Source organism: Nicotiana tabacum, chromosome 4 (genome assembly GCF_000715075.1).
Source record: "Nicotiana tabacum cultivar K326 chromosome 4, ASM71507v2, whole genome shotgun sequence".
Taxonomy (NCBI): domain Eukaryota; kingdom Viridiplantae; phylum Streptophyta; class Magnoliopsida; order Solanales; family Solanaceae; genus Nicotiana; species Nicotiana tabacum.
The window spans coordinates 97037158-97109246 of NC_134083.1; the positions used below are offsets into that span (position 1 = coordinate 97037158).

Genomic DNA, 72089 nt, shown 5'->3' on the forward strand with positions numbered 1-72089 from the left:
CTCTAAAATGCCAGATTACAGCTCAATAATGGACCAAAGATTGTATTTATAGAAATAGGGTCGGGTTTTAAAAACCCAAAAATGAAGCTCCGGAATAGGTTTTACACTTTAGTACTTCAAAATATTCCGGGGTGTTACATTTTCCCCCGCTTAGGATCATTCGTCCTCGAATGAGGGTAAAAATCTGTCATTAGCATCTTATGCAACTCAGTTTGTTTTATACCACACATTAACAGCCCCAAATTTGACTAACTCCCTAATTTTCCAAAACTTTCGCCAGAGTTTCCCTTGTAATTAGGCCTATCCACCTGTTAGAGAGCCCCAGAAACACATCCTAACAACATATGCATATTCCAATGACGTAACATAATACAAAACAACACCAACTGTGGCCTCATAAGCAATATATTTCCAGAAAGGAATGCCCTTAACGCCAAGTGTTCAAATGATACAAAATTCATAAAAAGTAAGTCTTATAATTTTCCTAGATCACAACTTTATAAATACATGGTCAATCAAACAAATAAGGATACTTTTTCTTCATTTCTTCCTCGGCCTCCCAAGTAGCCTCTTCAACCTATTGGTTTCGCCACAACACTTTCGCAGAGGCAATTTTTTTATTTCTTAATTTTCGAACTAAGCGATCAATAATAGAAACTGGAATCTCTTCGTAAGTCAATTTCTCATTTACCTCAATAGTCTCAACCGGAACAATGATTGTCGGATCTCCAACTACTTTCTTCAACATAGACACATGAAATACTGGGTGTACTAATGACATCTCTGGTGGTAGCTCAAGCTTGTACGCCACATCACCGATCTTCTGAATGATTTTGTACGATCTGACATACCTCGGACTCAATTTCCTTTTCTTACCAAATTGAATTACACCCTTCATGGGGAAAACTTTCAAGAATACCCAATCATCTTCTTTGAACTCCAAATCCCTACGACGAACATCCGAATAGGATTTCTGAAGATTCTTAGCAGTCTTCAACCACTCCTTAATGATTTTAATTTTTTCCATAGCCTGATGCACGAGGTTTGGCCCTATCAACTCTGCTTCCCCACCCAATGGGAGATCTACATCTCCTACCATATAAAGCCTCGAACGACGCCATTTGAATGCTAGCATGATAGTTATTATTATATGCAAATTCTATAAGTGGTAAATGATCATCCCTGCTATCTTTGAAGTCTAGCACACAAGCACGCAATATATCCTCAAGCGTTTGAATAGTCCACTCTGCCTGCCCGTCAGTCTGCGGGTGAAAGGTTGTACTAAGATTCACTTGAGTAGCCAAACCTTGCTGAACTTTCTTCCAAAAATTAGCAGTGAATTAGCAGAAATGATGGAAACTGGGGTACCATGCAACCTGACTATTTCTTTGCTATACAACCGAGCATACTGCTTCGCTATGTCGGTAGACTTAACCGGCAAAAAGTGTGCTGATTTCGTGAGTCGATCCACAATAAACCAAATTTAGTCAAACTTGCTCGGAGTGCGTGGTAATTCTACCACAAAGTCTATATTAATCATTTCCCACTTCCACATTAGAATTTTTATGTTCTGTGCCAACCCACTGGGCCTTTGGTGTTCGGCCTTCACTTACTGACAATTCGGACATCTTGCCACAAAGTCCGACACATTCCTGTTCATATCATTCCACCAATAGACTTCCTTAAGATCATGATACATTTTTGTTGAACCTGGGTGCACGGAACACCTAGATGTGTGAACTTCAGACAAAATTCTTTCACGGAGACCATCTACATTTGGAACACATAGTCGACCTTGGTACCTTAGTGTACCATCATCCATTCCAAGAGAAAAGGCCATGGTCTTATGTTTGTGAATCTCCTCTTTCAATTGCGCCAATAATGGATCGTTGTATTGTTTCTCTTTGACTTCCACAACACGCGATGATTCAACCCTTTTTTGCACAATTACCCCTCCTTCACTAGAGTCCGCAAGACGAACTCCCAAACTAGCCAATCGGTGAACTTCTTTGGCCAATTACCTTTGATATGCCTCCAAGTGTGCTAAGCTACCCATAGATTTTCGGCTAAGAGCATCCGCCACAACATTAGCCTTCCCCGAATGGTATAAAATATCAATTTCATAATCTTTGAGTAATTCAAGCCATTTTCTCTGCCTCAGATTCAATTCCTTATGTTTGAAAATATATTTAAGGCTCTTATGATCCGTGAATATATCCACTTGGACCCCATATAAATAATGATGTCAAACTTTCAATGCAAATACCACCGCCGCAAGTTCTAAATCATGTGTTGGATAATTTTTTTCATGATTCTTTAGTTGCGTAGAAGCATAAGCTATCACCTTTCCATGTTGCATTAATACACATCCAAGCCCGATTCTTGAGGCATCACAATATACCACAAATCCATCTATACCCTCTGGTAGAGTCAACATCGGTGCTGTAGTCAATCTTGCTTTCAATTCTTGGAAACTTTTTTCACAAGCATCTGACCATTGGAACTTAATTGCCTTCTATGTCAATTTAGTCAATGGAGAGGCAAGAGTAGAAAACTCCTCCACAAACTTTCTGTAATATGCAGCTAAGCCTAAGAAACTACGAATTTCTGTTGGAGTTGTAGGCCTCGGCCTATTCTTCACAGCTGAAATTTTCTGTGGATCAACCTTAATTCCCTCACTAGAGATTACATGACCCAAGAATATAACCGATTCAAGCAAAAATTTACAATTTGAAAACTTTGCATATAACTGGTGCTGATGTAGGGTTTGCAGAACTACCCTGAGATGGTCGGCATGGTCTTCTTGACTTCGTGAATATACAAGAATATTGTCAATAAATACTATCACAAAAGAGTCAAGGAATGGCTTAAAAACTCGATTCATAAGATCCATGAAGGCTGCTGGGGCATTTGTTAGCCCAAAAGACATCACCAAAAATTCAAAGTGACCATATCGGGTTCTTAAAGCTGTTTTAGGAATATTCCGCTCCCTCATCTTCAATTGGTGATACCCGGATCATAAAATCAATTTTAGAGAAGTACCTAGCACCTTGTAGTTGGTCAAACAAGTCATCTATCCTTGGCAGTGGATACTTATTCTTGATTGTTACCTTATTAAGTTGCCGATAGTCAATACACATTCTCAGTGACCCATCTTTCTTTCTTACAAAAAGGACAGGTGCACCCCAAGGCGACACACTTAGCTGGATAAAACCCTTTTCTAACAAATCTCTTAATTGTTCCTTTAGCTCCTTCAATTCTGCGGGTGCCATTCTGTAGGGTGAAATAGATATAGGATGTGTGTCTTGCATCACATCAATCCCAAAATCAATCTCCCTGTCTGGTGGGATCCCAGGGAGTTCATCCGGAAAGACTCCCGGAAATTGATTCACAACAGGCACACACTCAAGTGTAGGTGCCTTAGCATCGGTGTCCGTAACCCGGACCAAATGGTAAATACATCCCTTGTTGATCATTTTCGTGGCCTTAAGGTAAGAAATAAACCTACCCTTTGGCACTACATTATCACTCTTCCACTTACTAACTGGCTCATTTGGAAATTCGAACCTAACAGTTCTGGTTCGACAATCACGCATGGCAAAACAAGAATAAATCCAATCCATCCCCATTATCACATCAAAATCGAACATTCTCAATTCAATAAGATCGTCCACGGTGTCCCGACCACGCAACGTGACAAAACAATCCCTATAAACCCGCGCAGACAAAATAGGCCCACCAACCTGAGTAGATACAAAGAACGACTCATAAAGCTATTCTGGTTCTATCCCAAATTCCATAGCAACATAAGGGGTGACATATGACAAAGTGGAATCGGGATCAATAAGAGCATATACATCATGAGATTGGATAGTCAATATACCTGTGACAACATCTGGAGAAGCCTCTGAACTCTAGCGACCCCTCATAGCATAGAAACATCCGGGTCCTCCCGTACTCTGTGCTCCACCCCTAGCTGCACCACGCCCTGCGGGTGTTGGAGTGCCTCGAGCTGGAGGAGGTGTTGTGGATGTAGTAGCTGCAGAACTGGCTGGTTGTTCCATGCCCCTGCCCGCACCCTGGCGGGACAAACGACAATCCCTCTGAATGTGACCCCTCAATCCACATCCGTAGCATATGGGTAAGTCCATGTAGCATATTCCTAGGTGCATCTTTCCACACCTAGGACATGGGGCCTCCTTTGCTGCTGGAATCTACCACCTTGATGACCCTATTGATTGGATCCCCTATTGCCCTAATTGGGCCTGAAACAACTTCATTATTGCTGCTGACTAAGCCCTGATGGTGGTGCACTAGCCGAAGACTGAGTAAAGGACTGTGATGGCTCTGACGACCCTGCTCTGAAGGCTAACCTGCCGCCACCAGAAGAACTACCAAAGTTGACCGTAGACCGGGCCTTATTACTACCCTCTCGCTCCATTTTGTTCCTTAATTTGCGGGTCTTTGTGGCTTGAGTGAATGCCACCATCTTTCCATAGTTCATATCAGAATTCAAGGCAGCTGTAGCAGCCTCATTAATTACCAAGGGACTAAGTCCCTGTATAAATCGGCGAACTCTAGCCTCCATAGTGGGCAGCATGTAAATAGCATACTTATACAGGTACATGAATCTCATATGGTAATCCCACACACTCAGGCTACCTTGCCTCATGTTCTCAAACTCAGCAGCACAGGCTGCCTTAGTTTCGGCAGGCAAGAAATGATCAATGAAGGCATCGGCAAACTCACCCCACCTCCCTGGAGGGATCCCTTCTTCACGGGACTCCTCCCATAGTTCAAACCAAGAATATGCTACCTCTTTCAGGTGGTAGGAGGCCAATTCCACTGCCTCTGTTTCAGTAGCACGCATAACTAGGAAAGTCTTGTGCATCTCATCAATGAAGTCCTGGGGATCTTCCTCTGGGTTAGTACCCATGAACACTTGAGGATCCAACTGGAGAAAGCTGTTCACCCTGAAACTAGTAGAATCCCCTGGCTGACTAGAAGAAGTGGGTGCAACATTTGATCTCTGGGCCTGGGATGCCACTATCTGAGCCAACATTTGTATGGCTCCCCTAAGATTAACATCAGAAACACCAGAATCAAAAGCTAGAACTGGAGGTGGAACTGGTATATCAGTTGGAGGAACTGTTGCACCCTTAGTAGGTATAGGGACAGGTGTGGTCTGATCAATTGTAGTAGAGTTAGGCAGTGTAGTAACTGGAGCAATATTCTCACTCCTCGGGTGCTCACCCGCATCATCAATTATAGGATCAACTGTCACTCCCGGGGTGACATTGGCTCTTTGGCTAGTTCTTGCCTTCTTATTAGGTGCCATGTACTAAAATTAAAGTAAAGCACGAGTTGAAGGAGGGACAATCTTACAACCAGCTTTATCGCACGATCAAGAAGATGAAAGAAGGGTTTTATTCCTAAATGCCCATGTAGCATCCTAATTATAGATGTGGTCGACAACACACCCATAATAAGGACTCTACTAGACATGGCTCCGAGACATTCTAGGATACTTTAAAATCTTAGGCTATGATACCATGTTTGTAGAGCCCCAAAACCGAGGAGCGTGACCGGCACTCAACTGAGTGAACCCAACCGAGCAAGCCTGTTTGATTTCCTTCTACCCAAACTCATCTACGAATGAAGGTAATACATATTTTCATTAATTAGACAAAAGGTGTTCACGTCTACAATACCAATTAATTTCCAATAGTTTATCATTTTTAAAGTGTCAAATAGACAAGTAATACAACCAAAACATAATATATATTTTTACTTTCCCAGCACCAATACACAACCCACACTATGTCTACGGAGCCTCTATAGTTAAAGAAGAGTACAATGGTAATGCCGGCAACAAGGCCCCGACTATACCTCAAACAGAATACACAAAGTCCAAAAGATACACGACCTCGGGATGAAGTGGGGCTCACCAAGTCAGCTGGGAAGAAAGTGTACTGCTATCACTGATCAATATCTCTTGCTGTGAAACCACCTGCATTCATTTGAAGATGCAGCGCCCACGGCAAAAGGGACGTCAGTACCGTCGAATAGCACTAGTATGTATAACTAAACACCCTCTCAATAGAACAAATAATACAAACAAGAATATCATAATATCAATGAGAGCCTTAATCAACATCAAACCTCAATTTGGGATCAAGACAGTATTCAAATAAATTTCCATATCTCACATTGGGAAATTTATAGTATCGACATTCCATTATTGACAATACCATTATTCACATTACCAATACCACCGTACTCTTAGCACAGAGTCCGATCACGACCCGATCGACTAGGCTGTCTTATTAGAGACATCAACCACAATTACTTTCAGTATCAGTACCACCATCTTTAACATGGAGTCCGATCACGACTCGATCGGTTAGGCTATCCATTAGGGACATCGACCACAATCACAATTTCAATTATAAATTCCAGCACAATCACCACCATGTGTGCGACATGGTGTCCGATCACGACCCGATCGCCTAGGCTGTCTTATTCGAGACGTCAACCTTTTTGTATCAATCATCGCATTTCATATTACTTTCACATCTTTTTATTTCATTGGCACTTATGGCCATCATTATAATATCATTCTTGGCACGTTGGCCGTATTAAGTATTTCATGCTCACCTTTTCAATTTCTAACATCAACATCATCAACAATAACAACAACAATTCAACTCAAGGCATATAGTACACATGTGAGCAATTAAGAGTCTAAGGAACATAGAGATTCTTCACAAAATTTGGCATAATAGCCTACGTTTGAATTTATATTAAAGTCGAACATTTCTAATGCACAACCCATATTTTAAAACATCCTCAATTGATAACATAACATGAATAAAGCATTTGGGTTACTTGTTGAACATATATCTTTCAATCCAATTCTAAGAAAAGAGTTTAGCCAACATACCTCAATTGAGCTTCCTTAAACTCTAAAATATTCTGGAATTCTTAGCAACTTCAATCTATTGTAGAAATATAACAAATTGAATCAAAATTCGGAAGATGATTATGGTTCTAGCTCATTTGAACATTTTATCAAACACTAGGTGTGCATTAAGGTTTCAAAGTCCTTTTATGGAGGATTCTATCATCCCACAACCATATCATTACCATTGTTAGCTCAACATGCTTCCTACACCCTTTGATAACACATGCATGTAAAATAAACAACTCTTGTGCCAAAATATTATCTTGCTAATTACCTATTTTTAGAAAATTTCGAAATTAGCGTTTAGGGTGTAGAATCTTACTTCTAGGATGAAGACCTAGTGAGATTCCCTTATTAATTTTCCAAAACTTAAGCAATAATTGAAGAACAATTATTGAAGAACACCTTCTCACTCTTGGGCACTCTCTCTTACTCTAAAATGCTAGATTATAGCTCAAAAATGGACCAAAAATGGTATTTAAAGAAATAGGGTTAGGTTTTAAAAACCCAAAAATGAAGCTCCGGAACAGGTTCTGCGGTCGCATATGCGACCAAATAATGGTTATGCAAAACGCACATAGGTCGCATAATTGGTGCCCAAAAAGACCAAAAATCTGCCTGTGTCTGCGGTCACTATGCGGTCCGCATAACTGTTATGCGGTCGCATAGTGCACTGCATAACAGTTATGTAGTCGCATAGTCGACCGCATAATTTCTTCCAACTGGACCAATTAACTGCCTCACTCTACGGCAATTATGCGGACCGCAGAGTGATTCTGCGGTCGCATAATGGACCGCAGAAATGCGGTTTTTCGCCAAAAATATTCCTTTACTTTCCGGTGCATTGTTCTACAATCCTCAAACACATAAGCCTAGTCCGGCACCATGAAAATTTATTTTATTTGCAAAATTTACCGGGATTTACACTTTAGTACTTTGAAATTTTTTGGGGTGTTACAGCATCAAGATGAATTTCAGCATCAAGCACCCAAGACATATAGCTTTTGCCCGATATATCCAGGGCTACAAACTCAAGTTTAGAAAGATTTGACATTATTTAGAAAAAGAAAGTTCGTACCTCTGATACTTTCAAAGTATTTGCTCGAGATGGCAGAGTCTCCTGCTGATAACGTATTATAAAATAAAGACTGTAAAGTAAAGACAAGTATAGAGAAAAACTGATATATTATTCAAACTTCAAACTTATGTACATAATAAACTGAAATCTCCTCTATTTATAGAAGAAAGCAAGTTGCTTTGTAAGCTGCTTCTGCAAGATGTTGTGTAAGCTGCTACTGTACCAGATATAGATAATCTTCGACCGAGGGTAATATTTATCCATAACGGAGCACCGAAAGGATAAGCTCATTATAATAGATATAGATCATCTTCTACCGGGGGTAATATTTATCCATAACGGAGTACCGAAAGGATAAGCTCATTATACCAGATTTAAATAATCTTTTACCGGGGGTAATGCTTATCCATAACGGAGTACCAAAAGGATAAGCTCATTGTACCAGATATAGATAATCTTCTACCGGGGGTAATGTTTATCCATAGCGGGGTACCGCAAGGATAAGCTCATTGTACCAAATATAGATAATCTTCTACCGAGTGTGATGTTTATTCATAACGGGGTACTGAAAGGATAAGCTTCTTCAGGAGACTTATTTCCGGTAGAGTACTAAATAGATAAATATATTTACGGTGGAGTCTCATATAGATAAGCTTCTTCAGGAAGCTTATTTTCAACGGAGTACTAAATGAACATCCATAATATAATATATTTATAACAGAATCAACATATTAGTTTGATGATTGAAAAAGAGGCGCCGCACGATAAAGCATTTTCAGTGTCGTCTAGGGATTAATATTAGGCATTTATATTGATGTTGTTACTAAGTTATCCCATTATGTCCCTGTTTTATAATTGTGGTCATGAAATTATATTTGTTTCTTTAGGCTTCTATTTTAATATCAGGGCCATTTATTAATTATGTACGTGTTTAAAGTTACATAGTTTGTTCGTAACCAAAGAGATCAAACTAGATTGTTTAAAGTATTCACATGCATAAAGTCTTCGGATATTTATTGTATGTGTACATTTATATTTATATAGTTTGTTAGTCACCAAAGTGGCCAAACTAGTATGTTCATGAAAAATATTTATACATACAGTTATAATTTAGCCATGGAATTAATGAAATGCCAATATTAAAAAATTAGCGGATAAATTAATTTTCACTATTGCTAGAACTTAAGGATTTACTCAAAGGTGAATCAATCATTCTATGAATAGTGAATATGATGAGGTAAAATTAATATTCTTTAATCAAATATATATTGTTTGTCCAAAGATGGCATATATATTTGGTTAAAAATATTTAATTACCTATTAAAGACAAAATGACATTTAAGTTATGATAGTGTGTCGTAGTATTTACCCAAAGGAGAATTACGATATGCTTTAACTGTTTTGCCGAATCTATATTGATTTGTGAGCATGTATTATCTATTTTGCAGCTATTCCTCTTCATTCGCATGTTTCGTCTGTTACTGTGTCCAATGGATTGAACTTCTCTGAATGGCATGAACAAGTCCAGTTCCACTTAGGTGTAATGGAGCTTGACTTGGCTCTGCTGAATGATAAGCCCACTGCCATTACTGATACGAGCAGTGCAGATGAGAAGTCTTTCCATAAAGCATGGGAATGCTCTAACAGGCTGAGCCTTATGTTTATGCGAATGAGTATTGCCAACAACATTAAGAGTACTATTCAACAAACAGAAAGTGCCAGGAAATACCTGAAGTTTGTGGAAGAATGTTTTCGTTCTGCAGATAAGTCTCTCGCTGGTACACTAATGGCTGAACTCACGACCATGAAGTTTGATGGGTCACGTAGTATGCAAAATCATATCATCGAGATGACTAACATTGCAACAATACTTCAGACCTTGGGGATGAAAGTTGATGACTCTTCTTGGTTCAGTTTATTCTGAACTCGTTGCTTCCTGAGTATGGACCATTTCAAATTAACTATAACACTATTAAGGATAAGTGGTATGTTAGAGAATTATCCTGTATGCTTACTCAGGAAGAGTCAAGACTTAAGAAACAAGGGAGTCATTCAATTAACCTCATGTCATGACCCGGAATTTCCACCGTCGGGACCGTGATGGCGCATAACATTTTACTTGCTAGGCAAGCCAACGTTAGAGAATTTTTAAACCCAATCCTTATTTCCATTCAGTAAATTACAATAATTAGCTAAGATGAAATATAATAAGTGCAAAATAATATAAAAACAGTATTAATTACTACTACACGGATCTGGAGAGACAATTCACGAGCATTCTATAATTCATTATAACTAATAGTTTCAAAGAAATACAACTGTTTGGATGAATGAAATAGTAAAACTGTAAATATAGACGGAGACTTCAAGGTCTTTGAATGCCGACAGATCTACCTTGAGTCTCCGGATAGCGGGTCCAATGGCTAAAATCTCGATCAACCCGAGCCGGTACCAAAATTTGTACTCAAACTGAAGGGTAACTCTTTGATCTCAACTGGCGAACCTGCCGGGCTAGAATAGCCACCGGCTCCTCCTCGTAAGTCAAATCCTTGTCCAACTAGACAGAGCTGAAATCTAACACATGGGACGGATCGTCGTGATACTTTCGAAGCATGGACACATAGAATACCAGATGAACAACTGCTAAGCTAGGTGGCAAAGCAAGCCTGTAAGCCATCTCTCCCACTCTCTCTAGAATCGCAAAAGGTCCAATATACCTAGGGCTCAATTTGACCTTCTTTCTGAACCTCATTACACCCTTCATGGGTGATACCCGAAGTAGCACTCTCTCCCCGACCATAAATGCAGCATCACGAACTTTACGGTCGGCATAACTCTTCCGCCTGGATTGAGTTATGCGAAGTCGATCCTGAATAATCTTGACCTTATCCAAGACATCCTGCACTAAGTCTGTGCCCAACAACCGAGCCTCTCTCGGCTCGAACCACCCAACTGGTGACCGGCAACGCCTACCATATAATGCCTCACAGGGAGCCATCTGAATGCTCGACTAATAGCTGTTGTTGTAGGCAAACTCTGCAAGGGGCAAGAACTGATCCCACGATCCTTCGAAGTCTATAACACATGCGCGGAGCATATCCTCCAAGATCTGAATAGTGCGCTTGGACTGCCCATCTGTCTGGGGATGAAATGTTGTGCTCAACTCAACACACGTACACAACTCACGTTGTACTGCCCTCCAAAAGTGCAAGGTGAACTGCGTACCTCGATTAGAAATGATAGACACGGGTACATCGTGAAGACGGACGATCTCACGAGTGCAAATCTCTGCCAACCATTCCGAAGAATAGGTAACTGCCATAGGAATGAAGTGCGCTGACTTAGTCAGCTTGTCCACACTGACCCAAACCGCATCAGACTTCCTTTGAGTCCATGGGAGTCCAACAACAAAATCCATAGTGATACGCTCCCACTTCTACTCAGGAATCTCTTTCTTCTGAAGCAAACCACCAGGTCTCTGATGCTCGTACTTTACTTGCTACCAATTTAGACACCGAGATACATATGCAACTATGTCTTTCTTCATCCTTATCCACCAATAATGCTACCGCAAGTCCTGATACATCTTGGCGGCGCTCGGATGAATAGAATACCAGGAACTCTAGGCCTCTTCGAGAATCAACTCACGAAGTCCATCCACATTTGGTACACAAAATACAACCCTGCATCCTCAAAACTCCGTCATCTCCAACAGTAACTTGCTTGGCACCACCATGCCGCACTGTGTCTCTAAGGACAAGTAAATGAGTATCGTCATCCTGCCGACCTCTGATGCGCTTAAACAAAGAAGATCGAGCAACTGTACAAGCTAGAATATGACTGGGCTCGGAAACATCCAACCTCACAAACTGGTTGGCCAGGGCCTGGACATCCAAGGAAAGTGGTCTCTCTCCAACTGGAATATAAGCAAGGCTACCCATACTAGCTGACTTTCTACTCAAGGCATCGGCCACCACATTGGCCTTCCCGTGATGATACAATATGGTGATATCATAGTCTTTCAATAACTCCAACCACCTCCTCTGCCTCAAATTGAGTTCCTTCTACGTGAACAAATACTGCAAGCTCCGATGATCCGTAAATACCTCACATGGCACGCAATAAAGATAGTGCCTCCAAATTTTCAGCGTGTGAACAATGGCTGCCAGCTCTAGATCATGAACAAGGTAATTCTTCTCGTGAACCTTCAGCTGCCGTGAAGCATATGCTATAACCTTAATACCCTACATCAATACTGCACCCAGACCGATACGAGATGCGTCACAATATACTGTATAAGATCCTGAACCTATGGGTAACACCAATATCGGTGCCGTAGTCAAAGCTGTCTTAAGCTACTGGAAGCTCCCCCCACACTCATCTGACCACCTGAATGGGGCACCCTTCTAGGTCAACCTGGTCAACGGGGCTGCTATGGATGAAAACCCTTCCACAAACCGACGGTAATAACCTGCCAATCCCAAGAAACTACGGATCTCTGTAGCTAATATGAGTCTAGGCCAGTTCTGAACTGCCTCAATCTTCCTAGGATCCACCTGAATACACTCTGCTAATACAACGTGGCCCAAGAAAGCAACTGAACTCAACCAAAACTGGCATTTTGAGAACTTAACATATAACTGGATGTCTCTCAGAGTCTAAAGAACGATCCAAAGGTGCTGCTCATGCTCCTCTCGGTTGTGAGAGTAGACCAAGATATCATGAATAAATACAATCATAAAGGAATCTAAGTAGGGCTTGAACACCTGGTTTATCAAATCCATGAATGCTGCTGGGCATTGGTAAGCCCAAATGACATCACTAGAAACTCATAATGCCCTACCGAGTTCGAAAAGATGTCTTAGGAACATCGGATGCCCTAATCCTCAATTGATGGTAGCCAGATCTCAAATCAATCTTCAAAACCACCTTGGTACCCTGAAGCTGATCAAATAAATCATCAATCCTCGACAATGGACAGTTGTTATTCATGGTGACTTTGTTCAACTGCGGATAATCTATACACATCCTCATAGATCCATCTTTCTTCTTCACAAACAACATAGGTTCACCCCAGGGTGAGACACTAGGTCTAATGAAGCCCTTATCAAGCAAATCTTGTAACTGTTCTTTCAATTCTTTCAACTCTGGAGGGGCCATTCGGTATGGTGGAATGGAAATGGGCTGAGTTCCTGGAGCCAAATCAATGTAGAAATCAATATCCCTGTCGGGTGGCATCCCGGGCAGGTCTGCAGAAACACCTCTGAAAACTCACGAACAACCAGCACTGAATCCATGGAAGGAACCTCCGTACTAGAATCGCAAACATAAGCCAAATAAGATAGACACCCCTTCTCGATCATATGCCGAGCCTTCACATAAGAGATAACACTGCTGGTAGAATGACCAAGAGTCCCTTTCCACTCTAATCGAGGCAACCCCTACAAGGCTAAGGTCACCTTCATGGCATGATAATCCAATATAGCATGATAAGGTGACAGCTAATCCATACCTAGTATGACATCAAAATCAACCATATCGAGAAGTAGAAGATCTACGGGAGTCTCAAGACTCCCAATAGTGACCACACACGAACGATAAACACGATCTACAACAATAGCATCTCCCACTGGTATGGACACATACACAGGAGCACTCAAAGAATCACGGGGCACAACCAAATATAGAGCAAAATAGCATGACACATAGGAGAAAGTAGACCCCGGATCAAATAGAACTGAAGAATCTCTATTGTAAACTGAAACAGTACGTGTGATAACAGCGTCGGGAGACTCAGCCTCAGGCCTGGTTGGGAAAGCATAACATCGGGGATGGGCCCTACCACTTTGAACTACGTCACTAGGATGACCTCTAACTAGCTGGTCTTCACCTCTAACTGCCTGACATCCACCTCTAATAGTCTGACCTCTACCTCTGGCTGCCACCTGCCTCTGGCTGGTTGAGTAGGTGGTGCAGCAACTGGTGCCGGAACCATGGCACGAGAACTCTGATGATGTGAGCTACCTGATGTCTGAGGGCAAAATCTAGCAATGTGCCTCGGATCACCACAAGTATAACATGACCTCGGCTGCTGTGACTGTTGACCTTGAAACTGACCCTGTCGACCTGAGTAACCACCCTGATAACTCTGGAGTGGAGGTGCACTAATAGGAGCTGGTGGTGCACTGTAGGCTAGCTGGTCGGAATAATGCATCTGAGGGCCACGACCACCTGAGGCACCGTGGGATGCCTGGAGTGCTGAATTAAATGGCCTAGCAGGATGGCCTCTGCCAAAAGTACCCCTGCCTCTAGACCAGGCACCGCTGAACTCACCAGAATAACGAGGTCTCTTGTCATACCCCTGACCACCCTGAGTAAGAACCATCTCGACTCGTCTGGGATATTAACAGCCGCCTAAAAAGAAATCTTACTCCTAGTCTTCTTAGCCATCTGCAATCTGATAGGCTGAGCAAGTCCATCAATAAACCTCCTCACCCTCTCTCTCGCTCTCGGTGGGAAGTAGAAGAATAGCAGGACGGGCCAAATCCACAAAATGGGTCTCATACTGAGTAACAGTCATACTGCCCTGCTGGAGACGCTCAACTGATGGCGACGCTCCTCTCTCAATGTGATAGGCAGAAACTTCTCTATGAAGAGCTGAGAGACATGGTCCCAAGTAAGAGTAGGCGACCCAACTGATCTGGTCAACAAATAATCTCTCCACCATTTCTTGGCGGAACCATTCATCTGAAATGCAGCGAAATCGACCCCATTGGTCTCCACTATACCCATGTTCCGTAGAACCTCGTAACAGCTGTCAAGATACTCCTGGGGATCCTCTGAAGTAGTACCACTGAAGTGAACAGGAAAGATCTTGGTAAACCTATCCAATCTCCACAAATCCTCAGAAGACATAGCTGACCCATCACCGGTCTGCGCCGCAATAGCTGGCCGAACTACTCCGACTGGCTGAGCTGCTGGAGCTTGATACCGGGGAGCTATCTACTCTGGAGCGGGAGTAGTGGGTGTCCGGGCTCCTCCTCCAGCCTGAGAGACTGCTGGTGCCATGGGAAATGCGCCAGTCTGGGCCACACTCTCCATAAGACCTACCAAACGGACCAAAGCGTCCTGAAGTACTGAGGTGGCAATGAACCCCTCCGGAACCTGAGCTGGTCCGGAAGGAAGAGTATTATATATCATAATGAACCTGTACCGGGCTCCGAAACTAAAATATGAACCCGGTTTAACAATGCCCAATATCAATCAATTCTTAAAAACAATTAATTTTCAGACTTTTAATTTTTTATCAAAAATTCATAACTCGAGTTGGGGACCTCTGAATTCGATTTCAGGCATATGCCCAGGTCCCATAATTCGATACGGACCTACTGAGACCATCAAAACACCGATCTGGGACTGTTTACCAAAATGGTTAACCAAAGTCAACTAAAAATTCCCCGTCTATCTTTTTAGTTTTACTATTTCTTTCATCCAAACTGTTGTATTCCGTCTGACTATTACTTGTAATGAATTCTAGAATGCTCATGAATTGTGACTCCAGATCCGGGTGGTAGTAATTAATATAATTTTTTATATTATTCTGCACTTATTATATTTCATCTTAGCTAATTATTGTCATTTACTTAAAGGAAATAAGGATTAGGTTTAAAAATTCGCTAATGTTGACTTGCCTAGCAAGTGAAATATTAGGCGTCATCACGGTCCCGACGGTAGAAATTCCAGGCCGTGGAAGTCAAGGAGCTAGTAAAGGACTTAATTAAAGTGAAGGCCAACAAGTTCAAGAAGAAGAAAGCACCTGCTAAAGCTCCACAGGATGCTAAGAAGGAACATAAGGCAGATACGTGTCGTTTCTGTAACAAGGAAGGACACTATCAGAAAGATTGCCTGAAACGTAAAGCTTGGTTCGAAATGAAAGGTACAATTAGTGCTTTTGTATGTTTTGAATTAAATTTAGTAGAAGTTCCTAATAATACTTGGTGGCTTAATTCTGGTGCAACTGCTCATGTATCTACTACGCTGCAGGGTTTCCTTACGATCCAAACTACAAATCCAAATAAGGATTTCTTGTTCATGGGAAATCGTATGAAGGCTCAAATTGAAGGCATAGGGACTTATCGTTTGATCATGGAGACTGGACGTCACCTTGATCTATTACAGACTCTTTATGTACCTTCAGTTTCTAGGAATTTGATTTCTCCTTCAACACTTGATGTTTCTGGATTTGATTTAACGTTTGAAAATGGATGTTTCAATTTATATAAGAATGCTATTTTTTATGGTATTAGTTTTCTTAGTGATGGGTTATATAAATTGAAACTAGATAATGGTTTTTCTGAAGCCCTTCTTACTGTTCAACATAATGTTGGAATTAAACGTAGTTCACTAGATGAGTAAAGATTAGTAAAGAATGAGACTCTTCCGAATCTAAATTTTACTGATCTTAATATATGTTTGGATTGCATTAAGGGAAAGCAAACCAAGCATAGTAAGAAAGGTGCCACAAGAAGCACCTAGCTTCTTGAAATTATACACACCGATATTTGTGGACCCTTTGATGTTCCTTATTATATTGGAGAAAAATAGTTTATCACTTTTATCGATGATTTTTCACGTTATGGATACATCTATTTGCTGAAAGAAAAATCTCAAGTAACAGATGCTATCAAGGTGTTTGTTAATGGGGTTGAAAGATAATTAGATAAAAGGGTGAAAATTATTAGGTCAGATAGAGGTGGTTAATATTATGGAAAATATAATGAATCAGGACAATGTCCATGTCCATTTGCAAAGTTCCTCGAGGAACATGGCATATGTGCACAGTATACTATGCCAGAAACACCTCAACAAAATGGTATTTCAGAAAGGCATAATCGAACACTTGTGGATGTATGCTCTTAAAATCGCTGCATATTTAATAAATAGGGTTCCTAGTAAGGCAAATCCAAAGACCCCTTTTGAATTGTGGACATGAAGGAAACCTTGATTAAGGCACCTACATGTTTGGGGTTTCCCAGTGGAAGCTAGAGTTTATAATCCATAAGGAAAGAAGTTAGATTCTTGAATAGTAAGTGGTTACTTTATTAGTTACCCAGAGAAATCTAAAGGGTATGTGTTTTACTGTGCAAACCATAGTTCGAGAATTGTTGAAACCGGTAATGCAAGATGCATTGAGAATGGTGAAGTTAGTGAGAGTGTTGAAAAACAAAGTATGGAAATATGAGGGGTGAGGATCAATGTTCCATTACCCACGAATGTGCCTACTTCCATAAAAATACCAAATATTATTCCAGTTGTTAAAGAACACTTTGACAACACTGAGCAACATTTGGATGAAACACTTTATGAAGAAACTAACTCGTAAATATCTGACATAAATGAACCACAAGAAATTCCATTAAGAAAATCTCAAAGAGTTAGAAAATCGGCTATTTCGGATGATTACGTGGTTTATTTGCAAGAGTCAGATATTGACATTGGTCTTAATAAGGATCCGGTTTCATTTTCACAAGTCATAGAAAGTAACGAGTCTGAAAAATGGATTGATGCCATGAAGGAAGAGTTAAAACCCATGGAATACAATAAAGTCTGGGATCTCGTTAAATTGTCAGAAAGTTCTAAATGAATCGGGTGTAGATGGGTCTTTAAGACTGTCACGACCCAAATTCACCTATAGGTCGTGATGGCACCCAACATTTCACCTAGGCAAGACAACTAATGATTTAAACATATATTCATTTATTTAAAATTTATCCGAATAATAAAACTCGGAGCACTTGCAAAAATTAAGACAATGTGAGAAATAAGATAAATTAAAACCCAAGTAAAATAATTAAATCCAAAAATTCTACTAGTGTGTGCCAAGACCTGGTGTCACAAGTGTATGAGCATCTTCTAGATTATACAAAATTCTAAATACTGTCTGAAATAAAATACACAGAATACAAATACAAGAAGAGGAACTAGTTGTTGCAGAATGACTCAGAAAGGCAGCTCACCACTAAGCCTCGGGATAATGTGGGTACGCGTCGAGGGACGTACGGCCAGAGTGTCATGTACACTGCCGAGGGACGTGCGGCGCGATCCATAGATGCATCTATACTGCCGAGGCATTTGGCCCACTCCACAAGAAAGGAGGCAAGAAAGAAGGACATTTTCTTATGAATCTCCGGAATGATAATATAAATATATACATTTTTGAGATTTAACGCAGGAGGATGTACAAATTTCTACAACAGTTAAATATTCTGAAAAAAATGTCAAGTATGAGGGATTTCAATCTTTTACAGTTTCCTCTAACAATTTGCAACATAATTCTATTGCTTTAATTAAATAAGGATACAATTATCACAAGTAATTCATGATTTGAGTCCTAAACTACCCAGACTTTAGCAATATCAGTAGCTACGCACGGACTCTCGTCACCTCGTGCGTACATACCCCCCCCCCAATTAGCAATAATTATTAATTTAAATACACTATGGGATAAATTCCCTCTTACAAGGTTAGACAAGAGACTTACCTTGTCTCAAAGCCCACTTCCCGATCCCAACGTCGTGTAAATATCCCAACTTGGTGCCGCAAAATCCAAAACTATCCAAATGTTATATAAAATAATTAATAAATATTCAAAAATTCAAAAATTGACTATTAAATAAATTACCCTATCCAAAATGGTAAAATCCTAAAATTCACCCCGGGCCCACGTGCCCGAATTCCAGAAATATTTGGAGGAAATCGTTACCCATAATCTCAAGAACTCAAATATACAATTTCAATCCAATTCTATAACCATTTTCGTGGTTAAAATATCATTTTTGTCAAAACCTACGTTTTTCATCTAAACTCTTGATTTCCAAGATTTACAGGTTATAATCTACTCATAATATATGTATTTAACTCAAAGTGTGTAGAATTAACTTACCTCCAAGTTGCTAGTTGAAATCCTCTCTCTAAAAGCTCCAAATTCGCCCAAGAATGGAAAGAATGGGCTCAAAAATGGCTGAGCCCCGATTTTTAACCCATTCTGCCAAGCAGCATTTTCGCACCTGCGGAGGGCTAGCCGCATCTGCGGAAAAAGCCTTGCAGGTGCGAGTTTCCCTCGCTTAGCCAAGCTCCGCATCTGCGGCCTCAGGAACGCTTCCGCGAGTCCGCTTCTGCGACTTGGGTATTCGCATCTGCGCCCATTTCCGCTTCTGCACGCCAAGATGCGCACCTGTGGCTGGCCAAGCACAGGTGCGGTTGTAGCAGAAGCTGAAAGCTTCGGATGCTGATCCAAGGTCCAAACTCGATCCAAGCCTCGTCCGGTTAAAACCCGAGGCCCCTGGACCCCCCCTCCCCCCCGGAACGTACCAACAAGTTTGAAATCATAAAACGGACTCGCTCGAACCCTCGGAACGTGTAAAACAACATCAAAACTAAGAATCATACCTCAAACCAAATTGATTCAACTTAGAATTTTCAATTTTTTCAAACTTACTCCGAACGCGCCGAAACATACTTAAACTACTCAAAATGACACCAAATTTTGTGTGCAAGTCTTAAATCACCATACGAAGCGATTCTCAAGCTCGAAATTCCAAACAGACCTCAATTACTCCAAAACCTACTCCAAACCAAATTTAAAGAACATTAAACCTTCAAATAGTTGATTTTTACTATTAAGTGTTGAAACGCTCCCGGTTTGTCCAAAACCCGATTCGAACATACGCCCAAGTCCAAAATCATCATATTAACCTATTGGAACTGCCAAATCTCGATTTTGGGGTCGTTTTCTCAGAATGTTGACCGAAGTCAAACTTGGGCCTTTAAAGCCAAATTAAGGAACCAAGTGTTCCGATTTCAATCCGAACACTTCCAAATCCCGAACCAACCATTCCCGCAAGTCATAAATTAATAAAAGCACATACGGGGAGTTGTATTTAGGGGAATGGGGTTCTAAAAGTCAAAATGACCGGTTGGGTCATTACATTCTCCACCTCTTAAACAAACGTTAGAATTTTACCTGGAGTACTGAATAAGTGTGGATATTTGCTCCGCATGTCCTCCTCGGCCTCCCAAGTCGCTTCCTCGACTGGTTCGCCCCTTCACTGTACTTTTACTGCAGTAATCTTCTTGGACCTCAACTGGCGAACCTATTTATCAACAATAGCAACTGGCTCCTCTTCATAACCCAAGCTCTTATCTAGCTGAACCGTGCTAAAGTCTAACATATGAGATAGGTCGGCATGATACTTCCAGAGCATAGATACATGGAAAACCGGATGAACTCCTGATAGGCTGGGAGGCAAAGCAAGCTCGTAAGCAACCTCCCCAACTCGTCTCAACACCTCAAATGGGCCTATAAACCTTGGGCACAACTTGCCCTTCTTCCCAAATCTCATGATTCCCTTCATCGGCAAAAAGAATCAAGAGAACTTTTTCACCCACCATAAACGATAAATCACACGCTTTTTGATCCGCATAACTTTTCTGCCTGGACTGTGCTGTACGAAATCGCTCCTGAATTAATTTTACCTTTTCCAAGTCATCCTTTACAAAATAAGTACCATGTAACTTAGCCTCACCTGGCTTAATCCATCTGATGGGCGAACGACATTGCCGACCATATAAAGCCTCAAATGGAGCCATCTCGATGCTGGATTGGTAACTGTTGTTATAAGAAAACTCAGCCAAAGGCAAGAAACGATCCCACTGACCTCCAAAGTCAATCACACATACCTAGAGCCTATCCTCCAAAATTTGAACTGTCTGCTCTGATTTCCTATCTGTCTGCGGATGAAAGGATGTGCTGAGCTCTACAGGGGTCCCCAATTCACTCTGTACTGGTCTCCAGAAATATGAAGTAAACTGAGGGCTCTATCTGATATGATGGAAATTGGTACACCGTGCAACCGAACTATCTCCTGAATATAAATCTGAGCTAACCTCTCCGAAGTATACGTAACAACCAGAATAAAGTGTGCCGACTTGGTCAACCAGTCGACAATGACCCAAACTGCATTAAACTTCCGCAAGGTCCGCGATAACCCAACTACAAAGTACATAGTAATGCATTCCCATTTCCACTCCGGTATAGTCATCTGCTGAAGTAGTCCACCAGGCTTCTGACGCTCATATTTAACTTGCTGGAAATTTAGACACCTAGCTACATACTAAACTATGTCCTTTTTCATCCTCTGCCACCAATAATGCTGCCTCAAGTCACGCTACATATTCGTAGCACCTAGATGTATATAATACCGAGAACTGTGTGCCTCTTCTAGAATATTTTTCCCCAGTCCATCCACAATAGGAACACATAAATGATCCTGGAGTCGCAGAACACCATCCGCGCCAATTGTAACTTCCTTGGCACCACCCCGTAGTATCGTTTCTCGAAGAACCATTAAGTGTGGATCATCATACTGGTGAGCCTTGATCTGCTCAAATAATGAAGACTGGGCCACAACACATGCAAGAACCCGACTGAGCTCTGAAATATCCAGCCTCACAAGTCTATTAGCCAAGGACTGAATATCCAAAGCTAATGGCCTCTCCTCTGCTGAAATGAAAACCAAACTACCCATACTCTCCGCTTTTCTACTCAAGGCGTCTGCAACTACATTTTCTTTGCCCGGATAATATAGGATAGTAATATCATAATATTTTAGTAACTCAAGACATCTGCACTGCCTCAAATTTAGGTCCCTCTGCTTGAACAAATGCTGTAAACTACGATGATCAGTGTAAACTTCACAAGATACCCCATAAAGATAATGCCTCCAAATCTTAAAAGCGTGAACAATTGCAGCTAACTTCAAATCATGTACTGGATAATTCTTCTCGTGGGGTTTTAGCTGACGTGAAGCATATGCAATAACTTGCCCATCTTGCATTAATACACAACCCAAACCAATGCGTGAAGCGTCATAATACACTGTATACGTCCTCGAACCGGAAGGCAACACTAACACTGGTGCAGTAGTCAATGCTACCTTGAGCTTCAAAAAGCTCACCTCACAATCATCGTACCATCGAAACGGATCACCCTTCTGGGTTAATTTGGTCAAATGTGCTGCAATAGATAAAAGGCCCTCCACAAACCGATGATAATAACCTGCTAAACCTAGGAAAATCCTGATCTCAATCGCTGAAGTGGGACGATGACAATTCTGAACTGCCTCAATCCTTTTAGGATCAACTTTAATGCCCTCGCCCGATACAGTATGTCCCTAGAATACTACAAAATTTAGCCAACACTCACATTTGGAGAACTTAAAATATAGATTTTGTTCCCGCAGTGCCTGAAGCACCACTTTCATATGCTGCTCGTGCTCTTCCTTACTGCGCGAGTAAATCAAAATATCATCAATGAAGACAATGACAAATGAATCAATATATGGCCTGAATACCCTTTTCATCACATACATAAATGCCGTCGGGGCGTTAGTCAAACCAAAAGACATCACCAGAAATTCATAATGACCATATCCAGTCCGGAAAGCAGTCTTCGGAACATGTGAATCCCGAATCATCAAATGATGGTACTCCGACCTCAAGTCGATCTTAGAAAACACCCTAGCACCCTGCAACTGGTCAAATAGATCATCAATACGCGACAACGGGTACTTGTTCTTAATGGTGACTTTGTTCAGTTGGCAATAGTCAATACACATTCGCATAGTTCTATCCTTTTTCTTCACAAATAACACCGGTGCACCCAAAGATGATACACTTGGTATGACAAACCCTTTTGCTAATAACTCCTCAAAGTTGTTCTTTCAATTACGTTAATTCTTTCGGAGCCATGCGATACGGCGGGATAGATATAGGCTGGGTATCTGGAGCTAAGTCAATAAAAAAATCAATATCACGATCTGGTGGCATGCCTGGAAGATCTGAAGGAAATACTTCGGAAAACACTCGAACTACAAGCACCGAATCAATAGCCAAAGTCTCTACAGTAGTATCCCGAACATAGGCTAGATAAGCCAAACAACCCTTCTCGACTATATGTCGAGCATTTAGAAAGGAAATAACATGATTAGATGCGCTGACTGACGAACCCTTCCACTCCAACCTAGGAAATTTTGGCATTGCCAAAGTAACAGTCTTAGCATGGAAATTTAGGACGACATGATATGGGGATAGCCAGTCCATGCGTAGTATAATATCAAAGTCGGTCATATCAAGCTGTAGAAGATATGCTCTAGTCTCAAAACCACAGAATGAAACAACACAGGACCGATAGATCTGATCCACAACAACAGAATCACCCACAGGAGTAGACACATAAATAGGAGTACTCAAGGACTCTCGAGAAACACCCAGGAAATGAGCAAATAAAGAGGACACATATGAATACGTAGATCCTGGAACAAATAATACGGAGGTATATTTGCCACAAACAGAAATAATACCTGTAATCAGTGCATATGAGGCCTCTGCATCTGGTCTGGCCGGAAATGCATAAAACCGAGCTGGAGCGCCAACTGGATGTCCTCCACCTCTAGGACGACCCCTACCCACCTACCCTCCACCTCTGGGTGGTCAGACGGCTAGTGGAGAAACTGGTGCGTTAATCATAGGCTGCTGACCCTACTGCACTGGTCAACCCCGAAGCCTGGGGCAGAATCTCCGCACCAATTTTTCGGTACGATGGGTTGCTGACTAGAAGTCTAACCCTGGGACCTAAATACCCACTGGAAGAACGCTGAATAGCTGGTGGGCGATAAGAGCTCTCTGGCATAGCACTGAAAAAAGGTCGTAGTAGGGCACCCCGAGGAGGCGATGGTGTTGGATTTGGGGGTCTGCTGGACTGCCCTCTCACCAACTGGCCTCTACCCCCAAACGGAGAACCTTTGAACTCTCCAGAATATCTAAATCGCTTATCCCTCATAACCTGTTCTCGGCTGCGCTGACACACACCCTCAATCCTCCGGGCTATCTCCACAACCAACACATAAGAAGTCCCCATCTTAACCTCTCGGGCCATAGTGGCCTGAATGCCAGTATGTAAACCTGCAACAAACCTCCGCACTTTCTCTACCTCAGTAGGGAGTATCATAAGTGCATGGCAAGATAACTTAGAGAAACTCACCATATAATCGGTCACTGACATCTGACCCTGCTGGAGCTGCTCAAACTGAAACCGCAACTCTTCCCTCTAGAGGGTGGAATATACTTGTCCAGGAAAATACGGGTGAACCGGTCCCAAGTCATGGGAGGAGAATCTAATGGTCTGTCAAGAAGATAAGACTTCCACCATCTACGGGCTCTGCCCTCCAGCTGAAAAGTAGCAAATTCTACCACATGAGACTCTAATATCCTCATGTTGTGCAGTCTGTCCCTGCACCGATCAATGAAATCATGTGGATCCTCATGTCGCTCACCCCCAAAGATAGAAGGATGTATTCTAGTCCATCGGTCCAATAGCTTCTACGGCTCGGCGACCACAGCTGGTCTGGGCTCAAGTGTAGCTGCTACCACTGGCTGGACTCCACCCACGGGTAGTGCACCCTGGGTCTGCTATACAGCAGTTACCTGCCCATGAGCTTGTGCGATAGGGGTATGTGCTCCCCCGCCCGCCTGAGATGTGGTTGGGTCTGTCGGAAATAAACCGGCTTGAGTCATAGTGTCCATGAACCACAACATACGGCCCATGACCTCCTAGAATCCCGGTGCAGACATGAAATACACCGGAGCTGGCTCTGCTACGGGCACCTCACCATGTTCCCCAATCATAGTATCCTCTGCTGGACCCACTGGTAGCCTAACTGGAGCAACCCTGCGATGTCCTCGTCCCCTACCACGGGCTGGAGCCCTCCCTCGGCCTCTGCCTCGACCTCTAACAACAGGGGGAGTAGCTCTTCCCTGGTTTGGAACCTCATTAGAGTGCATTCTCACCATCTGTGAGAGAATAAGAGAAAGATATTTAGTACTACATTATTTGCACGATGGAGATGAGGAAAGGTAGTTTTCCTAACACCCTATAGCCTCTCGAAGATAAGTGCAGATCCGCAAGACTCTATTAGGCTTGCTCATAACTTGTGAGACCTAAGTGAACCTAGTGCTCTGATACCATGTTGTCACGACCCAAATTCACCTATAGGTCGTGATGGCGCCCAACATCCAGCTAGGCAAGCCAACTAATGATTTAAACATATATTCATTTCTTTAAAAATTATCCGAGTAATAAAACTCGGAGTACTTGCAAAAATTAAGACAATGTGAGAAATAAGATAAATTAAAACCCAAGTAAAATAATTAAATCCAAAAATTCTACTAGTGTGTGCCAAGACCTGGTGTCACAAGTGTATGAGCATCTAGTAGATTATACAAAATTTTAATTGCTGACTGAAATAAAATAGACAAAATACAAATACAAGAAGAGGCACTAGTTGCTGCAGAACGGCTCAGAAAGGCAGCTCAACACTAAGCCTCTGGATAACGTGGGTGTGCACCGATAGGTCCTCCGATAGTACTTGTCTCAGGTCCTGCACAAAAAGTGTAGCAAACGTAGCATGAGTACAAAAATAACGTGTACCTAGTAAGTATCAAGCCTAATCTCGAAAAAGTAGTGACAAGAGGTAGACTTTGACATTCACTATGGGTCAATAATATTACAATATATTTTATATTCAATTAAATCTGATTTTTAGATGAACAACAATAAGTTTCTTAAGAACTAGAAATAATTAATTTCTTACATTTCAATAATTTCTAATTTATCAATTAACTTCACAAGCAACAATTAAAATTTCAAGATATCGTATAATTATTATTATTAGGCATGATTTTTGCCAAGGTCATACGACCCGATCCAGAGTGTCGTGAACACTGCTGAGGGACGTGCGACGCGATCGATAGATACATCTATACTGCCGAGGCATTCGGCCCACTCCACAAGAAAGGAGGACATTTTCTTATAACCTCCAGAATGAGGATATATATATATTCTGAACAAAATTTCAAGTATGTGAGATTTCAATCTTTTACCGTTTCCTCTAACAATTTGCAACATAATTCTATTGCTTTAATTAAATAAGGATACAATTATCACAAGTAATTCATGATTTGATTCCTAAACTACCCGGACTTTAGCAATATTAGTAGTTACGCACTCTCTCTCGTCACCTTGTGCGTACGTAGCCCCCAATTAGCAATAATTATTTATTTAAATCACCTATGAGGTAAATTTCCTATTACAAGGTTAGACAAGAGACTTACCTTGCCTTAAAGCCCACTTCTGGATCACAACGTCGCGTAAAAATCCCAATTCGGTGCCGAAAACTCCAAAACTATCCAAATGTTATATAAAATAATTAATGCATATTCGAAAAATCAAAATTAGACTACTAAATAAATTACCCTATCCAAAATGGTAAATTTCTAAAATTCATCCCGGGCCCACGTGCTCAGATTCCAGAAATTTTCGGATAAGATCGTTACCCATAATCTCAAGAACTCGAATATACAACTTCCATCCAATTCCATAATCATTTTCGTGGTTAAAATCTCATTTTTGTCAAAACCTAGGTTTTTCATCTAAACCCTTGATTTTCAAGATTTACAGATTAAAATCTATCCATAATCTATGTATTTAACTCAAAGTGTGTAAAATTAACTTACTTCCATATTGCTAGTTGAAATCCTCTCTCAAAAAGCTCCAAAATCGCCAAAGAATGGAGAAAATGGGCTCAAAAATGGCTGAGCGCCGATTTTTAACCCATTCTGCCAAACAATATTTTCGCACCTACGGAGGGCTAGCCGCACCTGCAGAAAAAGCCTCGCAGGTGCGAGTTTCCCTCGCCTGGCTAAGCTCCGCATCTGCGGCCTCAGGACCGCTTCCGCGTGTCCGCTTCTGCGACTTGGGCCTTCGCATCTGCGCCCATTTCCGCTTCTGCGCGCCAAGCTTCGCACCTGCGGCCTCACACCTGCGGCCTCGCACCTGCGGCTGGCCAAGCGCAGGTGCGGTTGCAGCAAGAGCTTCAGCTGCTGCTTCAAGGTCCAAAATCGACCCGAGCCTCATCCGGTTAACACCCGAGGCCCCGTCCAAACGTACCAACAAGTTTGAAATCATAAAACATACTCGCTCGAACCCTCAAAAACTGTAAAACAACATCAAAACTAAGAATCATACCTCAAACCAAATTGATTCAACTTAGAATTTTCAAAATTTTCAAACTTACTCCGAACGCGCCGAAATATACTTAAACTACTCGTAATGACACCAAATTTTACGTGCAAGTCTTAAATCACCATACAGAGCTATTCTCAGGCTCGGAATTCCAAACGGACCTCAATTACTCCAAAACCTACTCCAAACCAAATTTAAAGAACATTAAACCTTCAAATAGTTAGTTGTTACTATTAAGCGCCGAAATGCACCCGGGTTATCCAAAACCCGATTCGAACATATGCCCAAGTCCAAAATCATCATACGAACCTATTGGAACTGCCAAATCTCGATTCCGGGGTCGTTTTCTCAGAATGTTGATCGAAGTCAAACTTGGGCCTTTAAAGCCAAACTAAGGAACCAAGTGTTCCGATTTCAACCCAAACACTTCCAAATCCCGAATCATCCATCCTCGCAAGTCATAAATTAATAAAAGCACATACAGAGAGTTTTATATAGGGGAACGGGGTTCTAAAATTCAAAATGACTGGTTGGGTCATTACAAAGACCAAACGCGATTCAGATGGAAATATTGAATGATATAAAGCCAGAGTTGTTGCCAAGGGTTATACTCAGAAAGGAGGCATTGATTATAAAGAGACCTTTTAACCGGTCTCAAAGAAAGACTCGTTAAGAATTATTTTGGCTTTGGTGGCTCATTATGATTTAGAGTTACACCAAATGGATATGAAAATTGCCTTCCTTAATAGACACCTCGAGGAAGAAGTTTATATGGACCAACCAAAGGGTTTCGAAACTAAAGGTAAAGGTCAAATGGTGTGTAAACTGAAGAAGTCAATATATGGACTTAAACAAGCCTCACAACAATTGTATATAAAGTTTAATGATACCATAACATCTTTTGGATTTGTAAAAAATATCGTTGATCAGTGTATATACCAAAAGATCATCGAGAGCAAGTTTATATTTTTAGTCCTATATGTTGATGATATTCTACTTGCTGCGAATGATTTAGACATATTGCGTGAGACTAAAGATTTTCTCTCTAAGAATTTTGAAATGAAAGATATGGGTGAGGCATCCTATGTTATAGGAATAGAAATATTTTGTGATAGATCACAAGGATTATTGGGATTGTCTTAGAAAGGCTATATCGAAAGAATTCTAGAGAGATTTAACATGAACAATTGTTCTGCAGGAATTGTTCCAATTCAAAAAAGGGGACAAATTTAGTCTCATGTAGAGCCCTAAGAATGATGTAGAACAAAGAGAAATGGAATCAATTCCTTACTCTTCTATTATTGGTAGTCTGATGTATGCTCAGACTTGCAAAAGACCGGATATTAGTTTTGCGGTCGGAATGCTAGGAAGATATCAGAGTAACCCAGGAGGTGATCACTGGAAAGTTGCAAAGAATGTTTTGAGGTACCTGAAAGGAACGAAGGATTACATGCTCATGTATAAGAGATCCAAGCATTTGGAAGTTGTTGGATACTCGTATTCAGATTTCGTTGGATGTATTGACACTAGAAAGTCCATGTTTGGTTATTTGTTCCAATTAGTTGAAGGAGCAATATCATGGAATAGTGCCAAATAGTTTTTCATTGCTACATCCACGATGAAGGTAGAATTTGTGGCATGTTTTGAAGGCACAATTCATGCATTATGGTTGCGAAACTTCATTTCAGGACTTGGGGTTGTCGACACCATTACCAAGCCGCTAAACATTTACTGTGATAATTCTGCAGCAGTATTCTTTTCCAAGAACGATAAGTACTCCAAAGGTGCCAAACATATGGAATTAAAGTACTTTACCGTCAAGTAGAAAGTTCAGAAACAAAGAGTGTCACTTGAGCATATTAGAACTGATCTCATGATTGCAGATCCGTTAACGAAAGGTTTACAACCAAAGATATTAAAACAACATGTACATAGAATAGGTCTTGGCTATATTTATGACTGATGTATTTATGATATTTTGACACTCTGAGCTCATTTATATGTTTCTGATATACATTAATGATTTTCTGTTTCTCATAATGGTGTACACATTATTGTTTTGAGATATTACAGGATTAGTCTCAATGAGAAATTATTGTGGACCATAATGTTTTATAGCTTATGGACTTTATACGATGAGTTGCTAATGTTGTAGTATATGGAAGGGAGTATGTAGACATATTATATATATAACCGCCATAACTCACGTTTAGTAGTTTATCGTATTATGGTATTTATGATGGGCTTTATAGAAGAGATTTGTTTATGCGCAACAAATATTTATATTATTAAATATTAATATTATATGATTATTGGGCCAAGTGGGACAATGTACGTTTTTCTACGTGTGTGGCCCAATTGGTCCTCTCCCCACCAATTAGGGTTACCACCTATTCTATTCCTCCTTTCCATCACTAAAGGCGGCGGAAACGAAAGCTAGGGCAGGGGGCAAGAAACCAATTCCAATTAACACTTTCGCTTCGTGATAATGACTTATGATTCAGGTATGTTTTCTATAATGATTATATGTAAGATTGTTATGTTCAAGATCCTGGTATGAATTTAAAGTTAACGCTTACATTGGAATCCTGAAGTGTATAGAAGTTAAATTGGTCCTATAAGAACATATTATAGGTTTCTTTAAGATGACAAATCTAATCAAGACAAGTTCCTTGAAAATGGCAATGAATGAGAATGGTTACACTGAACCTCTCCAAGCTCAAACTCAAACATGGAAACATATCTACAACTTCGTAAGCTCTTCAGCAGCAAAATGTGCAGTTCAACTAGGCATTTCCGATGTCCTATACAAACATGGTAAGTCAATGTGTCTTTCCGACCTCTCTGCTGCCCTTCCCCTCAACCCTTCCAAAATCTCCTTCATGCCAATTCTCATGCGCTCTTTAGTTCATTCTGGTTTCCTAAATGAACATAAAGATTACTATTCTCTTACCCCAGCTAGTCGCCTTTTTTTTGAAAATGATTTCCCCACTGCTTTTCATAATGCTCATAATGGGAAATCTTTTTGGTACTATTTCGCGGATGAGCCAAGAGTAAATGATATCTTCAATGATTCAATGGTTAATGACTCGAGCTTGATTGCCAATGTGCTTATTACGGAGTGTAACATGTCTTTGAGGGGTTGACATCGTTGGTGGATGTTGGAGGTGGCACTGGCACTTTGGCAATTGCCATAGCCAAAGCTTTTCCTGCCATAAAGTGCTCTGTACTTGATCTCCCTCATGTTATAGGTGATCTCAAGGGAAGTGGGAACTTGGAAGTATGTTTGAGAAAATTCCTAATGCTAATGCAATCTTATTCAAGATACATGTGTTGATACTTTCGTGAATACTTACGTCTGGTCATGCATGTCCATACAAAATCAATGATTAATACATGACATGTGCTTGTTTTATAAATATACTTCTACCATTATGATATGACTGTCACAAATATATAAATTTTAAGATGGATGTGTATGATGTTGGGCATATTTCGATATGTGTTGATGTTACTTTACCCATATTTTAACCGCTTTTTGATGCTATTTGATCTTTAAAATGCCCAATATGGTTTAATTATTGGTTTTATGACTAATTGAGTTGTGTGTGGTGAATTAGGGTGTTTGGAGTGCAAAAATATGAAGAAAAGGTGCTCTAGGTAGAGGAAGAGAGATTGGATGCGTCGCATCCAATCTAGAAAAAGATCAGATTTCGTGCACCCTTAGCAGTGAAGTCGGCCCATAGCATCCGCCTTAGCATCCGCACCTGGGCAAAGCTGAGAAGTGGAGGACGAGGTGGATGCGAAGCATCCACCCTAGCATGCGAAGCTGAGAAGTGGAGGACGAGGTGGATGCGACGCAACCACCCTAGCATCAATCCCTGAAGCTGATTTTGATTAGAAATAGGAGAACTTTGGCCCACGACTTTTGTACGCAATATATAAGCCAAAAACGTCTCTTTTAGGGCATCTAACATATTGGGAAGAGGGAAAAAGCCACGACAAAGCTGTGGAGGCCGGAATTCATCAAGTTCCATCTTTCTCCCACCAAACTTAGTAATCTTTATGTTTCTTTGTATGATTTATTGTTTGGCTACCATGTCTATATGGAGCTAAACTTCACGTTCTAGGGTTGTGGTTCTTTCATGACTATTGTTATTCGGATATTATTTTTGACTTCTTGATTTATCATATTAGTTTATTTATTCAATCTTGCACTTAATTATTTAATTGCTTGATCACCAATTGAATATTATCTACGAATCTAGAATTGAACTCAAAAGTGGGAATTCTATATTGCATATAGGATTGAGTAGGGCAAGTTCTTGAACTCGGGCATCGGGGAACGGATTCGTGGTTAGGATAGACATATACCTAATTGCCTTGCTTGGTTGATTTACAGGAATTATAAATGCGTTCTTGTTGATTCTAACTCCATAGACATATAGGCGTTAGGTTAGCTTGAATAGGCGAGTAAGAACTCGACAGATTCTTATGAGCAATATTAACCCTGTCAACCAATAAGCTAGATAAATTAGTCGGTCAATTCAATTGAAGAATATAATAGGATTATTAGATAGCCCATAACCCTAGATCGTTTTCATTACATTGATATCATAAAAATCTGCTCTTTCTCTGTTCAAAGTTTATTATTTATATTTTTTTATTTAATTAGTTTAGAATAAAATATTTTTAGGTTTAATTCTTGTTTAGATAATTAGGATAGTCTAATTTAGTTAATAGTTAATCATAAGTCCTCGTGGGTTCGACATCCGACTTTTAGTCACTTTATTACTTGACGACCGCGTATACTTGCGTGTGCGTTTGGCCGCAACAAGTTTTTGGGTTTTTCTTTGTGCCTCGGTTCTTTTTCATGGGATGTAGTTTGAACCGGGTAGCTTTTTGCTTTCCGAGTAGATTAGGAATTTAGGGAATAAAAGGAGCAAGAATGATGAACCTAGGCGCCCTTGACTTGTTTGATAGTAACATATTTATGCTTTGGCATGTGTAGTATCTTCTGTATGATTTGAATTTATTGATGATGCCTTGTTAAATTGGATAGCATGTTTTGTGGCGCCTATGTCTCGTTTACATAACTTATGTTCACCTTGTGTTTAATACTTAATATCTCGTGGCTCCGTGAATACTTGCATTGCTTGAGAGTCGGAATGTGATCGTTTTTAGTGAGTCATGTGCCATGTGTGGTGAGGTTTTGTGTTGTCCATGTATTGTACTTATGTCTAGAACTTGCCCGGTATGTGAGTTGAAGCGAAATTTGAGGTGATGCTCGGTTTGAAAAATAATTTTAGGCTTTCTTTGATCTTTTTGAGCTTATTACTTATCACAAATAAAATTTATCTCTAGTTAACCATTTTGAGCCTATTGACTTTTATTTGGTACCCACATTACAAGCCTATACCCTTTTTATTCTTAATTGACATTGTTTTGATCTTTTTACCTCTTAAAGCACTTTAATTGTTAGATGAGCGCTAAAAGAAGTAAAAAGTGACTAAGTGTGGGGTGACTTTTGAGTGGAACCAATGAAAGGAAGAAAGATGCACTTGTTTTGTAAAATACTACACCACTAGCACCACTAGCGAAAAAAAAAAAAAAGAAAGAAAAATAGAAATGAATAAATTGTTGTCTTGTTCTTGCTAGTGGGTATGAACTAAAGTAGTGCTTAAAGAAAAAGGGACTGTTTTGGGGGTGATATTGTTTGTGAAATTGAAGTGGTGTTGAAGAATTTGCGCTTAAAGTAATTTTGTGATGTATTAAAGTGCTTAGGAGGGTGAGTCACTATTCCTTAAATATATCCTACCCGTCCCTTAGCCCACATTACAACCATAAAAAAGTCCTAATTGATTTTAGATCGAGCGAGCTTACATTAGTAGAGATTTACATTAAGGGCAAGTCTATGGTACCAATTGCATGCATGTGACTTCTTTGTGAGAGTGAGCGATTTTCTTTGATATATGTGAGTCATTAAAATATATTTGATCATGAGATTCGAATGTGTGGATTGAACTCGCTCTCTTGTTCTTGTTGTGAGGGCACATGGTTTCACGAGGGATAGGTAACGTTATTAGACTTCTCTATGATGTTGGGTGTTCAAGCCATGAGTGCATAGTGACATTGAGTCGGTTTTTGAGGTTAGGATTGTTGTGAGCATGTTGTCTTTGTTCGAATATTTTTAAAGAATGACATAAGTAAAGGGAAGTGTATGTGATGCATATTCTAGAGCCTAATTGTAGCAAATAACCATGGTCATATGTGTAGTGTGCTTTGAATGATAAGAGCTTAATTTTGTTTCGTCTACTATAGTGATGGTTTGTTCGAGGACGAACAAAGGTTTAAGTGTGGGGTAGTGATGTTGGACATATTTCGATATGTGTTGATGTTACTTTACCCATATTTTAACTACTTTTTGATGCTATTTGATCTTTAAAATGTCCAACATGGTTTAATTATTGGTTTTATGACTAATTGAGTTATGTGTGGTGAATTAGGGTGTTTGGAGTGCAAAAATATGAAGAAAAGGTGCTCTAGGTAGAGGAAGAGAGATTGGATGCGTCGCATCCAATCTAGAAAAAGATCAGATTTCGTGCACCCTTAGCAGTGAAGTCGGCCCATAGCATCCGCCTTAGCATCCGCACCTGGGCAAAGCTGAGAAGTGGAGGACGAGGTGGATGCGAAGCATCCACCCTAGCATGCGAAGCTGAGAAGTGGAGGACGAGGTGGATGCGAAGCATCCACCCTTGCATGCGAAGCTGAGAAGTGGAGGACGAGGTGGATGCGACGTATCCACCCTAGCATCAATCCCCGAAGTTGATTTTGATTAGAAATAGGAGAACTTTGGCCCACGACTTTTGTACGCAATATATAAGCCAAAAACGCCTCTTTTAGGGCATCTAACATATTGGGAAGAGGAAAAAAGCCACGACAAAGCTGTGGAGGCCGGAATTCATCAAGTTTCATCTTTCTCCCACCAAACTTAGTAATTTTTATGTTTCTTTATATGATTTGTTGTTTGGCTACCATGTCTATGTGGAGCTAAACTTCACGTTCTAGGGTTGTGGTTCTTTCATGATTATTGTTATTCGGATATTGATTTTGACTTCTTGATTTATCATATTAGTTTATTTATTCAATCTTGCGCTTAATTATTTGATTGCTTGATCACCAATTGAATATTATCTACGAATCTAGAATTGAACTCGAAAGTGGGAATTCTATATTGCATACAGGATTGAGTAGGGCAAGTTCTTGAACTCGGGCATCGGGGAACGGATTCGTAGTTAGGATAGACATATACCTAATTACCTTGCTTGGTTGATTTATAGGAATTATAAATGCGTTTTTGTTTATTCTAACTCCATAGACATATAGGCGTTAGGTTAGCTTGAATAAGCGAGTAAGAACTCGACAGATTCTTATGAGTAATATTAACCCTGTCAACCAATAAGCTAGATAAATTAGTCGGTCAATTCAATTAAAGAATACAATAGGATTGTTAGATAGCCCATAACCCTAGATCGTTTTCATTACATTGATATCATAAAAATCTGCTCTTTCTCTGTTCAAAGTTTATTATTTATATTTTTCTTATTTAATTAGTTTAGAATAAAATATTTTTAGATTTAATTCTTGTTTAGATAATTGGGATAGTCTAATTTAGTTAATAGTTAATCATAAGTCCTCGTGGGTTCGACATCCGACTTTTAGTCACTTTATTACTTGACGACCGCGTATACTTGCGTGAGTGTGTTTGGTCGCAACAGTGTAGCCATACAAGATAAGATATGAATAGAAATAATCGCATTCGTCAAAAGGTACAAGTACTACATATAAAGAACATAATAACAGAATGGTGCTTGAGACGATTTAGTCACGCGTGTAACGTAGAACTCCAGATGCGCAGGTTCTTAGTTTTTAAAAACATGATGATCGAAGGTCTTAAAAGAAAAGATAAACCTAAAATCATTATAGGTGTTACCAATTCAATTACATCTAGCAAAAGATAGATAACAATGGAAGTTGAAAATAGTTATAGATGGTACCAATACTAGGAGTTCTAATGCTTACTAAAAGATAGGTGATACCAATACTAGGAGTTCTAATGCTTACTAAAAGACTCTTACTATACTAGATATATTGCCACTAGAATTTACTGTTAGATAATCATTAAGTATATAACATTATACTATTATAGGTCCAAACAGAGCATTTGTAATATTGAGTAATCCTATTCCTCCATAAAATATGGGATTTAGGATATAGATACCTCCTACAGTAGATAAAAGTAAACTCACAATATAAATGTTCTTTATGTACGCTCGGTGCATAGTTAAACTCTTATATTGTTCCTCCACAATTTCCAATTGAATACACTAACATCTTTCTTATTTAGATACATCTCTATTTATTCTCATTACAAAAGCCTCTCTTACAGCTAAATGACAATATAAATGTTCTATAAATGATTTTTAAGATCTTTAAGTTGTCCTGCCCATCTTTGTTACATTCGTAAAGTTAGTTTTCTATATCATATTATGTGAGGATTCGCAAGTAGTAATTTCTAATAAGTTTTGAATTGTTACCCTCCTCGCTCCCCTAAATTCCTATCTGCTCGAATTTTTCATGGTTAAACAGTGGATTCTCCATAACTGGCCGGCCGACGAAGATTGTGTGAAAATATTAAAGAAATGCAAAGAGTCAATTCCAAGTAGAGAAAAAGGAGGGAAAGTGATAATTATAGACATAGTGGTGGAAAATCCGAAGCAAAAGGATGATTCTGTTCGAGCACAACATAATATGGACTTGGTGATGATGGTTCTTTTTGCTGCCAAAGAGAGAACTAAGAAGGAATGGGAAAAACTCTTCACCGAAGCTGTTTTATGTGAATATAAAATAAATCCCACCCTGGGCACTCTACCCTCGAAGAAATGTGCGTTTACAAAATATGTTAAGCTCTAGTGAATAAACTTGTAAGCTTATTATGAGTCTATTTCTATTTTTATCGTATTGCGAGCTTTATTTCTTGATATTAACATTACTAATCAACTTAATTGGCTCCATTCTCACTAGTTCTGTAATTCCAAAAAATTGAAAAATAATGGAAAATTCTTCATTATCAATGATTTTAGTAATAGATATATAAAAACTTTGCGTAAGCCACTTGCGTTTAGCTCTGAAATACTTATTGCATATATAAGCTGCATATAATGACGGCTATTTTCTAGTACTGCTTAGACCAAGCTGTGACCGTGGGGTTATGTAACGACCCGACCGGTCGTTTTAAGCTCTAGCACGTCGTTTGGCTGTTTGAGACCTTGAGTAGTTTCACTTCATGTATTATGACTTGTATGTGTGGTTGGGGTTCACTTTCGGGAAGTTTAGAGTTGATTCGGAAAGAAAATTCTCAATTCGGAAGCTTTAAGTTGGAAGAGTTGACCAAGGCTTGACTTTTGAGTAAACGACCTTGGAATCAGCATTTGAAGATTCCAATAGGTTCGTATGATGATTTCGCACTTGGGCGTATCTTTGGGTTGAGTATCGGGTGGTCCGGAAGCATTTCGGCGCTTATTGTGGAAAGTTGGCATTTTGAAAGTTTTAGAATTTCCTAAGATTAATTTGAAGTTAAATTTGATTTTATTGATGTCCGTTTAGGATTCCGAATCTTGGAATAGGTTCGTATCGTGATTTGTGACTTGCACGTAAAGTTGGCATCATTTCGGAATGTTTAAGCATAATTCGGAAGCGTTCGGTGAAGTTTAATAGTTTGAAAATTGAAATAGGTGCTTTGATCGTCGATTCGTAGTTTGGATGTTGTTTGGTGTGATTTGAGGCCTCGAACAAATTTACATCATGTTTTGGGAATGGTTGGTATGATTGGACGGGGTCCCGAGGGCCTCAAGTGTGTTTCGGATGGGCTACGGGTCATTTCGCCATGTTTGAGCTGCTGTTTTAAAGATGCGGTGCATCCTTCTTCGCGATCGCGAAGAGCAAAGTGTTGTTCCAGGCCTTGTGAATCGCGATTGCGGAAGAAAATTCACGATCGCTTAGAAAGATTTTCTATTGTCAGTGGTCTGACTTCGGGGGCTTATATCTTGCAATCTATAAGGAACTTGGAGATGATCCATGAATGAAAGTTATAGCCCTTGGTGTCTAGTTTTCAGAAAGGCAACCATTTGTCATTTGGAGTTTTGTACAAAACGTTATCACCATTATACTAGAGGCTATCTGGAGGAGTTGGGTAGCTTGTTCTTCACGATCGTGAATGGTTTTCCGCAATCGCGAAGGAAAATTTTGAGCTGAGAAAAGTTGTGCTTCGCGATCGCAAAGCATTTTCCGCGATCGTGAAGGGTAAATACCTGGGCAGAAGCTATATTTCGGGGATTTGCCTCATTTTTACCCCATTCCTTCCATGGGAGCCGACTTTGGGGCAATTTTGGAGTGCCATTATTTTCATCAAACTTTGGGTAAGTAATTTCTACACCTTGTGAGTTAAATCAAGGCTTATAAATGGATTTAAACATAAACAATAGTAGAAATTATGGGATTTTTGGAAGAAAACCTAGAAATAGTATTTTTAGATTTTTGACCACGAAATTGGACATGGAATTAGGAATAAATTATATATTTGAGTTCGTAATGTTATGGGTAATGATTATCTTCAAAATATTTCGGAATCCGAGCACGTCGACCTGAGGGTTGACTTTATGAACTTTTCGAGGGGAGTTGGAAATTATTATAAATTGATTAATTATGGGTAATAGAGTATATATTTATGGATTTGCACATTTATTTGACTAGTTTTGGAGAGACATGCATCAGTTTGAGGTGTTTGAGTGACGTTGGAGCCAATTATGAAATTTCGGAGGGAGGTAAGTCTCATGTCTAACTCTGTGAAGCGGGAAACTACCCCTAGGTGATGTATTTGTTATGTGGTACTTGTTACGGGGGCTATGTACACATAAGGTGACTAGAGTTCGTATGTAGCTAGATTCATGTTATGTTCGGGTAGACTTAGGTTCCCGCCATGCTATAACTGTACTATTTGAGTTGTCTCTTGCCTACTAAATTCCTTTATTTTTCGTTGCGACTTGGGACTAGACTTGTGTAGAGTGATAGACTTGCTATTATAGAGATTCGACGGGCTTTATGATTAGCCGTGAAATAATTGTACTCCTCTTACGAATTTCTCCCGCGTTATGCGTTGTCATCGAAAGGGTTTCCCTTAAAATTTATAACTCACACCTCTATTCGTAAGTGGGGTCAAGGATACTTCAACGTTTCTTATTCTAATAGGATGGGATTGTTCGCCTCGGCAGTATAATAGATATCTCTATGGTTCATGCCGTTCGACCCACGGCAGTGCGCACATCATGATGGGATCGGGCCGTTCGCCTCGGCAGCACTTTGTATCACACTCTCATGGGAGTGGGTTATTCGCCTCGACAATACAATAGATGTATCGATGTTTTGGCAATATTATGATGAATCATGCCATACGCCTCGACATTTCTATAAAATACTCTTATGAAATCGTGCGTAATAATTGATAATAAGGCAGTATATCCGTGAGTTTTCCTGATTTGAACTGTGACGACCTATCTGGTAAGGTCCATTATATTATATATATACTCCGATTGAGGGGCTAACTACTAGCTGAGAGCTTGAGTTATTGCTGAGAGGAGAATTTTACCACGTATTTATACTTGTTATTTCATTTATTTACTCTGACTCACATCTGTTTACTTCTACTGTATCTGTCTTATTGGACCACTAATAAGTGTCGATGTCGATCCCTCGTCAGTACTTCTCTGGGGTTAGGCTGGATACTTACAGGGTACGCATTTATTTATATACTCATGCTACACTTGCTGCACTTATTATGCAGGTACATATATGTCTGGTTGTCTTTTGGGTGCAATGACGCGGCTTTTGCGAGGACTTTACCCTTAGTTGTATTCCATGTTACGATCCACAGCCTACTGTATAATTTGTATTCTAGCTATTTATATTCTCCTGTATAATTTGTATTCTAGACAGATGTTGTATTTTATTATATTTTCTAGTTCATGCTCATGCACTTGTGACACCGAATTTTGGGGGTTTCTACAGGTTGTTCATTATTGTAGTTCGTAAAAAATATTATTATTTACCTGTAAATTCTATTTCATACTAATTAATTAATAAAAATTATGATTTCAAAGTAATAAAATGAGTAATTAAATTGATCAATCATCGTTGGCTTGCCTGAAGGTGGTGTTAGGCGCCATAACAACCTATAGTGGATTTTGGATCGTGACAGCTTGGTATCAGAGCATTAGGTTCACTTGGGTCTCACAAGTCATGAGCAAGTTTAGCAGAGTCTTGCAGATCGGTACGATGACATCTACACTTATCTTTAAGAGGCTACAAGGCTGTTAGGAGCACTTCCCTTCTTGATTCCTCATCATGCAATTTGATTCCTTGGAGGCTTATGCCTTTATTTCTTTCTTACTCAATCTTTTGCAACGTGGAACATTTTTTTATCAATTAGGCATCGAGGAGTTGTAGTGGTACTGTAGACGTGGTGCAAGATGTTTCTCCCTGCATATCCGGGCAGGCTATTATCATCGCCTTGCGAAAGGGTGTTCAATCGTTTTAGCCCAGTATCTGTATTTACTATGGTTTCGAAGCTATGCATAGATTATTATGATGTTCATGCGTTGTTATCACATAGTGTTGGTGTAATGATAGGGTGCTTGTTTATGTGTCGAGACAGTGAATGACTCGAAAGGAGGATTTCTCAGTGCATGGTTTAGAGATTCGTCATTTAATTCCAGTAGAGGAAAGGCAATCAGACTATGGATGTTCAGGCCTTAGTTGATCAAGTGACGAGACTTGGTATTTTTGAGCGTGGTGGAATTCTCATTTGTGATGTGATATCGTCGTCTTTGTTGGAACACATTAAGGTTCGCCGATGTTATGGTCTTATTAGATTTGCCTTCGGGGTAGAATGTTGGGAAGTGGCGTCTAAGAAGCGGTTGTTAGAGATAGCGAAGTGTAGCGGTTTAGAATCGAATTGGTGTTTCTAGTATTGATGCCTCGAGAAAGATGATCTTCTAGGAGGTTTAGAGTTGGTAGCAATTGATTAGTCCTGGTGCTACAGGTATGGATTTGATTAGAGGCAACATTTGGGCAGCAGTGTATGAGGAAGGACATGGCGGGAGGTGTCTCACGGTGGTTGGATTACTAGCAGGCCAAGTATGAAAAGCGGAGGTCAAGAAGTTTCTTAAAGAAGATGATTTGGCCGAAGTGGGAGTGGCAGAGTAGCATATGGATTCTGCGGTAGGATAGCCACGTACCTTAAGGAATATTAGAGCTATTTGGGAGACATGGTGGAAAGTGACTAGGTCCATGGATTATAATTGTAATGGTGGTTACTGTACGGAGAAGGATTGAATACGGCAGAAAAGAGTTTGCTTGAAATGAAAAGAGGTGTGAAGATTTGATTATCATTTCGGATGCAACATGACTTTGAGTTTGGAAGATATTGTTGGACTTTCAGTTGATGTCAATGGGGAAGGAACAGACTTGTATATCTGGTGGATGAGCATGGGCTCAGAAGGGTTTACTGAACTCATGGTAATTGTACCCGGTGCAGCATCGTTGGAAGATGTTGGCATGGAATACCACAGGTGGGCTATCTCCTGTGAGCAGGTTAGCGGTTGCGTGATTTTGATAAATTTTCTATGAAGAGTTCTACCTACTACTCGGTAGAAGGTCGAATATGCGATTGTGGCTAATAATTCAGAATGTTCATGAAAAGTTTAACAAGAGACTACGAGATATTTGGCGAGTTGGCGGTGCGAGATCATGGTAATTGAGAAGGAGGAATCTTTTTGGGTTCTACATTACGTGGTGGTAGCTTAAAGCTAAATGAGGGTGCCCACCGTCTACAATTGGATCGCGTGGTTGTCTGCTTGTGCGGTTTCTAGTTATCGGTGTATTTGTGGGGTTATTATGACTAAGAAAATAAAACATCATGGGAAATTTGAGCGAAGAACTTGAAGAATGTGTGCTATACTTCGCCTTATCGATTCATGTGCAGTTTTGGGAAGACTCAGAGTTTATGCTTCTTGTGGATGTGATGTACAAGGAAACGAATTCAGCCTGTTGCTTCTTTGGAAGTGTTCATGTGCTATCAGCGCACTAGAGTTGGGTTATATATTCGGGACCAAGCCAGAATGGGTGACTCTCTATAACAGTTCTAATGGGTTCAAGAATGTAAGCGCGGTATTTAAGGATTTTTGGGTTCGTTAGGTGACTGAAGGCCGGGATCTTGTAGCAGAGTGTGAAGAATACTCGGGGAATTTTCTATGTTATCATCAGGTCTACAGGGTAGTATTGTATGAATGGGAGAAATAAATTCAGATTCGTGAAAGGTATTCCAGAAAAGGTGTACCAGTTGGAAATGCTATTGTGCGCGGAGGGTCTGAGACGGTTCATGGGTATCAAGACGATGTGGTCTCATGAATTGGGTCACTCAGGATGAGTGATGATTGAGTTCGTTATGTTTTTGAATGGAGCTATTATTATTTCTAAGGCAATTCAAGAGTAAATTGAAAGCAATTGGGTCAGATAGTAATGGTTTGAACCAGCATGATTGTGGCAATGATCAGTTCCATCGGCGTGTTAGTTATACGGGTGATTTGTGGCGGTACGTGCGGGCTTGACAGTAGCCGTAATTTTATTGATTTGGGAGGTATTTGGTTATAATTACCTTGTTATGTGTAAATGGATCCCGAAAGAGTTATGACGGTTTATACCGCAACTTGAGGTTTGTATTTTCTAAGGTTATGGTAATTCAGTTGCGTGTTGCAATTGTTATTTCGAAATGAGTTAAGTGAAAGGGTTCTAGCCAATGAAGTGTTTATTCTACTAGTAGTACAATGGTTATGGTGAATTCTTGTACTCTCGCGTAGTGGCATGATAGGTGCAGTGAGAGGCATGAGAATTGAGAGTTGAGGATCAAGGTTGTGGTTCGATGTTGATAATAATGTCACTAGCTCGGATGAGTAGGGGGAATTCAGATGTTCCGAGTAAGATGGTATTTTCTTTAATGTCACCTGAGAACTGCGTTCTGCGTAAAACGCTTTGTGTATTGATTTGCAGATTCATGATTTGCTTTACAGAATTAGTGCGGTTGGTGGTGTGGAGGTGCAGACTTTGCTATCTGGTGTGAAAGGTCATGGGAGAGTACCCCACGGGGAGATTTGTATAAGTGTGACATGTTAGTCACTCGATTGTTAAAGATTGAAACCAAGTACGGGGATTTTTGGTAATATCGTTAATGTGAGAGTTTATTCCTGGAAGGCGCTCTATTCCTTTTGTTGTGAACTATGGGAGTTGTTCCGGATTGAGACGGCTTGATTATTCACACATATATTATTGTCCCGTGTAGCTTGTGGTATTAAATGAGCAGGATGGCTCTCGAGATGCAGATCATTTATTGCACCTTAGCCGTGCTTGGATTTTGAAGTGTATGACGCTATCCGTCTCCCCGAGGTGGTATTTTTGCACTTGGCGTGCTTGTGGTCGATATTCCTTTTTAGGGTTCGCTTTTTCCTTATGTATCGCATTCACGTTTGTAGCTTGCTGGCGCATTATTGGCATCATATGGGATTTTGGAAGTGTTTGAGATAGCTTATTACCTGAGCAGCTTGTACTGGGTGAGACGGGATTATTGGAACTGGGATCAGTGCGATTAGAGTTATGTAGGGTATATTTAAGAGCATATATCGTTATTTAGTTCAGAATGAGGTAATGGTGCTTGTTAGGTTAAGAGACCCCATGATTTATTGTTTTGGCAGGTAGTTATGCGTTTCTATGTATCTCTTTCGTTGTGGCGGTATTGCAAGAGTTAGAACAGGGCTCACATGTGTTATGAGGCGTAATTCGGGCATCAGATTCGTGAAATTGTAGCTATTGTGGTCGGAGGATGTTATTATGGGCATGTGAATCTTGCAGTGCATCGTGTGAATTCAGAAAAGCTGTATGATCATGTTTTGGTTCAGTGTGTAGTGATTGATACAATGTTCGTATGTTAGAATCAGATCTTGTACAAGAATTCGGAGGTTGGAATTTGGTTCTAAGGCTTATCGACTAAATAAAAGGGAGGATCTTCAGTCTGGCTCGAGCTAATGTGCTCAACTGGGTTGTGGTGGCACGAGTAGGTGCACAAATTGTTGAACAATTATTTTGGGGCAACTCTGTAACGACCCGACCGGTCGTTTTGAGCTCTAGCACGTCGTTTAGTAGTTTGAGGCCTTGAGTAGCTTCACTTCATGTATTATGACTTGTACAAGTGATCGGGGTTGAATTTCCGGAAGTTCACAGTCGATTCGGAAGGAAAATTCTCAATCCGGAAGCTTTAAGTTAGAAGAGTTGACAAGGTTTGACTTTTGAGTAAATGACCCCGGAATCGGAATTTAAAGGTTCCAATAGGTTCGTATGATGATTTCAGACTTGGGCGTATTTTTGGGATGAACATCGGGTGGTCCGGAAATATTTCAGCGCTTATTGTAGAAAGTTGGCATTTTGAAGGTTTTAGAATTTCCTAAGATTGATTTTGGATGGGCTACAGGTCATTTCGCCATGTTTGAGCTGCTATTTTTAAGATCTGGTGCATCCTTCTTCGCGATCGCGAAGGAAGGCCCGCGATCGCGAAGAGCAAAGTGTTGTTCTAGGCCTTGTGAATCGCGATCGCGGAAGGAAATTCGCTATCGCATAGAAGGATTTTCTGATTTCGGGAGTTTATATCTTGCAATCTATAAAGAATTTGGAGATGATCCAAAAATGAAAGTTGTAGCCCTTGATGTCTAGTTTTCAAAAAGTCAAACCCTTTATCATTCAGAGTTTTATACAAAATGTTATTATTATTATTATTATTATTATTATTATTATACTAGAGGCTATCTGGAGGAGTTGGGCAGCTTGTTCTTCGCGATTACAAATGGTTTTCCGTGATTACGAAGGGCAATTTTGAGCTGAGAAAAGTTATGCTTCATGATCGCAAAGTATTTATAGTGATCGCGGAGGGTAAATACCTGGGCAGAAGCTATATTTCGGGGGTTTGGCTAATTTTTACCTCATTCTTTCTATGGGAGCCGACATTGGGGCAATTTTGGAGTGCCATTTTCATTATCAAACTTTAGGTAAGTGATTTCTACACCTTATGAGTTAAATACAAGGCTTATATATGGATTTAAAAATAAAAATTAGTTGAAATTGTGGGATTTTTGGAAGAAAACCTAGACATTGTATTTTTAGATTTTTGACCACGAAATTGGACATGGAATTAGGAATAAATTATATATTTTAGTTCGTAATGTTATGGGTAATGATTATCTTCAAAATATTTTAGAATCCGGGCACGTCGACCTGAGGGTTGACTTTATGAACTTTTCGAGGAAAGTTGGAAATTGTTATAAATTGATTAATTATGGGTAATAGAGTATATATTTATGGATTTGCACATTTGTTTGTCTAGTTTTGGAGAGACGGGCATCGGTTTGAGGTGTTTGAGTGGCATTGGAGCCAATTATGGAATTTCGTAGGGAGGTAAGTCTCATGTCTAACTCTGTGAGGGGGGAACTACTCCTAGGTGATGTATTTGTTATGTGGTACTTGTTGCGGGGGCTATGTACGCATAAGGTGGCGAGAGTCCATGTGTAGCTAGATTCATGTTATGCCCGGGTAGACTTAGGTTCCCGCCATGCTATAATTGTACTATTTGTGTTGTCTCTTGCCTATTAAATTCCTTTATTTTTGGTTGCGACTTGAGAGTAGACTTGTGTAGAGTGATAGACTTGCTATTGTAGAGATTCGACATGCTTCATGATTAGTTGCAAAATAATTGTACTCCTCTTACGAATTTCTCCCGCGTTATGCATTCTCATCGAAAGGGTTTCCCTTAAAATTTATAAATCACACCTCTATTCGTGAGTGGGGTCAAGGACCCGTCAAAGCTTTTTATTCTAATGGGATGGGGACATTCGCCTCGGCAGTATAATAGATATCTCTATGGTTCGTGTCGTTCGACCCTCGGCAGTGCGCACATTATGATGGGATTGGGTCGTTCGCCTCGTCAAGACTTTGTATCACACTCTCATGGGAGCGGGTTGTTCCCCTCGGCAATACAATAGATGTATCTATGGTTCGACAATATTATGATGGATCGGGCTGCATGCTTCGACATTTCTATAAAATGCTCTTTACACTTTTCCAAAAAAGTCAACAAAAGTCAAATCGGGGCTCGCCCGGTCAAACCTTGGGTCCAATGGTAGATTCCGTCTACCCATGACCCAACGAGTTCATATATGTTATTAGTTTCAATATCCGAGTCCAAATCGACTCTCAAAACTCAATTGCATATTTTTTTTAAAAACTTGACAAAGCTTCACAAATTTTCACTTTGATTCACATAATTTCGATGTTAAAATCTAAGATATGTTGATGGAATATGATTATAAATAGATTAGAATCACTTACCCAAGGTTTGTAGGTGAAAATCCCCTCTCCAAATTGCCTCCTACCGAGTCTGGGGTTCAAAATTGTGAGAATGAGTTCAAAAATCCCGTCTCCCAGCCCTTTAACCAGTTGTAGATGTCGCATTTGAGACACAGGGTTCGCATTTGCAAAACCTCGCAATTGCGGACTAGGGATCGCATTTGCGAACCCTGACAAACTCAACATAAACCGCAATTGCGATAGAGTCTTCGCAATTGCGAACTGGCGAACATCGCAAAAGCGAACAATTGTTCGCAATTGCGAACACTGTCCAATTTCTGCTAGCTTCGCAAATGCAAAGGGGAGGTCGCATTTGCAAAAACTTCCCCTCACCTGTCTCCTTAGCAAATGCGAGCCTGGTGTTCACATTTGCGACACCAGAGCACCCAACACCAGATTTTGCTATTTTCAGTCCAAACCACTCCATAACATGTCCCAAGCTCATCCGAGCCCTCGGGACTCCAAACCAAACATCCACACAAGTCTAAAAACATCATACGAACTCGCTCGCGGGATCAAAACACAAAAATAACATCTAAAACTACGAATCGCACTCAAAAATGCATGAAATTCTGGGAAATTTTCAAGAATTTTTAGAATTCCAACTAAACGTCTGAATCCTACCAAATCAACTCCAAACGACACCCAATTTTGCAGACAAGTTCTAAATTTCATAACGGACCTATTCCAAGTCCCAAAATAAAATTTCGAGCTCGATAGCTAAAGGTCAACATACGGTCAAACTTTTCAACTTTAAATTTCAAAATTTCGGGAAATCAACTCAATTCAACCTACGGAATTCCAAAATCAATTTTGGGCATACGCCCAAGTCCAAATTCACGATACGAAGCTATAGGAGCCATGAAGATACACTTCCAAGGTCGTTTTCACAAAAGTCAAAGTTTGGTTAACATTTTCAAATTAAAATGTCTAAGTCAAGAATCAAGGGTCCAAATCAACCCGAAAGCTTTACGGAACGAAACTAATCAACCCCACAAGTCATAAAATCATAAACAAACAAGTGTGAAGCAATAAAAGGGGTAACGGGTTGTAATTACACAAAATGGCCGATCGGGTCGTTACATTCACACTCCCTCCTTTCTACCTCTGTTGTATGGTTGCGCCATAAAACTTTCACTGAATTAACCTTCTTCGACCTCAACTGTCACACTTCCCATTAAAGAATAGTATTAGACCTTCTTCATAAGTTAAGTTCTCATCAAGCTCTACATCATCGAGCTGAATCTTATGACTATCATCACGTACATATCGTCTAAGCATAGATACATGAAACACAAGATGAACCACAAACAACCTCAAAGGCAAAGTAACTCTATATGCCACTAATTTGATTCGATCTAAAATCTCATACAGACCAATATACCTCAGACTTAGCATGCAGCTACGCCCGAATATCATGACTCCTTTCATTGGGGACACATTGAAAAAGACCTTTTCTCCCTTCATGAACTCCAAATCACAAACTCGCTTATCCGCATAGGACTTTTGTCTATTTTAAGCTGTCCAAAGTCGTTGTCATATCAATGCAACTTTTTCTAAATCTTGCTGAACCAAATCTGAACCCAATAATTATGCTTCACCAGGTTCAAACTATCCAGATAGTGAACAACACATAGCCATATAGAGCTTCAAACAACTCTATCGATATACTTGACTGATAGCTGTTATTATAAGCAAACTCTTCTAATGGAAATTGATCGTCCTAATAACCACCAAAATCAATCACACAAGCTCAAAGCATGTCCTTCAAGGTCTAAATAACCCGTTCGGACTGTCCATCTATCTGTGAATAGAAAGTTGTGATAAATTCAACCTAAGAACCCAATGACTTTTGAAAAAACTTCCAAAACTCAGCAGTAAACTATGCAACTTGATATGATATTATAGAAATAGGCACCCCATGAAGTCGAATTATCTCACGTAAGTAAATATCTGGTAACTGTTATGCAATATGAGTAACTCGAACCGGTTGTGAAATGTGTAGACTTTGTGAGTTTGTCCACGATCACACCTACTGAATTATGTTTTTTGAAAGTTCGTGGCAACCCAACTACGAAATCTAGAGTAATCCTCTCCCACTTCCACTTAGGGATAATCAAATTCTACATCACACCACTGGGTCTTCGGTGCTCAAATCTCACCTGCCGAGAATTTAAGAAACTAGTAACGTGTTTTGAAATATCATACTTCATACTTTTCCACCAGTACAACTCACGCAGCACCTGGATGGATAGAGTATCGGGAGCTAAGAGCCTCTTCAAGAATCAACTACTTCACATCACTCACCACGGGGATAAAATCTATCATATCGACGTTACACACCTTCAACATTAATAGAAAATGACTTAACAACACCATTCTGCACTCGATCTCAAAATCTAGCAAGATGCGAATCTTCACACTGATAAGCCTTGACCTATCTAACCAAGTATGATTGTCCTACCAAACCCGCAATTAACATGCCCAGCAATGTATGATTAATACGCACTCCCAGATTGGTCAATGGCTGAATATCCATAACCATATATCATTCTTCAGTAATACATCTGGCCAAGCTACTCATAGACTTTCTACTCAAGGTATTTGCCACCACATTCGCCTTCTCGAGATGATACAAAATAGTAAGATAATAATCTTCAAGTAACCCTAACAACCGTCAGTGCCTCTGATTCAGATCTCTATGCCTGAATATATATTGCAGACTCTTGTTATCAGTGTAGATTTTACACGGCTCACCATAAAGATAGTGACACCAGATCTTAAGTGCAAATATGATCGCATCCAATTCCAAGTCATGAGTAGGATATTTCTTTTCATAGTTCTTTAGTTTTCGAGAAGAATAAGCTTCCACTTTGCCATTTTGCAGCAGCACACAACCCAAATAGACTCGAGATGCATCACAATAAATAGCAAAATTGCCTGCACCCATAGGTAGTGTCAAAATCCGAGTTGTAGTCAATGCGGTCTTCAATTTCTGGAAGTTTTCTTCACACTCATCTGACCACTAAAATGCAACACCTTTCTGAGTCAATCGTGTCAATGGAGTGGCTATCTTTGAGAAACCCTCCACAAATTTTTTGTAATATCCGGCTAATCCCAAGTAGCTATGTATCTTTGTAGGAGTAGTGGGACGAGACCATGAACTGCCTCTATCTTCTTTGGATCAACTTGTATCCTCTATCATGACACCACATGTACTAAAATGGAAATTGTACCCAACCAAAATATGCACTTTGAGAACATGGCATAAAGCTTTTGCTCTCTAAGTGTCTATAACACAACTCTCAAGTGTTGTTCATGTTCTGCCTCACTTCGAGAGAAGACCAAATGTTATCAATAAATACAATCATAAAATCATAAAATGATCTAAGAATGGCTTGAATACCCTATTCATGAGTTCCATAAATGCTGCAGGTGCATTAGTAAGTCCGAAGTACATCACAAAAAATTCAAAATGCCCATATCTAGTCCGAAAAGCTATCTTGGAGATATCTTCGGTCTTGATTCTCAATTGATGATAACTGGATCTCAAATTGATTTTGGATAAGTGATGTCATGACCTAAAACTACCAAACAATTGACAAAGAAATAATATAAGTCTAAAGACTTCAACATAACATAATAATGCTAATACATGATAAATCCCCTAGAACTGGTAAATACAGAGTCATGAGCTCTAAAATGGAGTTATAAGTCTGAAATACAAAATAATAATATTTTCTGAATGAATGACGACAATACATAAAAGAAAAGAGATGCCAAGATTACGGTCGAGATGCATGTCTACCTCATCCAAGATACTCAGCAATGAACCTGGGCTACTGGTGGCTCGGTCCAACACCTAGATCGGCATAATTAAGTGCAGAGTATAGTATGAGTACGACCGACCCCATGTACTTAGCAAGTATCATAACTAACCTCAGCGAGGTAATAGAAGAAAGATTTATAGATGATACTCGCTATAACCTGTACAGTTAATAAATCCCTCAAGTACCGAACAATAATACGATCAAGTCATAAAGCACAGAAAGAATCACCTTGGTGCACATAATTTCATAACATACTCTGCTCAGCCAATAACCCATCATACAAAGGAAATATTTAAATAAATAAGGTAAACAACCGAGAAAATTACAAGTAAAGATGAAATGCAATAACCAAATCAAAAACCGACATGTACACCATCAAGAAGGCACATGAGAGGGTGACCCTAGGAGGATGGATCCATATCCATACGCTGCACGGCATAGTCACGTGCAATAATCATAATTCTCCCTGCGTTGTTAGAGGCTTAATAACACAATCCGCCCGGCATGGTCACAGGCTCAATATCACGGATTCGCCCGGCTTGGTCATATGATCAATATCACAATCCGCCCGACGTGGTCACTGGATCAATACCACAATCCGCCCATCATGGTCATAGGCTCAATATCACAATCTGCTCGACATGGTCACATGTTACCAGTCCAATCCATGGTCACATGTTACCAGTCCAATCGATATCAGAAGCAAATATACAAGTATGCATGTATATGATCAATTAAAATCAAATTCCATGCTCCTGGACTGGTATAAGTGATATGCTAAGGTGCATGCATATAACACCCCAAAAAATTTCAAAGTACTTAAGTGTAAGGCCTGGTAAAATTTGCAAAGAAAATAATATTTCATGGTGCCGGACTAGGCTTCCGAGGTATGTCGGACCGTACAAAATCATTCAGAGGATCGGTGAGGTGGCATACAAGCTTGAATTACCACCTGAGATGTCATTAGTACACCCGGTGTTTCATGTTTCTATGTTGAAGAAAGTAGTTGGAGATACGACACTAATTGTTCCGGTTGAGACTATTGAGGTAAATGAGAAATTGACTTATGAAGCAATTCCAGTTTCCATTCTTGATAGGCAAGTCCGAAAGTTGAGAAATAAAGAAATTACATCTGTAAAAGTGCTATGGTGAAACCAACAAGTTGAAGAGGCTACTTGGGAGGCCGAGGAAGAAATGAAGAAAAAGTATCCTTATTTGTTTGAATGACCATGTATTTATAAAGTTGTGATCTATGAAAAACTTCTAAGAGTTGAATTCTATGAATTATGTATGATTTGTGCATTTGATGTTAAGGGTGTTCCGTTCTGGTGATATAATTGCTTGTGAGGCCACAGTTGGTGTTGTTTTGTATTATGTTACATCATTGGCATCCGTATATATTGTTAGGATGTGTTTCTGGGGCTCTCTGACAGGTGGATAGGCCTAGTTACAAAGGAAACTCTGGCAAAATTTTTGGAAATTTAGGGAGTTAGTCAAATTTGGGGTTGCTGGTATGTGGTATGAAAAATTTAGTTGCATAAGATGCTAATAACAGAATTTGACCCTCATTCGAGAACGAATGATCCTAAGCGGGGGAGAATGTAACACCACGAAAAATTTCAATGTACTTAAGTGTAAGGCCTGGTAAAATTTGCAAAAAAAATAATGTTTCATGGTGCCGGACTAGGCTTACGTGTTTGAGGATTATAGAAATTCTTCGCGGCTCGCAAGTTCGCCGCGGCTCAGACTTTTTGGGTTGAACAATGCACAGGAAAGTAAAGGAAAATTTTTGCCGGAAAGTGTGTTTATGCGGTCATTATGCGATCGCATAATCACTCTGCCGGCTGCATAATGGCCGCAGAAGTGAGCAGGAGAGGGCCATTCTGGAAGCAGCTATGCGGTCGACTATGCGACCACATAACTGTTATGCGATGCATTATGCGACCGCATAACAGTTATGCGGACCGCATACACAGGCAGTTCTTTTAGCTATTTTGTAACCAATTATGCGACCGGTATGCGCTCCGTATATCGGTTATGCAATCGCATACCTTGTTCCAGAGCTCTATTTTTGGGTTTTTAAAACCCGACCCTATTTCGTTAAATACACTCTTTGGGCCATTTTTGAGCTATAATCTGACATTTTAGAGTGAGAGAGAGTGAGAAGGTGTTCTTCAATAATTGTTCTTCAATTCTTGCTCAAGTTTTGGAAGATTAAGAAGGGAAGCTCACTAGGTCTTCATCCTAGAGGTAAGATTCTACACCCTAAACCCTAATTTCGAAATTTTCTGAAAATGGGTAATTAACAAGATAAATTTTGGGCATGAGAGTTGTTTATCTTACATGCATGTGTTATCAAAGGGTGTAGGAAGATTGTTGAGCTAAGAATGGTAAAGATTGGGTTGTGGGATGATGGAATCCTCCATAAAAGGGCCTTGAAACCTTTATGCACACCTAGTGTTTGATAAAATGCTCAAATGAGCTAGAACCATAATCATCTTCCTAATTTTGGTTCAATTTGTTATATTTCTAAAATAGATTGAAGTTGCTAAGAATTCCGGAACGTTTTAGAGTTTAAGGAAGCTCAATTGAGGTATGTTGGCTAAACTCTTCTTTAAGAATTGGAATTTCCATTATCCTTGTAAGTTCCAAGATGTTGATTACAAACCGAGTATTCCGATAAGTTTTGTGATAAAGATATATGTTCAATTTGTATTTCAAATGCTCTTATCATATTGCATTATAAATTGATGATGTGTTTCAAACTATGGATTGTGTATCCACATGTTATAATTTCAAGCCGTGATTTATGTTTAAGATATTATGCCAAGTTGTGTAAAGATTGGGATTTTGATACACCTCCACCCACATACATATATTGGGGTGAGGCGGCATAGCCGCTTTATGTTGGTATTGGTATCGTTGATGCACCTCCACCCGCATACATTGGGGTGAGGCGGCATAGACGCTTTGTGTTGGTATTGGTATCATTGATGTACCTCCACCCGCATACATTGGGGTGAGGCGGCATAACCGCTTTGTGATTAGTATTGGTATCGTTGATGCACCTCCACCTGCATACATTGGGGTAAGGCGGCATAGCCGCTTTGTGTTGGTATTGGTATCGTTGATGCATTTCCACCTGCAAACATTGGCGTGAGGCGACATAACCGCTTGTGTAGGTTATTGGTACTGTGGTTATACATCTACCCGCATACATTGGGGTGAGGCGGTAGGGCCGCTTGAGTAGAGTTGTGGTATTGTACATACACCTCCACCTGCATACATCGGGTGAGGTGGCGGGGCCGCTTTGTGTGAAGATGGTTGTAGAGGATCTCATCTTAAATCCTATAAATGTTATTGATAGATCTTAATAAGCTTGCTCTAGTTTAAGCGGTTATCTATATTATACTATTTCCGCAATGGTTCATCATATTCATCTTGTATTTCTGAATTCTTAAATTGGTGTTTAGTTTTCATACTAGTACTATTCGACGGTACTAACGTCCCTTTTGCAGGGGGCGCTGCATCTTTAAATGGATGTAGGTGGTGCCACAACAGGAGATATTGATCAGTGATAGCAGTACACCTTCTTCCCAGCTAACTTGGTGAGCCCCACTTCATCCCGGAGTCATGTATCTTTTGTTCTTTGTGTATTCTGTTTGAGGTATAGCTGAGGCCTTGTTGCCGGAATTATCATTGTACTCATATTTATCTATAGAGGCTCTGTAGACATAGTGTGGGTTGTGTATAGGTACTGGGAAAGACAAACTATGCTATGTTGTGGTTGTATTACTTGTCCATTTGAGACTTTAAAAATGGTGAAACTTATGGTAAGAAATTGGTAATTGCAGACATGGCCACTTTATTGTTTAATTAAGGAAAACATATATTCTCTTTATTCATGAATGAGTTTGGGTAGAAGGAATCTAACAGGCTTGCTCGGTCGGGTTTACTCGATTGAGCGCCGGTCGTGCTCCTCGATTTTGGGGCGTGACAATGCATATGCAAAGTGTGCTATCATAGCTCAAATCAGGCAATTACCTCACGATAATAGCAACTATCAATTTCAATCAGAAGATTGGCCTCAATGTAATCTCAAGCATGGCTCATATAGCTCACAACGGGGTACAATTATAAGAAACATCATAGCATGAAACTTAGAAATCATATCAAGGCATATCATAGCTTAAGAACTACCACGAGCATAAAATATTTATCCCAGTGCACGCACATGGGCTCAACCCCGCACGTGTATGCCACCCATAGCACGTAGCTATCACAAATAACTCAGGCAACTAGTATGTCACGACCCAAAATCAAACTAGTCAAGATGGCACCTAACCCAACCCGCTAGGCAAGCCCAATATCAGTCAACACAAGTCAAATGAAATGAAAGTGGTCAAAAAATGATATAACTGAATTCCATACGATATCCCAAGGACTGATAATATAAGTCAGTACCACTAAGACTAGATTTACAAAACTGATATGAAATAAATACAACATCTGTTTGAAATATACATAAACAAATTCAAATCTAAAACTACCAAAGACAAGCGGTAGCTAAATCTGGAAGGCAGGTACATCTTCAGTGTCAGCTCCTGTCATCCACAGCATCTCAACTTCAAGATCTGCACGTAAGGTGCAGAAGTGCAGTATGAGTATAATCGACCCCATGTACTCAGTAAGTAACAAACCTAACCTCAGGTTGAAAGCAGTGGCGAGCTCGAAAGAAGGTCAGTTTCCAACATCAATAATAAATAACAACATGATTTATGATAATGTCAGTAACAGTCAATAAGTCAAAAAGATATCATAATCAGGTCGTTCACAAGTATGGGAAATTAGACATGATTTTCAAGTTTAACAGTTAATGTCCAAATCTCACACCAAAATAATTAAAATTTAAGTTGCTTAGAGAAATGTGATCTTTTCCAACTTTCAACAATATATAAGACTTCTCATTTACTAGTTAGCATGACAAAAATACATCTCTATGCCTACAGGTCAAGTACATGTCAAGTTAATAACACCATAGTACGAGCTAGCATGAGGAAAATACATCTCTATACCAACATGTCAAGTCACTAACACCATATTAGCAACTAGCATGAGGAAAATACATCATTATGCCTACACGTCAAGTCAACAATATCACAATGAAATCATTAAGTACACTCACTCTCAGCACAATCAAGGTGCCTGGCTCAAATGCCCTTCACCATCACACATACAAGCACCCAGCACTGTACGGGTGCCTGGCATAAATCCCTCTCATCAAAGCACGTGTATATATCACATTGTGCTTGCGCTCAGTATAAATATCAGACTCCGGCGGGGCAGATCCTGCCCCAAGCACTAATCAATAGTCAATATAACCTATTGTGGCAAGCAACCCGATCAAAATTTCAATCAGTTGCGGCGTGCAACCCAATCCAAATATCAATCAGTTGCGGCGTGCAACCTGATCCAAATATCAAGCAGTTGCAGCATGCAATCCGACCCATAAAACAATCTGTTGCGGCGTGCAACCGATCAAAATATCAATCTGTTCCGGCGAGCAACCCGATCCAAATATCAATCCTTTGTGGTGTGCAACCCAATTCAAATATCAATCCATTGCGTCGTGCAACCTCATCCAACATATTTCACAGCACGGCTCTATGGCCCATATCATTTATCTATCCACTCAAGTCTCAATGGCTCACAATTATACAACACACATTAACCCAATACGCCACAAAATAAGCTCTAACTCGTGTCACGTACAAGGGTACTATCTCGCGCGTATCGACCTCTGAATGGCTCGAAACTAAACAAATGTAACTCAAAAACATCAAACAATTCCATAGGAAACAAACCTAAATGGCAAAGGTCGAATCTTTAATCAAATATTCGAAGTCAACCAAAAAGTCAAATTTAGACCGCACCTCGGAACACGACAAAACTCATAACTTCTGACAACCCATTTGAATACGAGTCCAACCATACTAATTTCACTCAAATATGACTCTGCATCGATGTTCAATTCTCAAATATTCAATTTAGAAAAGTTTTTGACAAAACCTCCAATTTCTCTTTTCAATCCATAAACAAAACCCCAAAATCGAAGATGGAATCATGTAAAATAATCAAATCTGAGTCAAAAAAACTTACCCTAATCTAAATGGTGAAAATCCCTTCCAAAATCGCCCAAATCCGAGCTTCTTAACTCAAAATGTGATAAAATAACCAAAACCTTTGAAATAGAGTACTTTATAACATGGCTTCGGCGATACACATCGCGATTGTGGGAAAACATTCGAGATTGCGAAACACAAATGCTACTGCCACAAAAAGCTATACGCGTTTGCGATGCTGACCATGCAAACGCGATGCACACAGATGTCAACGCTCCATGAACGCACCCAGATCTACGCGAACACAAAGAAGAGTTTCTCCAGCTCCTTGATTACCAGCGCGAACACGACCTCAAAATGAGAACATGATGCATAAGTCCCACATCATTCGCGAATGCGACTCTATACACACGAACGCAAATAGAAGAAACATCCCAGATCCAAACATACACTACACGATTGAGGCTTCAACTTCGCGATCGCGATGATCACCAGAGGCACCAGAAAACTAGCAATCACAAATGAAGGAAAAATGGTCTGAAACTCACCCGAGCCCCTCGAGACCTCTTCCAAACATATCAACATATATCAAACCATAACACGGACCTACTCGATGCCTAAAATAACACAAATAACATCAAAACCATAGATCAATCTCTTAAGTTCATATACTTCAAACTTTGAACTAAGTGTCTGATAAAATCATAACAGTCCGTCTTTCAACCAAACCTCGCACACAAGTCCCGAATGACTAAATGAACATATTCTAACTTTCGTAACAGCAATCTGAACTCGATAACATTGAAGTCAACTCCCGGTCAAAGCTATGAACTTCCCAAACCTAGAAATTGCCAATTTTTGCCAAATAGAGACAAAATCTTCTAGGAACATCCAAATGTGAATCCGAGCATATGCCCAAGTCCATAATCACCATCGGGAACTAACGAAACCATAAAAACTCCATTCCGAGGTGAAATAGACAAACGTTAAACTTGGGGAACCCTTCCAACCTAAAGCTACCAAATTGAGAATCATTCTTCCAATCACTTCCGAACCACTTGAAAATCAGAACCGATGATACCGACTAGTCATAATACACGATATGAAGCTACTCATGACCTCAAACTACCGATCTAAATGCAAATGCTCAAAACGATCGATCGAGTCGTTACATTCTCCCCCACTTAAACATATGTTCGTCCCTCGAACATACCAAGGGTCATTGCAAAGTCATCAAATCACTTTATAAACCACCATGAAAATATTCATGCATGACCCAACGTCACCCTAATCCATATAAGTCCGACAATACAACCTAAATACATATCTTTACTTCCACCCCAGTCCATAAACCTTAGAACTTAATCAAACAATAAAAAATTCATTATAAGACTCGAGTCTTGCATCTACACACTACAAACAAGTTATATCAAGTCATAACCATAATCCATTATATAATCACATGATATACCACACAACTCAGATACTCAAAGCAATAACCTCCAACCATAATAGTTGCTTAATAACACACTTGGTACCGGTGACAAACCTCATATCAAATAAAACCTTGTTCTAAGACTTCATATGCTGCTGATGGTGAAAGAAACACGTAGAAACTCATAACCACCCATCAGATCAGCAAGTCGTGGACCTTTCTAAGTAAACAAATGAAACTATCCTCCCAACTTACCATGATAAAACCCGATATCACTCATTCCAGGTCTAATAACCTCATCTCATTCAGTACAAGTTGCTCCACCGACACGCCACACCAGCACCACCTCGAGCCACATACCATGCGATCCGCGCACCAAACAAACAACAACTCGAATGTACCTAATGATCGAAAGAGACTCAAATGAGAGAATCATCCCACAAGCTCAACAGGTAACGCCAAAAAGCGCAATGATATAAACCCATCACACAAAGGAGAACCAAAACTCATGAGATAAACACAAGGGATCCTATCCCAATATAACTCCGCTGCGATATGTGACCCAATCTGAACACTTGTCCACATGGAATACATCGAGCCTTGATGCTCACAATCAACAACCATATGCATATCGACAATACACACACAAAGTGCATGACCGTAACCATGAAGAAATGAATCACACAATATACTACAGACATTAAGACCATAGCCAAGGCATAATCAACCATTCAACGCCCTAATGGCCATCTCGCTCGAATTCTGCCACAAGGCCCAAATAGGACCGCATCATGTGTGCAAATAATCAATAGTCTCGCAACTCATTGTAGCATAGGAGAGTAACACATGGAACATATCAAAACACGAATAAGAATAACTCTAACTGATATGACACACCCCTCAACCATAGATGTACTAAGTAAACAAATTCGACCAGATGTAAAATACACATTCTCATTAGGCCTACTACTGGCCTCCAAATCAATTTCGATCCTCCCAAAATAGATAGATAACCTTCGAAAAGTCCATAATAACCTATCCATAACACGTACAATCAGTCGTCAACTTATAACATACCTTCACCGTCCATAGCCATGAAAATATCTGCCTCTGAGAAACCCTCATAGTCTTCAAATCCCTAGAATACAAAAATCTCTACGTCTTATCCCAACTCCACCACTCAAAGGACCGACACATCCCTCATACATAATCATCTCACGAGAAATACTTCCATAATTCTTCTGTACCACGTGGGATAATCCGAACATCAACAACCATTCAACCAGGCGATTACCTTAATACCAATCAAGCATCTGCATGTCAAAAACAAAGTGCGCCTTCTAAAATGCATACCCTTCTTAGGTAATACCAGATAATACCAGCATTCTTCTAAACATATGCAATCGTCCCTGCAAACTTGAACTCATGACCTTACCTTAAAAACTGAACCAGAAACATGTACATGCAATCCTCAAACCCACACGTCGTACCGAATCTATCATGCCATCATAAGAAAACACGAGAACCCCATTATCAACCCTGAATCACAATCAGGATACACAATCTGTCAGCTAGAAACCATCCACTTGACCACATCCAGGAGAAAGTCTTTACATGCAATAAACTCCCCATGCCTATAGAAAACATCCATCCCAGGCCATGGTCGAAATCATCGAGAACTCTTCGAAACCCAATAGCACAAAACCAAACCATCAGAACTGAATTCTCTACCTCAACCCAATCAAGCAGATCGCCAAACCTATGAGTATTGCCACAAGATACCTACAAAGCCTTGCCACACCAAAAAATCCAAAAGAACCAATCATTTCTATTACCATGCTAACCCGAACCACTACCATGCTGACCCATTTCATCGAGTTTCTCCTGACTTGCCTTCAAGTTAACACCTCTCCTTGCCAATACACAACGATCCTTAACCAAAGCTCACAACAAGATATCCTATCATGAAACCACATCGTCCTAAAGCCTATAAGCCACTGTGTTTCCTCTTAAGCACCCAAAAATAACACAATCGAGATACCCAATCTAAAGAGACCTTCTATGAATCTTAAGTTGTTTCCTTAACCTCTCTGGTACTTAAATGTAGGATCACTAATGATACAAAAACTACCGCAAGTCTCAGCACAATCCAATGAAATTCTCTGATCTTAGCCATGTACAAAACCTGGGGAACCCTCAAATACCACATTTGAATCTTTAACTCATTAGAACCTTTTCGAGAGTTATCCAATCTGCTCTAATCTCCAATGCATCGCCAAAATGAGATGAATGACTTGTGCTCCATTAGCACACAAACACCTAAGAAGTAACCCACATCTCTAAAGCAACCGAGTGAATCCTTACTCAATGCACCCTACATACACCACAAATAGAAGACTCAAATCACTACAAGATTTCCAATATCTTCATAAGGTGTAACACATCATGCATCCAGAAATTTCCTTGCTCAAGTCATCCTCGAAATCAACCCTTTCAAGTCACACCCGATCCATAAGTATGCCTCAGACCCAAACTAACATAGCACTTGACCATGCAATCTGATTGTCGATAACAAACTCCCCCACTTGGCTCGAAGCCACAAAACTTAACATCCAATAACCCACAATAACCTTACTCCATAACTGCCATAATCTCGCACTATAATTTAACTAAGTCCTTCATACGCTCATATAGCACTAACCATAAAATGCCTCAAATATTCTGCTAAGCACATACCCATCCTTGCAACAGCCGTGCAAACATCCTCAAGCAATACAAACTCAAATCGTAGCGCATAATCTACTGATAGGAAGGAAACTTTCCACATAACATTATAAGGATCACACAACCTCAGAGCATCTCGTAGGAGATAACCCACCTTCTTAGCCTCAAACTGGCATCTCTACATGCCCTTTCATGGTCACAAATACTGAGCTCGTCAACATAACATAAGAATATACTTCGTCCCACAAATAAACAACATGAAAGACCGCTCAACACGCTCATAACTTAAGGATGATACACCAAGAAAGAAATCAAACATCCATAGTCCTTTACGCCTTTAAGCAGACCCTTCTCATCCCATCCAAACCATCTAAGCACATCCCTCCATCACATATTACTCATCATATAGCTATCCAACCACCCACTGAGCCATCAATCCCACTCCTAAGGACACTATCGGACATTTAAGTCCAAAATCTCATACCCACATAACTAACACTACCAAGCCCAAGCTGCCGTCTAAACTTGACCTCAAGTCCTCTAGATTGCCCTATCCCCACAACACAAAGAACATATCTCGCACCTCATCCATGACATCGCAAGCTGCGGATGCACAATTGATATTGAGTGCTCAACATAACATATGAGTGAGTGGAAGGAATTCAAAGAGATACGCTTCAAGCTGAATCATTATCACATGATAAGAAAAGAACGATGGGAAATAATCCTAAATGTCCTATAGCCTCTCGAAGATAGGAATGGACATCATCATACCGATCCGCAACACTCTACTAGACACATGATCATGACTCGTAGAACTATGAACCTAGAGCTCTGATACCAACTTGTCATGAAAAAAAATTCACCTAATCGTGGTGGCACCTAACACAACCCGCTAGGTAAGCCCAATTATAGTCAGCCCGATTCAAATGAAATAAAAGTGGTCAATACATAACATAACTGAACTCCATACAATATCCCAACGACTGGTAGTACAAGTCATGAGCCACTAGGACTAGATTTACAAAACTGGGATAAAATAAATACAACATCTGTTTGAAATATACAGAAATAGAATTCAAATCTAAAATTACCAAGGACAAGTGGTAGTGAAATTCGGAAGGGAAGTACATCTTCAGTGCCAACTCCCATCATCTGCGTCATCTCATCTCCAAGATCTGCATGCAAGGTGCATATGTATAGTATGAGTACAACCAACCCCAAGTACTCAATAAGTAACAAACTCAGACTCTGGTTGAAAGCACGGGAAATTACACATGCTTTTCAAGTTTAATAGTTAAATTCCAAATCTCACACCGAAATCATTTAAATATGAGTTTATTATAGAACTATGATCTTTCCCAACTTTGAACAACAGATAAGACTTTTTATTTACCAGTTAGCAAGAGAAAAATACATCTCTATTCCTACATGTTATGTACATGCCAAGTCAATAACTCTATATTACGATCTAGAATGAGGAACATACATATCTATGCCTACATTTCAAGTACATGTCAAGTCAATAACACCGTATTACCAGCTAGCATGAGGAAAATACTTCTCTATGAATACATGCCAAATATATATGTGAAGTCAATAATATCATAGTGAAATCATTAAGTACACTCACTCTCATCACACTCAAGGTTCCTGGCTCAAATGCCCCTCACCATCACACACATAATCACTCAGCACTGTACGGGTGTGTGGCCTAAATGCCCCTCTCCGAAGAACGAGTATATATCACTATGCTTGCACTCACTGTAAATAGCAAACTCCGGAGGGGCGGATCCTAGCCCAAGCACTAAACAATAGTCAATATGACCTATTGCGGCGTGCAACCCGATCCAGATATTAATCAATTACGGCGTGCAACCCGATCTAAATAACAATTTGTTGTAGCGTGCAATCCGATAAAAATATCAATCTGTTGCGACGTGCAACCCGATCAGAATATCAATTCGTTACGGTGTGCAAATCTATCCAAATATTAATTTGTCGTGGCGTGCAAGCCGATCCAACATAACTTACAACACGGCACCATGGCCCACATCAGTCATCAATCTGCTTAAGTCTTAATGGCTCACATCTCATAGAAACATGATCCAATTATACAACATAGATTAATATGTGCCACAAAATAAGCTCTAACTCATGTCACATACAAAGCAACATGTAAGACATCTTATCAAAGGTGAAGAGAGATAGAGATATAGCGTGCGAATATTTCTATCATGACTGAACAGTATGACTGCAGTTAAGGCACCTAGCTCAACATGGCAAAATAGCCGTCTCATGTCCCCAACAATTAAGCAGATTGCATAGATATGATTTCTAGCATAAATAGTAACTCACGTAGTCATACAAATAGAGAAACCTTTACATCAAAGAAGCGTGATAGAAAAATAAGGCTTATGATAGCCTAAGAATTACACAGATCAGGAATACCCCGGTGCACCACGCGCGTCACCTAGCACATGTGTCACCCCCACACATTTTAAACATCAAAGTTCCCAGGGATAATTACCCTCAAATCTATGTTTAGATATGTTACATACCTCGAATAGATCAAACTAATACCGAGCAAGCCAAAACTACTCTAAAAATGCCATCCTCGCGCGAATCACCCCCTGAATGGCTCGAAACTAACCAAAAGAAACTCAAAAAAACCAAATAATGTCCTAGGAAAAAAAACCCAAACGATAAAGGTGAATCTTTAATCAAATACCCAAAGTCAACCAAAAGGTAAACCCGGGTCTACACCTCGAAACCCAACAAAACTCATAAATTTCGACAACCCATTCGAATACGAGTCCAACCATACTTATTTCACTCAAATTTGACTTTGAATAGATGTTCCAATATTAAATATTCAATTTGGAAATGTTTTTGACAAAAACCTCCAATTTCTCTTTTAAATTCATAAACTACATGCAAAAATCGATAATGGAAACACGTAAAATAATTAAACCCGAGTAAAAAATTCTTATCCCAATCCAAATGGTGAAAATTCCCTCCAAGATCGCCAAAATCCGAGGTCTGTAACTCAATATGTGATAAAATAACCAAAACTTTCGAAACAGAGTACTTTATAACACTGCTTCAGGTATACCAATCGTGATCGCGGGAAAACCTTCGTGATCGGAAACCACAAACGCCACTGCCACAAAATGCTCTACCCGTTCGCGATGCAGACCATGTGAAAGTGATGCACACAGACTCCAACGCTCCGCGAACGTGCCCAGATCTACGCAAACGCGATGAAGAATTTCTGTAGCTCTCAGCTTACCAGTGGGAAGGCGACCTCACAATGCGAATGCGATGCTCAAGTCCTATAGCCTTCGTGAACGAGACTCTACACATGCGAACGCAAAGAGAAGAAATAGCCTAGCTCCAAACATACACTACGTGATCGCGACTTCATCTTCACGATGATCACCTGAGGCACCTGAAAACTAGCAATCACAGATGAAGGAAAAACAGTCAGAAAGTCTTTCAAAACTTACCGAGCCCCTCGGGACCCTGCCAGAACATACCAACATTTCCCAAAACATAACAAGGACCTACTCGATACCTCAAATCACACATAATAACATCAAAACCACGAATGACTAAATGAACATATTCTAACTTTCATAACAACAATCCAAACTCGATAACATCGAAGTCAACTCCCGGTCAAACCTATGAACTTTTCAAACCTTCAAATTGCAAATTTTTCCAAGTAGAGCCAAAATCATTTAGAAACATCCAAATAAAAATTCGGGCATACACCCAAGTCCAAATTCACCATCAGGACCTAATGAAACCATAGAAAATTAGATCCGAGGTCGAATACACAAAAGTCAAACTTGGTCAACCCTTCCAACCTAAAGTTTCCAAATTGAGAATCTTTCTTCTAATTAATCTCGAACCACTCGAAAACCAAAATCGATCACGCACACCAGTCATAATACACCATATGAAACTACTCATGACCTCAAACCACCAAACTGAATACAAATGCTTAAAACGACCGGTCAGGTCTTTATATGGTGCCTCCACCAAGTTTAGGTAACATACTTACCTCAAGAAAGCAAAATCACTCCTCCAATAAGCCTTCTCGCGTGAATCAACCCCCGGACGACTCGAATCTAGCCAAAATAACTTATTACAATCAATAAAAGCCATAGAAAATGATTCCAAATGATAAAGCTAGGATCTTTAACCAAAATAAAAAATTCAACCCCGGGCCCATGCCCTGGAACCCGACCAAAGTAACAAATTCTGAATACCCATTCCGTTACGAGTTAAAATATATGTGTTTCATCTAAATCCGATCTCAATTCGACCATCAAATCATCAATTTATTCTTTAGGAAAGATTTTACTAAATTCCAAAATTCTTGCACTAAGATTCACCAATTAAATCCAATAATCAAGGTTGGAATCATGAATAATTAAAAAATCCGAGTAAAAAAGACATACCCCAATCCATATCGTGAAAATCACCTACAAAATCGCCCAAATCTGAGCTCTATAACTCAAAATATGTTAAAATAACTAAAACCCTCAAAAAATAGAGTATTTATGGTCTACCCAAGCATACCCCTTGCCATCGCGGGACCAACTTCGCGATCGCGAAGCACAATCAAACTCTGCCTCAAAAGGCATGCGCGAACGTGTGACCTTGGTCGCAAACACGAAGCACAACAATCATGGACCTACATGAACGCGACCTTCCTCTCATGGTCGCGAAGGCTAAAAGCCTGACCACCCTGCGGGGATCCCCTTCTACGCGAATGCGGCCCCAGCGCTGCAATCGTCATGACCATTGCCTCCCCAAGCTTTCGATCCGATCACACCTTTGTGAACACGATGAAAAAACTTGCCTGTCGACAAAATACCATACCCGAATGCGACTTCTTCTTCGCAATCATGATGAAGGAAACCAGAACTAAGAATCAACAATTCCAAAACATGGAGAAACGGTCTGAAACCCATCCGAAACACACCTGAGGCCCCCGAGACCCCGTCCAATCACACCAACCGATTTCAAAACATAACACGAACCTACTGGAGGCCTCAAATCACACCATACAACATCAAAACCATGAATCGCACCTCAATGCAAGCCTAAGGAAAAAATCCAAATTTCCAAATTCAAACCTTACGCCGAACTAGCCTAAACAACTTAGAATTACCTAAATTTTGCATGCAAGTCCCAAATGAAATGATGGACCTATTCCAATTCCGGAAACCAAATACGAACCAGGTATCATCAAAGTCAACTCTCGATCAAACCTGCTAACTTTCCAAACGTTCAACTTTCCAACTTTCGCCAAAAAGTATCAAATCAACCTATGAACCTCCAAATCCAAATACAAACATATGCCTTAGTCCAAAATCAACATACGAAGCTACTGAACCGTCAAAACTCCATTTAAGAGTCGTCTATACAAAATTTAAACTCCGATCAACTCTCGCAACGTAAGCTTCCAACCTTGAAACTAAGTGTCTCAATTCACTCCAAAACCTCTCCGAGTCCAAACCAACCACCCCGCTAGTCACAAAACCACAATTACACATAAGTAAAGCATCAAATAGGGGAACAAATGCTAAAATACTCAAAATGACTGATTGAGACGTTACATTCTCCTCCTCTTAAAAAACATTTGTGCTCAAACGAGTCTAGAATTATACATGGAGTCTCAAAAAGATGAGGATATCTGCTCCGAATCTCCTGACCGGTCTCTCAAGTAGCCTCCTCGACCGGCTGACCTCTCCAATGAAGCTTCACCAATGATATATTCTTCATCCTCAACTTTCGAACCTGCCGGTCCAAAAAGGCCACCGACCCCACATCATAAGTCAAACCATCATTCAATTGCACTATGCTGAATTCCAAAATATGTTATGGATCACCATAATACTTTCGGAGCATGGGCTCATGAAACACTATGTGAACTCCCGATAGACTAGGTGGTAAGGTAGGTTTGTAGGACACCTCTCCAACTCTCTCGAGAACCTCTTATGGACCGATATACTTAGGGCTCAACTTGCCCTTCTTCCCGAACCTCATCATACCCTTCATGGGTGAAACTTTGAGTAGAACCTTCTCACCTACCATATATTCCATATCACGAGCCTTCCTGTCTACATAACTCTTCTGACTGAGCTGTACGAAATCGCTCCTGAATCAACTTCACTTTCTCCAAAGCATCAGGGACCAAATCAGTGCCAACAACCTAGCCTCATCGGGCCCAAACCAATCAACCGGCTAACGACACCGCCTCCCATATACGGCTTTATAAGGATCCATTTGGATACTTGACTGATAACTGTTATCGTAGGAAAACTCTGCTAATGGAACAAACTGATCCCATGAACTGTGTGCCCAACTCATGCTGCACTGCTCTCTAAAACAACAGTGTAAACTGCATTCCTCGATCCAAGATAATAGAAATTGGCACACCATGAAGGCAAACAATCTCCCAAACATAATTCGAGCCAGCTGCTCTGAAGAATAGGTAGTCATGACTAGAATGAAATGTGCAAACTTGGTCAGTTTGTCCATAATGACACACACTGCATTGAATCTCCTCAAGGTCCATTGAATCCCAACTACATAATCCATAGTGATACGCTCCCACTTCCACTCTGGCATATCAAGCCTCTACAGCAAACCATTGGGTCTCTGATGCTCATACTTCACCTGCTTACAGTTCAAACACCGAGAAACATACTCAGCAATATCTTTCTTAATCCCCCACCACCAATAAAGCTGTCTCAAATCATGGTACATCTTTTGCAGCTCCCGGATGAATGGAATACCGTGAACCATGGGCCTCCTTAAGAATCAACTCTCGCAACCTATCCACATTTTGGAACGCAGATCCGACCCCGCATCCTCAATACCCCATCATCAAAAATATTAAACTCTTTGGCATCACCGTGCTACACCGTGTCCTTCTGGACAAGCAAGTGGGGATAATCATACTGACGCGCCTTGACGTGCTCAAACAAGGACGACTGTGATACAACGCAAGAAAGAACTTTGCTGGACTCCAAAATATCCAATCTCATAAACCGATTCGCCAAAGCCTGAACATCCAATGCTAATGGTCTCTCCCCAACTGGTATATAAGAAAGACTCCCCATTCTCTCAGCCTTCCTACTCAAAGTATCGGCCAACACATTAGCCTTTCATGGATGATACACAATGGTGATATAATAGTCCTTTAGTAGCTCTAACCACCTCCTTTGCCTCAAGTTTAGATCATTTTTCTTGAACAAGTACTGGAGACTCTTGTGATTTGTGAACACCTCACAAGACACACCGTAATGATAATGCCTCCAAATCTTGAGCACATGAACAATGGATGCTAACTCCAAATCGCGTACTAGGTAGTTCTTCTCATGGGGCTTCAACTGATACGTAGCATAAGCAATCACTCTACCCTCATGCATCAACACTCTCCCAATGCCAGTCTGAAGTATCACAATAAAATGTATAAGAACTCGATCCCGAAGGCAAAATCAAAACTGGAGTTGTAGTCAAGACAGTCTTGAGCTTTTGAAAGAACTCCTCAGACTTGTCAGACCACCTGAATAGGTCACCCTTATGCATCAATCTAGTCAATGGGGATGCTATAGATGAAAACCCCTCCACAAAACAGTGATAATACCCCGCCAACCCAAGGAAACTCCTTATCACAATAAAAGAAATGAGTTTGGACCAACTCTGAACTGCCTCAATCTTCTTCGGATCCACCTTAATCCCCTTACTAGACACCACTTGCCACAAGAATGCCATTGATTATACCCAAAACTCACACTTGTAAAATTTAGCATATAGGTTCTTTTCCCTCAAAGTCTGGAGTACGTTCCTCAAATACTTCTCATGATCCTCCCGGCTGCGAGAATACACCAATATATCATCAATGAAAACTATGATTAAGGAATCAATATAGGGCTGAAAAACATTGTTTCTCGAGTGCATAAAATCTGTTGGGGCATTGGACAGCCCAAAAGACATCACCAAAAACTCATAATGACCATAGCGGGTCCTGAAAGTCGTCTTCGGAATATTTGAAGCCTAAATCTTCAACTACTGATATCCCCATCTTAAATCAATCTTCAAGAATACCCTATCACCCTGGAAGTTGATCAAATAAATCATCAATACGCAGTAGTGGGTACTTGTTCTTGATAGTAACCTTGTTCAACTGCTTGTAGTCAATGCACTTCCTCCTAGAACCATCTTTCTTCTTCACAAATAGTACCGGTACACCCTAAGGTGACATGCTAGGACTGATGAAACCCTTATCAAGTAACTCCTATAATTGTTCCTCCAACTCCTTCAACTCTACTGCATAAAATACATTTGGGAACTCCCTCACTACTGGAACAGACTCAATAGTAGGAGTATCAATAATAACATACCTCACAAAGCCCAAATATTCCAAACACCCCATCTCAACCATCCGTTGAGACATTAAAAATGAAATCACTCTATCGGGAACATGATCCAGGGAGCCTTTCCACTCCAACCTTGGCAACCCCGACATAGCTAATGTTACAGTCTTACCATGACAATCAAGAATGGCATGATATGGTGACAACCAATCCATGCCAAAAACCATGTCAAAATATACCATGCTGAGCAATAATAAGTCAACTCTAGTCTCATATCCCCCAATGGTCACCATACAAGAACAATATACACGGTCTACCACAACAGAATCACGCACCGGTGTAGATACATGAACAAGCATATCTAAAGAATCACGAATCATATATAAATAACAAGCAATATATGATGACACATATAAATAAGTTGAACCAGGGTCAAATAACACTGAAGCATCCCTGTGGCACACTGAAACAATACCTTTGATCACAACGTCAGAAGCAACTACCTCTAGCCTAGCGGAAAATATATAGCAACAGGCCGAGCCACTGCCTGACCGACCTCCCCTCTAAGGTAACCTTGAACTTACTGAGAACTACCCCTAGCTGGTTGTGCAGGTGGTGTAGCTACTTGTGCTGAAATAATAGGCTGTGAGCTCTTCCGTGGAACCCTGATATGATGTTTAGGGAAATCCCTCTTAAGATAACTCAAGTCTCCACACTCATAACAACCTCTCTTCTGAGGTTCCTTAACCTAATAACCCGAATAACTTCCCGTGGAACCCTGAGAGGATAGAGCACGGTAAGACCTCTATCCCAGTAGTGCACTGAATGATGACTAATTTAGGAGAGCACTGTATGAACTATGGCTAACTAAAGAATCCTGAGGAATCTGACGAGCTGCCTGAGCGGGCCTAAAAATGACAACCTATGTTGTAATGTGACTGGCCTACGGATGAGGAACTACGGAAACCACCTGAACTACAAGGCCTTTTGGCCTCCCGCTCCTTGTGCTCAAGCCTGCGAACCTGCTCCAAATGTGTAGCAATCTCGACCACCTGGTCAAACCTAGCATCCGTCTCGGCCTCTCGAGCAAAACTATAACGTAAACCTCCCGATCTTCTCTCTCTCAGTGGGAACCAACCATACCGTATGACGTGCCAAATCTGTGAACCTCATCTTGCACCGAGTCACAGTCATATCTATCTGGCGTAGCTGCTCAAACTCTCTCTAGAACTACACTTTGCGAGTCTATGGAACAAATTTCTCTAATAGGAGAACTAAGAACTCATGCCATATAAGTAGCACTACGTCAGCTGGTCTGCCTGACTCATATATCTGCCACCATCTGCAGGCTACCCCTGTCAGTTGAAAAGTAGCAAAGGTAACTCCATAATGCCTGCAGTGTGAAGAATCCAACGACACTGATCCAGAAAACTCTAAGCATCCTCTGACTCTCTTCCACTGAACTCAGGAGGGTCAAGTATCTTAAAATGCTACAACCTCCTCCGCTCCTCACCATTCATGGAACCTCAGCCCGAGCAGCAACAACTGGTTGAACTGGTAACACCCCTGGTGTCAGATAACCCTGAACTAGCTGCTCTGGTGCATGGGCAACGAGATTATGGGCCCCTTCCCCAGCTTGTTAGGTAGTTGGTGCAACTGGTATAGTAACTGCCTGAGCCAAGCTCGTGCACACACTCAAGATTTGAGCCAAGGCCTCTTGAAGACTAGGTATAACAATAGATACAACCGGTGTCTGAGCTGGTCCCACCGCCTTAAGAGTATGCGGAACCTGCTCCGTTACTGGAGCAACTTATGGCTCCACAAGTGTTGCTCTAGCTATAGTGCAAGCATCGGCCTCTACCTCGACCCCAGCCTCTCGCAGGCCTGCTGGTATCGGTGCATGTCCGCCAGATTAGGCTAAACATGTCCTCGTCATTTGTGAGAGAATATAATAGTAAAGGTTCAACTTCATAAATAAAAAATCCGCATGATAAGAATGCAATAAAGTGAAATTGTTTTCCTAATAGTTCGGTAGCCTCTCGAAGATAAGTACAGACGTCTTCGTACCAATCCACAAGAATTTACTAAACTTGCTCATGACCCGTAGAACCTATGAACCTAGGGCTCTAATACCAACTTGTCACGATCCAAAACTACTAAATAATCTAATGTCGCCTAATTCACTTGCTAGGCAATCCGAATATAACTAAGGCAAATCATAATAACAGAATTGACAAAACAATAATTCATGTCTAAAGCCTTCAACATAGCATAATAATGCCAATACATGATAAATCCCCCAAAAATGGTAAATACAGAGTCATGAGGTCTAAAACGGAATTACAAGTTTGAAATGCCAAATAACAATATTGTCTAAATAAATGAAAACACTACATAAAATAAAACAGACGCCAAGACTACGGTTGAGATGCAGCTCTACCTTGTCTCTCCAAGGTACTCAGCCTGCTTATTTGTACCACAAAGTTTCAGCATAATTATTCCATCAACTACCAACTTGCGAAGCAAGTGATATCGCAGATTGATATGCTTATTTCTACCATGGAAGGAGGGATTTTTAACAATAGAAATACTATGCAGATTTGTTGTCACAAAAGATCTTTGTAGCCTGCTTTTGCTCGGAATCAAAATCTGCAACAAGTTTTCAGAGCCATAAATCTTGACGTGCTGCTAAAGTTGTTATATACTCTGCCTCAGATGACGACAAGGCTATTGTCTCCTACTTCTTTGAACATAATGTTACACCACCAGAAACAAAGCTAAAACTACTACCGAAGTGCTCTTCCGATCATCCAAGTAGTCTTCCTAATCACTGTGAGTAAAGCCAACCAATCTGAAAATTGTAACCAAAAAATCCAAATTTCAAAGTCAACTGTTCCAGCGAAGTACTCTTTTTTGGCACCAAAGTGTTACTTTATGGGACTTTGCAAAACCTAGACACAACATCAATGAAAAAGGTAATATTAGGTCTAATGTGCATCAGATAATTTAAGCAACCAACTAAATTTCTAAACAATATTGAATTTGCTTTCTCAGTTCCATCTTCACGCTGTAAATTCTCCTTGATATTCATAGGTGTGGTTGTTGCTTCATAATTCATCACATTGAATCTTTTTAAAACATCCTCTGCATACTTCTTCTGAAAGATAAAAGTTCCTTCTTCACCTTGCATCACCTCAAGCACCAAAAAATATTTCAACAAAGCCAAGACAGTCATTTCAAAAAAATTCTTCATGCAGGACTTAAAATGATCAACCAAAGATTTTGAGGAACTAATTTAAATCATGTAATCTACATAGAGACAAACCATTGAAAATTCTTTATTAGCTTGTTTCTTCAAGTACAGAGTGGGCTCGTTGTCAGTTCTTATGAATCCGCTATCTTGAAAGAAAAAAACAATTTTGATATACCATGCACGTTGAGCTTTCTTTAGCCTATTAAGAGCTTTGATTAACTTATAGACTTTGTCCGTTTATTGTCATTGCCATTGACAACAAAGTCTTAAAGTTGTGAAATATAAACCTCTTCTTCAAGATCACCATTCAAGAAAGAGGACTTCACATCAAATTGATAAACTGGCAAATGTAATTTAACAAGTGTGAAGACTCGAGGGGAGATCGTGTTGCCTACGCACACTGAAGGAGTGATAAAGACAATTTTATTTTAAGTTGTGGACAGAGATATGAGATACAATGTGATCCTCGGTAGGCCATAGATTCATGATATGAAGTCTGTTCCGTCGATTTACCATCAGATGTTGAACTTTCCAACATCGGAAGATTTCAAGAAGATTAGAGAAGATCAGTCCGCTGCTAAGAAAATG

At 40.2% G+C, this 72089-nt stretch overlaps 1 protein-coding gene and 1 pseudogene across 1 annotated transcript; both read left to right on the forward strand.

The window, feature by feature from the left end:
• The first annotated feature begins 28453 nt into the window (after positions 1-28453).
• On the forward strand, positions 28454-28777 carry LOC142180052 (secreted RxLR effector protein 161-like). The gene has a single exon (XM_075250971.1). The coding sequence runs from the start codon at positions 28454-28456 to the stop codon at positions 28775-28777; it is 324 nt and encodes a 107-aa protein (XP_075107072.1).
• Positions 28778-29858: 1081 nt separating this feature from the next.
• On the forward strand, positions 29859-36153 carry LOC107790083 (myricetin 7/4'-O-methyltransferase 2-like; annotated as a pseudogene).
• The last annotated feature ends 35936 nt before the right edge of the window (positions 36154-72089 follow it).

Excerpts from the sequence above, each read along its gene's own strand:
- LOC142180052 (XM_075250971.1), top strand. The coding sequence starts at position 28,454 with ATGGAATCAATTCCTTACTCTTCTATTATTGGTAGTCTGATGTATGCT.